The sequence below is a fragment of the Mobula hypostoma genome, chromosome 23 (genome assembly GCF_963921235.1).
Source record: "Mobula hypostoma chromosome 23, sMobHyp1.1, whole genome shotgun sequence".
Taxonomy (NCBI): Eukaryota; Metazoa; Chordata; class Chondrichthyes; order Myliobatiformes; family Myliobatidae; genus Mobula; species Mobula hypostoma.
In genome coordinates, this window is record NC_086119.1 from 26,019,401 (window position 1) to 26,091,489 (window position 72,089).

The following is a 72,089-nucleotide window of genomic DNA, read 5'->3' on the forward strand; positions in this document are numbered from 1 at the left end:
GAACCTTGAGCTCTGAACTCATAAACCTTCCTCAGCGTGACGATCCAGATGTGAGATAGGAATATGCCATATTAACATCTTTTGTTATATGTTTTCTTTACATTTCTTACTGTTGCAGAGCTCCTAGAATGATAAAATTAGAAGGTCAAGGAGGTCTCTAAGTAAGGTGGAGTAAGGAGGAAGAGGTGAAGGAGTCCCAACAATAAATTGGTTGGCTATCAAAGAACGAGTCCATAGCAGTATCAAACAGACTTTGAGGAGGGAGCAATGGAATAAACGAAAGAAGGTCTGGCTGGGGAGTAGAAAGATTGTGTTGGAATTTTAACGTATTAACCCAAAAGTCAACTAAGCAGTTTGGAACCTAAGCTTCTGCATTCAATTATATCAGTTAATTTTGTTCAGGAGGCAGAAGTATTGTAGGTAGATATTAAGTGCACCGTTGGGAGAGCTTAATGACCTAACCATATCAGGAATACTGAATAGATTAATTGACTGAATAATATATTACTCTTTAAGCCTCCATTACATCACATTCTCTATCATACCACTCTTCATTCCAGATTAATTTGCATAAGCATAGCTTTCTAAGCATGCCATCAGCTCCCTTTTAATCACTCATGTTAAAACTCAAACCTATCCTCTGCAAAGTGATATGTCAGCCTTCATACATTTCAGTAAAGTACTTCATCCAATGGGTGATTACCACATCTCTATCTTCACACATTTAATGCCTTTGTTTTAGCCATCATGGAACAAAACAATGCAAAGCACATGATATGAACCAGCGATGGACTGACTGATACACACAATTTCTTTTTGTGGCACCGAATCTCATCCTAAAGGAGCTAAAATTTAGAGAGGTGAAGATTGAGAATTAAGTGATGACTGGCAATAGAGTTAAAGTTGTCTCTAATTTACATATGCTGATTACATTTCATCAGTGAGTTAAATAATAAGAGCGAGCCTGATTATTGTCAAAATTAGGACTTTGACATGCTTAAATCATATGTTCTTCTCTCTCCCAAATCTTAAATGAATGCAACAAATGTGACAGGTTATCCATGAGGACAATTTCTTAAAGGATGCCTCGCAGCTGGATGTGCAGGCCAGTGCCAAAATTGGCATTTCAGTGCACACTGACCAGTCTGTAGGTTGAGTTTTCATCTGGCAATTTTGATCACACAAGTAGCGTCTGTGGCACACTTAGACTGCTGGGTGATACACAGAGCCATGGGTGCATTGAAAACTGATTGAATAAGAATGAATGAAGGAGTGATCTCAGCCAGGTAACGGTAGGAGTGTCTACCAAGAGGATGAAGTCCACTTTCGTGGAGCTTGAAGCAAGGTCTTCAACCGATTTAGAAGACAGCTTACCTGCTACCTTAAACAAGATGACTGATGGTATCTGTGTTCTCATGATGCTCACTAATCTCTGCCCTGCTGGTCTGGAGCTGAAGGATAAGATTAATGTGCTCATGTTAGTGGCAAAGGTGAAAAAACTCATTGGAGTGTCAACTTTTCTCAGAGCATGCCTTGTTCTCACCCACTGACCTTTTAGCGCATGGCATGTTGTCTTACTTCCTAACGGTGGAGCTTACCCCCATCCTGGTGCAGATGAAGCAGTCTGGCAGGAAACCTCACAACCTCCTACACCATAAAAGAATGTTAGTGTGTCAAAACTCGGAACAACTGTCTGTCCTTCCTATGAAGAGTTGAGAGGAAGAATAAGTTGAAGGAATTCACTGAGCTCCTGCACATGAAATGTTTGCTGTTCGTTGTTATTTAAATAATGGTGCACACCATTTATTAGAAAGTAACGCTTTTAAACCTTCACTGTGATTTTAACCTAAGGATCAACTTGCTGCTCCATGTGTCCCCTGATGCTTTTTGTTCCATTGGACAGATTCCAAAGATAAGTAAGGGGGCTTCTTTGCTTAAAGGTCAGGATTGATCTGAGTTGGTGTTGGTGGTAGGAGGAAGAGATGATCTTTTTTGTCGCTTCTATTTTAATACTTTTTAAATGAAGAATAAGTATTAGCTGGACTGCTGGAAGCACTTCTTGCCACTGTACACTGTAGAATGTCCAGAGATTTATGAAAATATTGCCAGCATTTGAAAATTGTTTTGAGAATATGCAGAATAAACTCAGGTTGCTTCCTTTGGAACAGTAAAGGCCGAGGAGTGACTTCTTTAGGTGCATAAGATTATGAAGAGTCTAGGTAGTGTAAGTACAGTGGACTATTTATCTTGGCTGAGAAGTTAAAATGTAGATTTACAGTAATTGGGTGAAAGATTAGTGTGTGTGAGTTGGTGGGAGGGAGGAAAGGGACTAGTTTTGCCGTTGTTGTTTTGTTGCTGTTGTTCTGCTGAACATTATGAGCATGCTATGTTGGCACCAGTATGTCTGGCTGTCCCCAGCACATCCTTAGGTTCTGTTCAGTGTTAACGCAAATTTCCCCCTCCTGTCTTCTCCTATCATTTTGGATCTCCCCCTCCCCCTCCCACTTTCAAATCTCTTACTAACTCTTCCTTCAGTTAGTCCTGACGAAGGGTCTCGGCCTGAAACGTCGACTGTACCTCTTCCTAGAGATGCTGCCTGGCCTGCTGCGTTCACCAGCAACTTTGATGTGTATTGCTTGAATTTCCAGCATCTGCAGAATTCCTGTTGTTCAACGCAAATTTTATTGTGTTTTTCAATGTACTTTTGATAAATAGGTGAATTTGAATCTGAGAAGGTTAGGAAAATATGATTTCAGCCAGATGATAGTGGGAATCTAGAGTTCACATGTAGGAACGTTCAAACTATGGCTGAGTGTGTACTTCTTGAGCCATGACCTGAAGAGCTACAGACCATATACTTGAAGGTGGGAGCAGACTAGCTCTTCTTTGACCAACAAGGGTACAATGGGTCAAATAGACATTGTCACTGATGAACATTTCCATTAACTGTATGATTCCTTGCTATGTCATCACTGCAATAGATAGGGAGGGTCTTCACTTTCAGATCTGCTGCCAAGCACTCTCCAGGTGCCTCCATACCAGATTGCATTATTCGGAAATCCTTGGCAAATGCAGCAGCCACTAAAAACCTCTCCTCCAAATGCTTGCCTCTGGGATCTGAGGCAGCAGCTGCTTAAGGTGCAGTTTTATTCATTTGGGACATAGATAAGTTTAAATATCCATGAGAACAGCTGCTCAGTCTTGGGACCATTTCTCTGATAAGCTTCCCGAGCCTCAAGAAACTTATGTTGCACAATTTTGAGAGCCTCATTAATATGTTCTGTGGATGTTGATTGCATCAATGAGCACCCAACTCCATCCAAGCCTGACTTCAGTCAGCAGGTTCCTCGACAGTATCTCCATACTCTTCCACAGAGTGCAAAGTAGGCATTTAAACTGGATCAGGTCCCATTTAACTATCAGCAATATTAACTCTTTCTAATTCACTCCTTTACGAGGATTAAAATTTTACCTAAACTTTAACAATACTGATTCATATCAGGTTTTACAGAAGGCTGGAGTAGTATGGGGAATATTTTTTTATTCTGAATGCTAGAAGGTTTAGAGTTCCATTTACATTGCCTTTAATCATGGCATGATGAATTTGTCCTTAAAGTCTTTACTCCTTGCCCGGATAGGCACTTTTTTACTCTCCCATTGCAATATTTAATCTTTACTTAATCTGATCATTGATCTTGGTTTCTGGTAGAGATGGATGAGCTGAGATGAAAGAATAATGGGTGGCCCGGTAGTGTAGTGGTTAGCACCACGCTTTACAGTACCAACAACTGGGATTCAATTCCTGATGCGGCCTATAAGGAGTCTGTACGTTCTCCCTGTGACTGCATTGGTTTCCTCCAGTTGCTCCAGTTCCTTTCCACAGTCCAAAGATGTACCAGTTGTTAGGTTAATTGGTGATTTGGCTTGGGTTAAATCTAGGATTTCTGGGCAATGTGGCACAAAGGGCTGGAAGGACCTATTCTGAGCTGATTCTCAATAAATAAACATATAAGCTTGTCACTCCTCTTGGCTCCCTTACAGAGCTGTAAAGAAATATCTGCCTTTTCCCAAAGCTGCTTGCTTCTCTCTTCAGATGAATTAATGCTGGCACTACAATTTTAGATCTCAGTATTCTGGCCAATGCCCTGTCTCACACCTGCCTGAGTAATTATGCTCTCAACAGCAGAAAAGACTGATTCCTCCGCCACTATTTGAATGGATCATCAATTGTTTTCTGGTTAGATGCTGTCTGATGTCTTCTAACTGTTGTAATTTTATGAGTGATTGGTGATTTACGCAGCTGTTTTGGTTTACAACGTCCAGAGGGAGAAGCAAGGTATAAGCTGAAGACATTTCACCGATTTTACAACTTTTAGACCGACCAATTGCTCCAGGATATAGCTGCACTACTAAATATTCCTGATGTAGGAGTCCTGGTGAAGGGTCTCTATTTCTCTCCATATCTGCTGAGTTCCTCCAACATTTGCACATGTTCCTCTGGCTGTACAGCATGTTTAAAATAATAGACAGAAGACACAAGAAATGAGACAAGGGATTTTAAATACAGAGACATTAGTACTGCAATTAGTAGACCTTCAAAATAATTAAATCTAATATAATTAGGTTCAGATTCAGATTCAAATTTATTTATCAGACATTATCAAAACATACAGTTTGTGTAAGGGGGTTTCGATTTTTATGTTACTGCGGAGGCTAATTAAAATGGCATCTTTGTTATGTTAATCTGGGGAATGCGGCTTTGTTGTCTTAAACGCTGAGAAAGTTTGCTCTAGCAGCTTGTTGTGGTTTAGAGGGTGATAAGAAATATGTTATTAACCAATTGGGATAGTTGTTATGGTTTTGGTGTATTTGAAGATACTGTTTGTGAGGGGGTTTTGGGGGCAGAAGGCGGGAGATTGAGACAGAGGATGGATGAGGTGCTGTGAGTCCGCTAACGGGGTCGGACCCCGAGCAGGACGTTCGGCAAGGAGATGGAGACGGACTGGTGTGGAGCGTCTGGTCGACCACATTTGTTGGTCCCAGGTGGCCGGTTGAGGTGGTCCGAGGGGGTCTCAGGGTGAAGAAGAAGGTCCTTGAGCTCCAACGGTTGTTGTGCATGAAGAGATTGAACTTTGATAAGTGTGGTGCCTTTTATTTTCCTTTTATATTTTATACTCTTTTAATTATTTAGTTCCAGTAATATCTATAAACTGTAAATCATTTAATTGCATCTGGTGTATTGTCTGTTATTTGGGCGGGGTGGGGTACCTCACACAGCATCCACACAAACAAGTTATCCAGTTTGGCAGGGCCAAGGCTGTTTCCCTAGACAACAGCGAGCCGAGCGACCCTGAGAGTGGCCGGGGGGCTACATTGTGGGGGCTCGTCTGGGATGCTTGAGTCTGTTAGTATGCTGTGTGGGTGCCCTGTTTAAATCTGTAATGTGTGTCTCTGTGGGTTATTTGCTGGTGATTGCTGTATGCATTGTGGGTGCGGTCTTTGTTCAAGTTCAGGCTGGCATTGACGAGTTGGAGGTGGCACTCGGGGCTGTCCATGCAGTTGGGAGAGAGAGGAAAGAGTGGTCTGATTTGGAGGTAGAGTCGGCGAGTAAATGTTCTAGCTCTGGCAGGCTCTGCCTGGCACTTGGGATAGTGTCCACCCCAAGAGGGGCGGAGACGTGTGAGACGTGGGCGGAGCGGATCTCTCAGTTGTTAGATGAGTGGCAGTGCTCGGTTGAGGGAGAGCGACAGGGATTGGTTGAAAGTTTGAGTAGGCGGGCTGGTGACGGTATTAGAGCTGTCAGGTTCATTTACACCGTAGTGACAGCTGTCAGTTATTTGAAAGAGGGGGGAAAGTTTTCAGTGTGTCTTCTCTGGCGAGGAGGGCGGCTAAATTGCTTGCAGTGCCAGGGGGATCATTTCAGGGGATCAGTTGTTCAGCTGATCAGAGAGGTGTCGGGAAACTTAGTGGAGGCCCAGTAGGGGAACGGCCTGAGGTCTCTGGGGAAGCACGTTCCCAGCAATGTATCAATGAACTTCCGAAAGGAAAAGACCCTATTCCTGAAGGCTTAGAGGGGCCACGCCCCAGGGCGTCTCTATGGATAGAGGGAAGCGATGCTAAAGCTATCCTCGACCCGGGGCACAGATCAAGTTGTTGTACAGTTCATTTTACAACCGGTGTCTGAAGCATTTATCCTTGACAACTGCAAGGGCACCGGAGACTTTGGGTACTAGTGGCAGTAGTTATCCAGAAGACGATGATTGGTTAATGACCCTGGAGTTCATGGAGGCATTGTCTGGGCACCCAGCGTGTCGAGTTGCTTCTGAGGACGTGTGTAGCAGCCTTGAGCCGGTACCGAATTTAAACGAGACCCAGCGGTGGTACGGCCTGGGGGAAGTAGCTGAGGGTGAGACCCTCTTAGTAGATGCTCCGAACTACCATGAGGGAGGGGAGTTGACCGCTGAAGACACCTCAGTGAGAGAGAGGTCGCGGCAACTGGACCCTAGCGGCATGGAAGATGAAGGCAGCATGTGTGGGGATGATGCGATGTGGTTTAATGTGCTGCATCTGAGGAGTGGATGTTGCCAGATTCTGAGGAGTGCGGCTGTTGAGCTGAAGATGGCCTTTACTTGTTCCCTAGGATTCTTCCGATCCCAAAAGATGCCCAAGGGCATATCCGGAGCCCCTGCATCCTTCCCGCGGGGCATGAGGAAGACCATGTGGGAAGTGAAGGTGTGTGGAGTTTTGACGTATGTGGATGACTGCCTAGAGCTTGGATTCGCCTGGGGGGGGACCATGAGGCGAGGCGAGTGGCTGAGCCCGGGCGACTGAAGCGAAGTGTCAAACGTGGAGGAGTTTTTGGCCGGAGGAGTTTGGTGCAATGTGAGGAAAATGACCCGACATACCAGGTGAACTTCCTGGTGTTGGGACAGACGGTGGTGGACCGGGGGATGGAAACCCAGGTCGTCAATCTGAATGAGACACAGGGAAGAGAGGGGATTTGCACCGCACTGCGGTCATATACTGACGAATTAATCCAGCAAGAAAAAACAATGACCCACCTTCGAAGGGATCAGCAGAAACTCAAGACGTCGATTCAGAACAGATTGGAAGACTTGCAAGTTGGGGAAGATCATGGAAGTGTTCTGACTAAGGTCAACAGAAAACCGAGAGCCCAGGGAGGGGAGTTTGATTACACTCCCGAGGAGGTAAAGAAATGGAGGACAGATCTTGGAAAGGGGAGGTGGACCTTGAAAGGAACCTGAAGATGACTATCGAGAGTTTAAATGAAGTGGGAAAACTGAACGTCGACCTGGAGGACGCCCTCAGGAAGAAACAACCGGAGGCTGAACATCCTTTTGAACACCATGCAATTTAATGTGGATAAATGTGAAGTTATCCACTTTGGTGGCAAAAATAGGAAAACAGATTATTATCTGAATGGTGGCCGATTAGGAAAAGGGGAGGTGCAACGAGACCTGGGTGTCATTATACACCAGTCATTGAAAGTGGGCATGCAGGTACAGCAGGCGGTGAAAAAGGCGAATGGTATGCTGGCATTTATAGCAAGAGGATTCGAGTACAGGAGCAGGGAGGTACTACTGCAGTTGTACAAGGCCTTGGTGAGACCACACCTGGAGTATTGTGCGCAGTTTTGGTCCCCTAATCTGAGGAAAGACATCTTTGCCATAGAGGGAGCACAAAGAAGGTTCACCAGATTGATTCCTGGGATGGCAGGTCTTTCATATGAAGAAAGACTGGATGAACTGGGCTTGTACTCGTTGGAATTTAGAAGATTGAGGGGGGATCTGATTGAAACGTATAAGATCCTAAAGGGATTGGACAGGCTAGATGCGGGAAGATTGTTCCCGATGTTGGGGAGGTCCAGAACGAGGGGTCACAGTTTGAGGATAGAGGGGAAGCCTTTTAGGACCGAGATTAGGAAAAAATTCTTCACACAGAGAGTGATGAATCTGTGGAATTCTCTGCCACAGGAAACAGTTGAGGCCAGTTCATTGGCTATGTTTAAGAGGGAGTTAGATATGGCCCTTGTGGCTACGGGGATCAGGGGGTATGGAGGGAAGGCTGGGTTCTGAGTTGGATGATCAGCCATGATCATAATAAATGGCGGTGCAGGCTCGAAGGGCCGAATGGCCTACTCCTGCACCTATTTTCTATGTTTCTATGTTTCTATCCTTTAACTGCTGCTTTTCAGGTCAGGGTGGAAGAAGCTGGTGGGGTAACTGCGTCCCAGATTGAGATGGCCAGGAACCCTGAGTCAGAACTGCTGAGGCTGTGGCGAGAGTTGAAGGAGTCCCCGAAGAAGCTGATGTCTCAACTGCAGGAGGCTGAAGGGGTAGCCCCGGCTAAATGTTTCAGTTTGGAGAAACTCAGACAGCAGCTACCGATTGAGGGAATGAGGAAGGATACGGATTCGAAGGATGATGTGCTGCACATGTGGTACATGCTGCCTTTCGCTAACTTCCCCGTGATTGAGGAAGAGACCTTTGGCCCTTCTCCCACTAAGTCAGGTGTAGTGGGGAGGGCTAGGTGTGGGCAGTCTGAGTTGCAGCAGGATCAGGAAGGAGGAGAGGCGGGGCCCTGGACATGGGACTGGGGGCTCCGAGCTGTAGTGGTGGCCTGAGTGAGAGAGGAGTTGGCAAGCAGGCCCGAGGTATCCCTAGTAGTGTCTGAGCCTTTTGGGTTTAGGTGAGGGGGTACGGAGGTCTCAGAGGGTTAAGAAGCTCCCAGATAGGTTGGCCTATTTAGTGCCCGTGGGACGGGAGTAAGGTTCACTGTTTGGGGAGCACTGTCACTGTGTGTATCTGTGTATGTGTGTGTTGTGCATCTGTAGGACTGGGTGGCGAGTTATTTAGCAGTCATGAGGACATGACTTTTTTTGGTGGGGGAGAGTGTAAGGGGGTTTCGATTTTTATGTTACTGCGGAGGCTAATTAAAGTGGCATCTTTGTTATGTTAATCTGGGGAATGCTGCTTTGTTGTCTTAAACGCTGAGAAATTTTGCGCTAGCAGCTTGTTGTGGTTTAGAGGGTGATAAGAAATACGTTATTAACCAATTGGGATAGTTGTTATGGTTTTGGTGTATTTGAAGATACTGTTTGCGAGGGGGTTTTGGGGGCAGAAGGCGGGAGATCGAGACAGAGGATGGATGAGGTGCTGTGAGTCCGTTAACGGGGTCGGACACCGAGCGGGACGTTCGGCGAGGAGACGGAGACGGACTGGTGTGGAGCGTCTGGTCGACCACCGTTGTTGGTCCCAGGTGGCCGGTCGAGGTGGTCCGAGGGGGTCGCTGGGTGAAGAAGAAGGTCCTTGAGCTCCAACGGTTTTTATGCACGAAGAGATTGAACTTTGATAAGTGTGGCGCCTTTTATTTTCCTTTTATATTTTATTCTCTTTTAATTATATAGTTCCAGTAATATCTATAAACTGTAAATCATTTAATTGCATCTGGTGTATTGTCTGTTATTTGGGCGGGGTGGAGTACCTCACACAGCATCCACACAAACAAGTTATCCAGTTTGGCGGGGCCGAGGCTGTTTCCTAGACGACAGCGAGCCGAGCGACCCTGAGAGTGGCCGGGGGGCTACATTTGCTTCAACAATCAACACTACCTAGGGATATACTGGGGACAGCCCTCATTTAATTAAATAGAACAGAGATAACTCGGCAAGTGATGTGTTCTGGAGGCTATATTGCAACTGGTGGACTCGGAAGTGGTTCACTGTGATCATATCCGTAGCAAGCATTGACGACTTGAGGAACGTATGAGGAGTTCAAGTCCAAACTTCAGACACATCAGGAAGGGGGAGATCGAGTTCAGGGTCATTCATCTCATGGGTGGGTTGTGTGAAGCAGCCATGTCTTGGATTAATACACACAAAATGCTGGAGGAACTCAGCAGGTCAGGCAGTATCTATGGAGGGAAATGAACAGCTGATGTTCTGGGCACAGTCCTGACATACTGATGACCCTTCATCAGGACTCAGTCTGAAACATCGACTGTTCACTTCCCTCCATAGATGCTTGCCTGATCTGTTGAGTTCCTCTAGCATTTTGCGTGTGTTGCTTAAGATTTTCAGTATCTGCGGGTTCTTCCGGTGTCTACAGCCCTTAGATATTTTTTTAGCTTGAATTGGATCAGTGGTCAGGGATGAGAAAATGCAGATCAAGAGATCCAGAAAGTAGCTCTGGAAGAGACTCAACTTATATCACAGGTACGAGATCCCTGCTCTCTGTATAGACAAGAGTGGGGATGCACAGAGTACAAACTATCAAGAGCACCACAGCACAGGAGCCATTCAAACAGAGGGAGAAAAAAGAAAGCTAGTAATCACTGAGTCAGGCAACATCTAGATTCTGAATTCTGCCAGCATTTTGTGTGTGTTGCACAAGATTTCCAACATCTGCAGAATCTGTGTGTTCAAGCTAGTAATGATGGTGCATAGCACTGTTAGGGGAAAAGACATTATTCTGTGCAGCAAAAACAGTGAGTCCTGAAGGCTCTGCTGTCTGCTCTGAATTGGAGAGGAACTTGAGTTGGGGAGGGGTAGACCTAGATGTGATGGTCCATGTAAACATTAACAAATTTGGTAAGAAGTGGAAGAAGGCTTTGCTCAAAGACTGTGAACAGATCAGAACAGAACTGAAAAGCAGACCGCACCAAAATGATATGGGAGAAATAGGCCCCAGTTCATTTAGCACTGAGGGAAGAGAGAGCTGTTTCTTCGGGCTTCATACGATCCAAATAAAGACCAGTGTCCTTCTAAATTGCATAACCAGGGTTATAGATAGGATTAAACTGATTAAAAGGGGCAAGAGGTAATAGAAACATAGAAACATAGAAAATAGGTGCAGGAGTAGGCCATTCGGCCCTTCGAGCCTGCACCACCATTTATTATGATCATGGCTGATCATCCAACTCAGAACCCCGCCCCAGCCTTCCCTCCATACCCCCTGACCCCTGTAGCCACAAGGGCCATATCTAACTCCCTCTTAAACATAGCCAATGAACTGGCCTCAGCAGTTTGCTGTGGCAGAGAATTCCACAGATTCACCACTCTCTGTGTGAAGAAGTTTTTCCTAATCTCGGTCCTAAAAGGCTTCCCTTCTATCCTCAAACTGTGACCTCTCGTTCTGGACTTCCCCAACATCGGGAACAATCTTCCTGCATCTAGCCTGTCCAATCCCTTTAGGATCTTATACGTTTCAATCAGATCCCCCCTCAATCTTCTAAATTCCAACGAGTACAAGCCCAGTTCATCCAGTCTTTCTTCATATGAAAGTCCTGCCATCCCAGGAATCAATCTGGTGAACCTTCTTTGTACTCCCTCTATGGCAAAGATGTCTTTCCTCAGATTAGGGGACCAAAACTGCACACAATACTCCAGGTGTGGTCTCACCAAGGCCTTGTACAACTGCAGTAGTACCTCCCTGCTCCTGTACTCGAATCCTCTCGCTATAAATGCCAGCATACCATTCGCCTTTTTCACCGCCTGCTGTACCTGCATGCCCACTTTCAATGACTGGTGTATAATGACACCCAGGTCTCGTTGCACCTCCCCTTTTCCTAATCGGTCACCATTCAGATAATAATCTGTTTTCCTATTTTTGCCACCAAAGTGGATAACTTCACATTTATCCACATTAAATTGCATCTGCCATGAGTTTGCCCACTCACCCAACCTATCCAAGTCACCCTGCATCCTCTTAGCATCCTCCTCACTGCTAACACTGCCACCCAGCTTCGTGTCATCCGCAAACTTGTAGATGCTGCATTTAATTCCCTCATCCAAGTCATTAATATATATTGTAAACAACTGGGGTCCCAGCACTGAGCCTTGCTGTACCCCACTAGTCACCGCCTGCCATTCTGAAAAGGTCCCGTTTATTCCCACTCTTTGCTTCCTGTCTGCTAACCAATTCTCCACCCACACCAATACCTTACCCCCAATACCGTGTGCTTTAAGTTTGCACACTAATCTCCTGTGTGGGACCTTGTCAAAAGCCTTTTGAAAATCCAAATATACCACATCCACTGGTTCTCCCCTATCCACTCTACTAGTTACATCCTCAAAAAATTCTATGAGATTCGTCAGACGTGATTTTCCTTTCACAAATCCATGCTGACTTTGTCCGATGATTTCACCGCTTTCCAAATGTGCTGTTATCACATCCTTGATAACTGACTCCAGCAGTTTCCCCACCACCGACGTTAGGCTAACCGGTCTATAATTCCCCGGTTTCTCTCTCCCTCCTTTTTTAAAAACTGGGGTTACATTAGCCACCCTCCAATCCTCAGGAACTAGTCCAGAATCTAACGAGTTTTGAAAAATTATCACTAATGCATCCAGTATTTCTTGGGCTACTTCCTTAAGCACTCTAGGATGCAGACCATCTGGCCCTGGGGATTTATCTGCCTTCAATCCCTTCAATTTACCTAACACCACTTCCCTACTAACATGTATTTCACTCAGTTCCTCCATCTCACTGGACCCTCTGTCCCTTACTATTTCTGGAAGATTATTTATGTCCTCCTTAGTGAAGACAGAACCAAAGTAATTATTCAATTGGTCTGCCATGTCCTTGCTCCCCATAATCAATTCACCTGTTTCTGTCTGCAGGGGACCTACATTTGTCTTTACCAGTCTTTTAGTTTTTACATATCTATAAAAGCTTTTACAGTCCGTTTTTATGTTCCCCGCCAGTTTTCTCTCATAATCTTTTTCCCCCTTCCTAATTAAGCCCTTTGTCCTCCTCTGCTGAACTCTGAATTTCTCCCAGTCCTCAGGTGAGCCACTTTCTCTGGCTAATTTGTATGCTACTTCTTTGGAATTGATACTATCCCTAATTTCTCTTGTCAGCCACGGGTGCACTACCTTCCTTGATTTATTCTTTTGCCAAACTGGGATGAACAATTGTTGTAGTTCATCCATGCAACCTTTAAATGCTTGCCATTGCATATCCACCGTCAATCCTTTAAGTGTCTTTCTTTCTTTTTAAATCTTTTTATTGAATAAGTATACAAAAAGGTAAGCCATATAAACATTAATACAATGTTAAAATATAATAAAATTCCAGAAGGTATCAATACCAAAAAAAATACTACAAACAATGTAATTTAAACATAAGAAACCAAGATAACATAATAGTATACTAAATTTTATATATATCAATAGAAAAAAAGAAAAAAAAAGTGTCATTTGCCAGTCTATCTTAGCTAATTCACGTCTCATACCTTCAAAGTTACCCCTCTTTAAGTTCAGAACCTTTGTTTCTGAATTAACTATGTCACTCTCCATATTAATGAAGAATTCCACCATATTATGGTCACTCTTACCCAAGGGGCCTCTCACGACAAGATCGCTAATTAACCCTTCCTCATTGCTCAAAACCCAGTCCAGAATAGCCTGCTCTCTTGTCGGTTCCTCGACATGTTGGTTCAAAAAACCATCCCGCATACATTCCAAGAAATCCTCTTCCTCAGCACCTTTACCGACTTGGTTCACCCAGTCTACATGTAGATTGAAGTCACCCATTATAACTGCTGTTCCTTTATTGCACACATTTCTAATTTCCTGTTTAATACCATCTCCGACCTCACTACTACTGTTAGGTGGCCTGTACACAACTCCCACCAGCGTCTTCTGCCCCTTAGTGTTACGCGGCTCTTCCCATATCGATTCCACATCTTCCCGGCTTATGTCCTTCCTTTCTATTGCGTTAATCTCTTCTTTAACCAGCAACGCCACCCCACCTCCCCTTCCTTCATGTCTATCCCTCCTGAATATTGAATATCCCTGAACGTTGAGCTCCCATCCCTGGTCACCCTGGAGCCATGTCTCTGTGATCCCAACTATATCATAATCATTAATAACAATCTGCACTTTCAATTCATCCACCTTATTACGAATGCTCCTTGCATTGACACTAAACCCTTCAGGCGCTCTTTTACAACTCTCTTAGCCCTTGTACAATTATGTTGAATAGGACTTAATAAATCCAAAATAAATGCAAGTATAATGAAGAATGGAATGAAAATCAAAGCACAACTAGAACAGACAGAAAAATATATTCAAAAGTATACAGCAGAAACAGAAATCAGAGTTAGCAATAATTATATTAAAAAATCAAAGCGGAAGACTCTTTGTCTGAACACAGGCCACCCTTATAGATGAGTTAGTGACATAAATTGCTAAACTACCAGCATCTGGATGGACAGAGTCTGATTAGGAGAAGTCGTTGTACCTTTGTGCATGGGAAGTCATGTTTGACAAATTATTTAGAGTTCTTTGAAGAAGATAACCAGAAGGGTAGACGAGGGTTGGGCAAGGCCTACATGGTTGGCTGGTCTGGAAGTTTGGGTCCCATGGAATCTAAGGAAAGCTACTACAGTTAGTTGAATTCTAGGTAGGCTCGGAGGTAAGAAGTAGAGGATGGTGGTTGAAGGTTGTTTCTAGGAATGGTGACCATTGCTGTGCCACAGGGGTCATTCTTGCTATTCATTTTAATATAAATGATTTGGATGTGAATGCACAAAACTTAATCAGAAGTTTGCAGATGCCACAAATTTAGGTGTTGATGGTAGTGAAGGTTATCCTAGTCTACAAGGGGATTTTGATCAGTTAGGGAAGTGGGTCAAGGAGTGGTAAATAGGTTTTAATACAAATAAATATGAGGTGATGCATTCTGGAAAGTCCAATCAGATTAGGACTTATACTATGAATGGCAGTGCACCAGGGCATGTAATGGAACAGAGGGACGTAAGATTACAAGTACGTAGTTTGTCGAAAGTGGTGTCATGGGTAGAAAAATGTGTTTCACGTGCTGGCTTTCATGTCTGAGCACAATGAGTATAGCAGTTACACAAGTTGTTGGTGAGGCTGCATTTGGAATACAGTGTACAGATTTGGTCACCTTGCTATAGGAGATACATGGATAAAATGGAAAGCGTGCAGAAAAGATTTATGAGGATTTTTCCAGGGCTAGAGGGCCTGATTTGTAGAGAGAGATTTGCCAGGCTAGGTATTTATTCCTTAGAATGTAGGAGAATGAAGGGCAATCTTATAGAAGTGTTTGAAATTATACAAAGCACAGACAAGATGGATGAGAACAGAGTTTTCACAGGACAAGGGAGTCCAGTACAAAGGGCATAGTTTTAGGGTGAGAGGTGAAAGATTTAAAAGATACCTGAAGGGCAACCTTTTTCATAAAAGGGCGGTGAGTAAATGGAATGAGCTGTCAGAAGAAATAGTTGAGGCAGGTATAATAATGTAATTTATGAAGTACTTGGACAGGTATGTGGTGGGGTGGGGAGTCAACCTGATGGATATGGACTGAATATAGGAAATTGGAACTAGTTAGGTGCACAATGTGGTCAGCATGTGTTTGTTGGACCGAAGGGCCTGTCTCCTAGTGGAAACTATAGAAAAGGTGCAGACGAGATTTACAAGGATGATGCCTGGATTGGGAAGAATAGGTTGAGTGAACTCGGCCTTTTCTCCTTGGAGCGACGGAGGATGAGAGGTGACCTGATAGAGGTGTATACGATGATGAGAGGCATTGATTGTCTGAATAGTCAGAGGCGTTTTCCCAGGGCTGAAATAGCTAACACACGAGGGGCACACGTTTAATATCAGGGGTAAGTTTTTCACGCAGAGAGTGGTGAGTGAGTGGAATGGGCTGCCAGCGACAGTAGTGGAGGTGGATACAATAGGGCCCTTTAAGAGACTCCTGGATAGGTACATGGAGCTTAGAAAAATAGAGGGCTATAGGGAACCCTAGGTAATTTCTAAAGTAAATACACGTTTGGCACAGCATTGTGGGCCAAAGGGCCTGTATTGTGCTGTAGGTTTTCTGTGTTTCTATCCTTCTATCCTTGCCATATTTATCCACAACTCCAAGACTCTAAATGGAAATAAAAAAGTTAGATTTAGTAGCTATCACCAAAATACAGTTAGAGAGTGGTCAGGGATACAAATTCATATTCCAAAGGAATTACTAAACATTTTTGAAAGAAGATATTTATTGGCTTAGCGGTCCTTTACTATATTCAGCACTGAGATCAAAGGTCAACAGATCCCAGCTGGAATGCCTGGTCTTCAAATGGTCCAGCGTTGTTTTTTTGAAAACTATTTGCTGTACTGGCCAGTTATCAAAGTTGATTCAGGGTCGTATCAGGAAGAAAAAAATTAATCTACTGCCAGTCAAGCTGGTTAAATTAATTTTTAATAATAAGCCCTGATCTGACATTTAACAGTAAACTGGTATGACAGAATGAGAAGGTTACTACCATAAGCACAGGTAACACAGCATTCAACGATGATTTGAGTATCTGGCACAGCAGGAGTTAAGCCATGGTTCAGTGCATGGCCCATTTCTACATTAAAATAATGACTGAACAACAGATGTTTCACTGACTACAATTGTCCTAGGATAAACTGCACTTACGTACAGTGCAGACATTTTTATTTCTATTAATCAAACCCTGTCTAAAGTTGTAATGACTAGTTGTAAATATGAATTAGAGTATTAGGATTATCTTCTTCTTAAGGCTATTGACTTACGGGGGCATAGGCTGCCAACAGCAGCTTGCCTGAGTCCTCTGTTCCTGGGCTGATAGAAGGTTGTGTGTCCTGTGGCTCCACTTTCACCATATGTTTTCTAGGCAAAGATCATTCCTCTCCCAGGAAAGAGGTCTTAGGAGCTTCTGATGGAGTTTCTGTAGCTCTGGGATTTCACAGGATGGGGTTGCTAGCCCCATGTCCAACCCTCCTCCCTTTATAATCCGGCTTGGAACCATCCATGGTGGAGTTAAAGTATTAGATTCCTCCTTAAAAATAATTAGAAATGCTTTTGGATCTTTTGAGATAGAAATTGTTTGTGGTTCATTTTCATCGTTAGGCTCCCTGTTCGCACTTCAAAGAAGTTTAATGTTAGTTTCAATATTAGATTTCAGCATGGTAACCAGTAATTAAAGATGAATCAAGTTGGATTTTTGCTCGATGCAGGTGGGTTTCCCAGTGAAATCAATGACACAACAGCAATGGAGGGGTTACAAGAGTTGAGGGACAATGTTGGCATTAAATATTACAACTTCACAGCTGCTTCCTGGAGGATGGTTTCTTTCAGTGGGCAGATTGGGAGAAGGTGTAGAAAATCCTGGATCAAATTTAATTTGAAAACCAAAGCTTCAAAACCAGAAGACTTACATACCTACAGGGGATCATCAGATTGCAGGTGCCACGCACAGTGCACAAGATAGAGGTTGGACAAAGTTGGATCTTTTGTGCTGATGGGTGACCTAATAGAAGTAGATAGGAGAGAAAGTCAGAGCATTTATCCCCAGATGGAAACATCAAATGTCAGAGAGTATAGATTTTAGAACAGAGGGGGAGTTTAAAGAAGATTTATGAGGCAAGTTTTTTTTTAACACAAGGAATGGTAGGTACTTGCTAGTAGAAGCACTAGAAGCTAATACAATAAGAATTTTAAGAGATATTTTGGCAGACCCACGAAGAGGCAGGGAATAGAGGGATATGGACCTTGTAGAGCAAGATGGGATTAGATTAGATTAACATTATGGTCAGCATAGACATTGTGAGTCGAATGGCCTGTGCTGTATTGTTCTATGTTTTATGACTGATTACACATTATGAGGAAAGGTTCTGCAAAAGCACACCGCCATTCACCAGGAAATTAAGAAAAAACTCTTACATCTATCCACCTCTGCAATTTACTCTGCTGATTTCTTTTCTCTGTTTTTCCAGAATCAAACTCTTCACCCATGCTCTTACAGTTATAAATGTTGTTAAACTGAACCATCAGAACAAAACTAATAGTTCATTAATAATGAACTAAACGATTCCATTTGGTTTTGGATTGCTGTGCAGGTGGTAAATTTATTCCGTAAATGTTCTGTCATCTTGTTCTGTAATAATTAATTCAGTCCTTTTTTATTTTTCAGTCTCTTATTTTTACTTTGATTAGTTTCCTTACTTCCTTCAGTATTTCATCTCTTCTGTGTTCCTTGTTTTATTCCCATCATGCTTTTAGCACATTTCCATAACTTCTGATTCTCTTGGCCTTTCATATTCCATGCATTTTGTATTTAAACCAATGAGCTCTGTTTATGATTCTGAGGATTCGCTTTAGGCATCATCCACAATGCGGCCTCAAGAGGCTCCTATCTCCAACATGCATGCCTGTCTCTCTAATATCTGTGAATAATGTATTCACTATCAATAAGTTGCAGGATTTCCTGCTGTATGTTTGTGTGTGATGCACACTAACATCCTGATTTACCTCTGCTCTTTGTTGCTTTGCTGGGCCCTACAACTGGGTACCCAAACCCAAGTCTGACAGGAACAATTGTTTCTGTCATGTTAGGGTAGGGTCAGTCTGCATGTATATTGAACTGAATCAAGTTAAGTCTGCATCAGGCCAAACGGTCCAACCAGGCTTAATATTTTATCCAGGTCTATTTGATTTACTCTCAGTGAATTCCAGTTTAATTAAACAGCCACTCAACCAGGTAAGAGGCAATAGATAATGCAGAATGGGAGGGTAATATCTGTGACATGGCGTCTGCAATGGAAGCGCAGCCAGAGAGTGGATGCAGGATTTGCCTTGGCTTGGGTTTGCACTCATGCCACTGGTTTCAAGTAAGCCTTTGTATCATCAGACCACAACTTGGGGACAGGAGAAGGAATTTCACCTGACTTTAAAGGTCTTTATTGGGTAAGGATGGGAAATGTCAATATCGGCAAAGGATGTGCTTCATGTGGCAGCTGGTAAAATTCCATCTTCACCAGAGCATACCAGTGCAATTCTACACTGCTATCACAGAGGGCATCCTCACATCAGCTATTACTGTCTGGTTTGGTGCACAATCTACGTAAACAACAATCAACTTGTTGTTATTGCAGCAGAAAAAGTTATTGGCTCAACCTACCATCACTGCAGGACTTGTATAGGTTCAGGACAAAGAGGCAGCAGGAAAAATCATTGCAGACAGTAACTGGCAAGTGCTATAGGGCTATTAAAACACAAACTTCACACCATCTTAAAACTTTCTTCCTTCAGGTAGTTAATCTGATCAACCATTCTAGTTAGCCCCTCCAGCCCCCTCTATCTATTTCCTCAGTCACTGCACTGCACTGTAAACACTTAATCTACTTTTTATAATGCTACTTATATTGTATATACATGCTGGTATTTATGTAATTATACTCATTTTATTCCACATTTGTACTACTAAATTTACTTCTATATAATTCTTTATTCTTTATAATTGATGAATGTTGTTTCTGTTGCATTTCTGGCAAACGCATCACAGGAAATTCCTTATCCATGTAAATGTATATTGCAAATGCAGTTCATACTTTATAATGTGATTCAATGGCAGCGGCTGGCCTCAGCAGTCTGCAAATGACCTCTGGTTGGGTTGGGTATCTTCACAATTATAGATTCTTAGGTTCCAGTTGGGTTGGATTGGGTTCAGATTGGCCATGGCTGAATTGGGTTCAGGCTGAGGTAATCATTTTATGGATGAGTAGATCCCTCATCTTCCCTCAGATGTACTTCCCTCAGAGTCTCAGTGCAAAACACTGAATCCAAAAAAATCCAAAACTTAAAAAAAAAGGTACGGGCAGCCTGGCTGTGCAGCAGTTAGTGTAATGCTTTACAGCACCAGTGACCCAGGATCAATCCTGCTACTGTCTGCACGGAGTTTGTACATTCTCCTTGTGACTGTGTAGGTTTCCTCCCACATTACAAGGATGAATGGTTAGGGATAGTAAGTTGTGGGCAAGCTAAGTTTATGCCGGCAGCATGGCAACATTTGCAGGCTGTCCCCAGCACAATCTTCGGACTGTGTTGGTCATTGATGCAAATTGCACACTTCACTGTATGATTTGGTGTACAGTACTGTTCACAAGTCTTAGGCCCATACGTAGGGAGTGTAAGACTTTTGCACAGGACTGTGTTTATCAACATGGAGCGGAGAGTGTGTTTATAACTCTGGTGGGAGCAAAGGATGTTGGGAATGGTGAGGGTGGAGCGCCGCGGGAGGGGTGTGGGACTTACACTGAGAAAGAGTGCCAGGAGCAGATGGTGGCACAGGTTTGGACACCCCCAGCCCTGAGACTCCGGGCAAGGTCACTTGGTTCCAAACAATTGGTTTATTGATCGTTACAGGATGTCTCTCTCGCACTTTTCACTCCTCCCCTTTCCCTTTCCCTTTCCCAACCATGATTCTCCTCTCCCTGTCCCTTCCCACCTCTCAAGTCACAACAGAGACCCATATCAGGTTTATCATCACTTACATATATCATAAAATATGTTTTTTGTGGCAGCAGTATGTAAACTTACTACAGTACTGTGCAAAAATCTTAGACACCCTAGATATTTATATGTGCCTAAGACTTTTGCACATGACTGTACATGTGACAAATAAAAATAATCTTTAATCTTTAAACTTTTAATCTTCAAAATTCTCAGCAGATTAGATGACATCTATAGAAAAAGGAACAGTGTTAACAGAAATGACCTCTTATTAATGTTCTGATTAAAGACAATGCAGAAAATGCTGGAATACCCAGGAGGGCAGGCAGCATCTGTGGAAAGAGAAACAAAGTTAACGTTTCATATTGAAGACCCTGCATCAGAACAGGTCAACGATCATTGATCTGAAATGCTGACTCTATTTTTCTGCTAAGTATACCCTATTAATATGTATTAGCTCACACATTGCCTTCCAGACACCAAAAAAATACCACAATTACAAGACCTGTCTGTCAAGCAACCTACTACACAGAGTGAAATTTTAAAGCATTTTGTTCTGTCAGTTGGGACTCCCAACTGGAAATTGAATGATTCTTTGAAGGAATGGCTGAATGATCAGTGAGTATTTTACTCAAGAACCTTGCTCAATAGGTGGCGTTGCTGGTTAAAAAAGAGATTAACGCAATAGAAAGGAAGGACATAAGCCGGGAAGATGTGGAATCGATATGGGTAGAGCTGCGTAACACTAAGGGGCAGAAGACGCTGCTGGGAGTTGTGTACAGGCCACCTAACAGTAGTAGTGAGGTCGGAGATGGTATTAAACAGGAAATTAGAAATGTGTGCAATAAAGGAACAGCAGTTATAATGGGTGACTTCAATCTACATGTAGACTGGGTGAACCAAATTGGTAAAGGTGCTGAGGAAGAGGATTTCTTGGAATGTATGCGGGATGGTTTTTTGAACCAACATGTCGAGGAACCGACTAGAGAGCAGGCTATTCTGGACTGGGTTTTGAGCAATGAGGAAGATATGAAGAAAGACTGGATGAACTGGGCTTGTACTCGTTGGAATTTAGAAGATTGAGGGGGGATCTGATTGAAACGTATAAGATCCTAAAGGGATTGGACAGGCTAGATGCGGGAAGATTGTTCCCGATGTTGGGGAGGTCTAGAACGAGGGGTCACAGTTTGAGGATAGAGGGGAAGCCTTTTAGGACCGACGTTAGGAAAAACTTCTTCACACAGAGAGTGGTGAATCTGTGGAATTCTCTGCCACAGCAAACTGTTGAGGCCAGTTCATTAGCTATGTTTAAAAGGAAGTTAGATATGGCCCTTGTGGCTACAGGGGTCACGGGGTATGGAGGGAAGGCTGGGTTCTGAGTTGGATGATCAGCCATGATCATAATAAATGGCGGTGCAGGCTCGAAGGGCCGAATGGCCTACTCCTGCACCTATTTTCTATGTTTCTATGTTTCTAATAACAGTGTTATGGAATGGTCCACAGTGTTAAATCACTCTGGGCATAAAAATAATATCAGCAAGACCACTGGCTGCTAACCTTTAAGATACATACTACTACTACTACGTCAACTCAGGCCTAGGGGGCCGGCGTTGGGCACAATGATGGACTCTCCACTTCTCCCCCTCCCTCATCAGTGTGTTCAGTTCATCTACATTAGCTGCGCTGCTGTCTTCTAGGAGCTTGTTGACCATAGTCTTGGGAGGGCACCCAGGGTTCATCCTCCCGTGCTTGGGCTCCCATATGATGACTAGGCTGGCAGGTAGCTCGGGGTGGCGTAGACAGTGCCCTGCTAGTTGCAGTCTTCTCGCCTCGATTTTAGTGGTGAGCATCAGCAGGTTGTTATAGAGCTCGACGTTCATCATGTGCTGTTGCCAACTCATGTCAAGAGCCATCCGGAGCATTCGTGTATAGCAACCATCTAGAGACTTTCGCATCGTCTTGGTGAGTGTCCGTGTCTCGCATCCGTAGGTGAGAATGGGCTCTATGACTGCTATGAGAATCCTCTTTTTAAGCCCTCTGGTCAGGTTCGACTTCCAGATTTCCTTCATTTCGTTCATAGCCCTCCACGCCAGCGCCTTCCGTATCTTTATGTCCTTCTCTGAATTCATCATTCTCGACCCGAGGTACTTGTAGTCAAAGACTTTCTTAATGGTATCATTCTCTACGGTCTTGAGAGTACCTTCATCACAGTTAAATGCCATGTACTCTGTCTTTTTAGCGTTTAGGTGAAGTCCAGCTTTATTGCACTCAATTTCCACTTTTGTCAGTCGCTGCTGTGCTTCCTCCATCTGGTCAGAGAGCAGGACTATGTCATCTGCAAAATCAAGATCTGTGAGCGTAACTGGTCTGACCCTTTTGATTCGTCCTGGTTTTATGGTAAAACCAAGCTTGTCATGAACTTTGATAGCTTGACGCAGAGCGTAATCAAGGACGATTATAAAGATGTAGGGTGCCAGAGTGTCTCCTTGCAGCACAACAGCTAGGAGCTTGAACACTGCTGTTTCTCCGTCTGGTGATACAGCTTTCGCCATGGTTTTGTTATAGCTGAACTCTATTGCTCTAAGTAGATGGGCTGGTACTCCGTAAGCTTTCAGGATCTTCAGCATTTTACCTTGGTGAATGGAGTCAAAAGCTTTGTGAATATCAATGTAAGTAAGCATGGCCGGTAGGTTGTTCTTCTTGACTTCCTCGATGATCCTACGGAGAGCAAGTATTTGCATTACTGTTGTGCGCTTCTGCCGAAAACCATTCTGATTGAATCTTAGCTTGAGGTCAATGGCGGTGCGAATCCTGTTCAAGATCATTCAATTGTATAGCTGTGCTAAGATGCAGGTCAAGCTGATACCGCGGTAGTTATCTGTCTTTGTGAGGGATCCAGACTTGGGGACTGGGATAATGTTTGAGAGTGACCACTGTTCTGGTCTGTCGCCTTTCATCAATGCTGTATTACATATGTCCAGCAAGATGTCGTCCAGGTCGTAGTTCTTCAGGATGTCTGGTGGTATCCCATCTGGTCCAGCACTCCTGCCCTGTTTGAGTGCATATTTGGCCTTCTTCAGTTCCTCAATGGTGAATGGGTCATCATCGATGTTGACTTGCGTTAGTATCATGGATATGTCCTCTTCTTCTTCCATGATCGTTGGAAGGCTTCCCAGCAGGTTCTTAAAGTGGGTAAACCATGTCAGGACACGGTCCTCTGGTGTTTTACCACTTATTTGACCTGATGGGGACTTCTTCCGTCTACTGATCTCATTGACTAGGCGCCATGCTTCTCCATGCTGCATATCTTCATTAGCAGCCTCTACCTCTGCAATCCTCTCAGCTAGTTCCTCTTCCTTCAGTCGGTCGTAGGTGGCAAAGAGATTCTTCTTTGCTGTCTTGAACCTGTCTCTTAGCTCTTCTGTTTCGCTCCTTCTAAGTTCGGCATGCATGATAAGCATGGACCACACTTCTTGCTGCGATGACGTCAGGATGTTTCGAGATCCGACTCTTCTTGATTCGCTTCACAGTAGGCAAACTCTTTGTTGCATCTGTGTGTCCGTCTATGAGCCGTTGTTAGCGGTCGGTGGCAGTCTCTTCCTCCCCCCTTTCCAGTGGGCTGAAGCGATTTCTCACCTTCACTGTGTACTGGGCTTGAAGAATAGGTTGTGAGGAGAATGCCTTCCAGTCTACCTTCTCCTTGGGACCTGTGGCTTTGGGTTGCCGCAGGCTCAGTCTCACTTGCATTGACACTACTCTGTGGTCAGAACTGACCGAGTTGAAGGTACTGTAGGCTTCTGTGTTGATCACACAATTACGCCATTTTGTTCTTACGAGGATGTAATCAAGCTGTTTCCTGTAGATGGAGGCTCTGTTTTCGTATGTCCACAGTTTACCAGCTCGCTTCTTGAATTGTGTGTTGACGGCAATGAGACTGTGTTCCTGGATGAAATCAACTAGATATTGTCCATTTCTGTTGGTGAAGTCTTGGTATGAGTATGGAACATCTTCCAGTCCGACCTGGGCATTAAAATCGCCGAGCACAGCCAGGAAGTTATGTGCCGGTATTGAGGTGACAGCTTCGTGAAGTTTACTGCAGAAGCCTCCACCTCCTTCTCCTTGCTGCAGTTGTGCGGGGAGTAACAGATGATGACAGAGGTCGCTGGGTTTCCGTCAAATTCCACAGTAAGGATTCTGTCACTGACTGAGACTCCGCCCCTCAGTGCCTCCTTCGCCTTGTGGTTCAACATCAGCCCTTCTCCACCTTGTGCTGACGTCGTCGTCGGCTCTCTCCATGCGGATGAGGTGATGAGGTGCATCCCCTCTACCTCTGTGAACTTTATCTCTTTGTCAGGGTGTACATGACGGTGTTCTTGGATCCCCAGGATGGAGATCTCGTAGCTGTTTGCCTGTGATGTCAACTCTGTGCATCGGGGCAAGAGGCGGATGGAGTTTGCGTTGAAGGTTGAGATGATTGTTTTTACCTTACAACGCAAAAGATGTGCAGTTCGCTCGGCCCCCTTGTCGGACTCAACCCTCCCCGTGGGGTTTGAGGTTGCATCTTCATACTGCCTGTCTCGGCCAGGGTCTGGGTGTTCCACAGAGTTCCTGAGCACTCCCGGCTCTGGAAGTATAGGGTTTGTTGGGTTGTCTGTCATCATAATGCCTTACAAGGCGCAAAACGAAAGACTGTATGGCGCGCCACTCCTCACACAGACAGTAGGTGGCCGTTGACTCACAAAGAGTTCATCCGCCCTTTGACGGGTTTTGTTTTTAGTCCTGCTGGGTGCCTACACACCCTCCTCCCCGGTTAACCGAAGTGCACCAGGGGGTGTGCCAGTTGAGTCGCTGACAACCCGACCTGAGACAGGTAGTACTGGGCTACGTGGCACCAGTAGCAAGGCAAGGCCCTGACCTGACCAGAAAGATACATAGCTGTAAAACAAAAAGATAGAGATCACACAAGGTTAACATATTCAATGGGATAATAGCCAGTTTCAATCGGATGAGAACCGATCTTGCCTGGGTAAACCATAATCAGGGATTGGCAGGCAAAAGTGTAATTGAACAGTGGGAGCTTTTTGAAGTGAAGATGTTTCAGCTACAGTCTAGCTGTATTCCTAAGGGGACAAAGGTAATGAAGGTAAGGCCAGAGTTCGATGGACAGCCAAAAATATAAGAGAGAAAAAGCGAGCAGAAAAAATACATAGAACATGCCAAGTTGGCAACACAAGAGAGAATCAGACTAATTACATGAAATTCAGATGTGAACTTAAACAATTAAATCAGGAAGATGAAAAAGGAAACAGGAAGAATATCTTGCAGCTAGTTTAAAAGGCTTCACAAGATACTTTATAGACATGTAGACAGGTAAAGAGTTGTAAAAGAGCTTGGGTTAATGAGAAACTATAAAGAAACTATACTCATGGAGGTAAAAATAAAGTACTATGTGAGTATATTGGTGAGCCTTCACCAAGGAAGAAGAACTAATAGAAACTCAGCAAAGGAAGATGTAAATGAAATTCTGGATGAATTATAATATATCTAAAGTGGAGATACAAGAAATGTTGGTTGCAATTAACATGGATGAATCATCTGGTACAGATGGGATGCATAACTTTATTGAGGAAAGTAAGGGAGAAAATTGCAGAGCCTTAAATCTCCATATGCTTATGGGTGGTTCCTGAGGACAGGAATATAGAACCCTTGCATCCCTGTTCAGAAAAGAGATTTGGGATAACCAATAACCTTGAGTTGGGGAAAGAGCAAGCAATGTTAATTCAGGACTGAATCAGTTGTCACTGGATTGTGGATTGATTAGAGAAAGGTAGCATAGATTTGTTAGAGGCAAATAATAGCTTGATAGAAATTTTGGATGAAGTACTGAACAGCTCAACAAAGGAAATGCAATGTAATTTATATGTGGCATTTGTACAATCTAATCTTACAATGAACAGTGTGTGTGTGTGTGTGTGTGTGCGTGTGTGTGCGCCCTTAACTCCTGGTGGAGTCGTCGGGGCGCCGCCATGACAAGCTTTTTTTTTGGTATGCTCATCGTACGTTGGGTCTTGGGCATCTGAAACCTGGCGGGGCCCATCTCTCTCCAGGTTTTTTTTTTACGAGGTCAAGTTGTTAGCTCGACACTCAACCCAGGCACAGATGGAGTGTGAAAGGGAGCCGGCCGGTTTCGAACTCGGGAGCCTCGCCCTGAAGTCCAGCGCTGATGCCGCTACGCCACCAGCCGGATAATGAACAGTACAGCCCACAAAAGCATCAGTTGCATTTGATGATTTGGAAAAATACATTAAAAGGTTTGACAGCAAACAACAATGGCTGGTGTTGTTTACAAGTAATGAAGTATATCAGTCAAATAACCCCAACTGTGACAAAAAAGAGAGAATTAAACCAAATGAATACTTCTGGTGATTGGAAAATTCTCTGCATAGAAGGATCAAGATACTGATTTGGAAAGGGGAAGGCAGAGCTTAAGAGTGGGCAGGAGGAAGCAAATAAAGTTTGTAACAGCTTCTGTAGAAGTGTATAATGGAAATTATTATTTCGTTTTGTTAGAGATACAGCACAGTAACAGGGCCTTCCGGCCCACGAGCCTGTACCATCCAATTACACCTATGTGACAAATTAACTTACCAACCCATGTGGGGGGGAACCAACGTCGTCACAGGACGTACAAGCTCCTTACAGACAGCGGTGAGAATTGAACCTGGGTCACTGTCTTTGTCATAGTGTTAAGCCACGCTATGTGCTGCCCCAGGTGATTAACCAAAGTGTGTGGCTACCTTACAGACTAGGATAGGGGAAATTACATAAAGCGATGAAGAAATGGCTGAGAAATTAAATAATTTCTCTGTTTGTCTTCATGGAAGAAGGTATACAATACATCCTGGAATGAATGAATGAGTAGTATCATTAGTTAATCTATTAGTCATGGAGAAATTAATGAGCCAGGAATGTGATAAATCCCCAGGAACTGATGACTTGTATTATAAGCTTTCAAGGAAGGTAGTGATGCGTAATGGATGTGCTGGTGATCATCTTCCCAAATTCTATGGATTTCAGTGGGGTGACCCCAGTATGGAAATAGTACAGTATGTTGGCACCACAGTACTTAGGACACGTGTGATGAATGATAGACCAGCTAATCTATCTTCAGTTGTAGGAAAAATGCAGAAATCTATTATGAAAATGGCAAAAGAGCAATTATGGTTACATAGAGTTAACATGGATCTATGAAAGGGAAATCACCATTGACAAGTCTTTTAAGAGTTTTTTGTTCTCAATTTCATTAGGATAGAAGGCAAGATGAAAGCATCCCTTTTTGAAATCTATTTATGGGATACTAGAAAGGCCATTCTGATTGGTCCTGAAAAGGTGATGAGAAGCACCTTCTTGGACTCCTGCAATACTTGAAGTGAGGTTATTCCCATAGATCTGTTAGATTGATTTCATTTTCAGAGCATTGTTAATTGACATTCTTAAATTATGGCTAATATCACTATTATTGCCAGAGCTATTAGTAATCAATATTTCCATAATCATAAGTGTGAACCAAATCCTATTCCTATCATTTAATACTTTTGATTCTATTACATGGTTTGTAATTTTTGCATCTTGTTGGCATGTTATCAAATGTAACACATTTGTCTTGAACTTGCCCATAGCAAATGCCTAAAACTCTGTCTGTGTATTTCAGCATAGACCTGATATCAACCTGTTTAAAATGCAATAGCCAATTTGTAGCTAACATTGCACTAAGAAGCTTCAAGGCTTTGCTGTACGACCCAATAGCTGTGAAACCAAAAGAGATAATGGAACTGGCATGGTAAATCAAGGTAATTTATAGTTCCAAATGTATTTCCAAAATAAGTAACTTTTACTATTTGCCTGAGTATTGTGCTTAAGACTGGTAATTCACAAAATAATTCCTTATAAAGATATCATAACAACATAATACTGGATCTTAATGCTGAAGGGAAATATTTAATAACTTCCTTGGCTTTTCATCATTTGTACATTGGTGCTAATCAATTAAAAACTAACAATGCAAACTTTGCATATTGATACAATATATTGCTGTAAAATTATTGGTGGCATAATCTATTGGAGGAAGAATTTTTCCTTCTGTGCCTGTTAGATCCAGGTTGGTATTACATATTCAGTTGAAGTTTTGAGGTAAATCAAAGCTGTCAGCCCTACTGAAGCAATTCACTGTGTGTCCGTAAGCATGATGTTATCAGTGAATAAGATTAATGGAAATGTCAGATCAGAGATGAAGCATTTGCCAGCAGGTCTTCCTCTTTATTTGAAATGTGAAGTTGAGAATACTTCTGGTTATCACATTGGAAAACTCATCAAGAAGCCATCTCCCTCTGCATGACCCGAGCAATATCTCCTGCTGTATGGACCTTTATATTTAGAGAATTAGAATTAATTCCCATCAATGCGATGAAAGATACACCTTTTTCCAAAATAGTTTCACATAATGGTTAGATCAGGGATGACAGATGTGCATGTACAGTGGGGTGCCTGTCTATAAATGGCCACTTCAAAACCTCCCGATACTTTTAAGATGTTAACTTTTGCCATACCTTGTGCAAACTGAGCATGCTCAATAAATACCATAATTTCTGACTGTGAAAGCCACTTACATAAGAGTCAGACAACACACACACAAAATGCTGGAGGAAATCAGCAGGCCAGGTAGCATCTATGGAAAAGAGTACAATTGACAGCCTGCTGAAGGGTCTTGGCCCGAAACATCGACTGTGCTCTTTTCTATAGATGCTGCCTGGCCTGTTGAGTTCCTTCAGCATTGTTTGTGTGTGTTGCTTGATTTTCCAGCATCTGCAGATTTTTTCTTGTTTATGGAAGTGTCATGGTTTAGTTGTCAGTGGATGAGATGCTTCCATTCATGGGAGAAGTCGCGAACAAGGAGAATCAGAATCAGGTTTATTATTACTGGCATGTGTCATGAAATTTGTTAACTTAGCAGCAGCAGTCCAATGCAATACATGATAATATAGAAAGAAAAATAAGTAGATCAGTTACACTAAGTACTTATATGTATATTAAATAGATTAAACATAGTGAAAAACAGAAATAATATACATTTTTTAAAAAAGTGAAGTAGTGCTCATGGGTTCAATGTCCATTTAGAAATCATATGGTAGAGGGGAAGAAGCTGTTCTTGAATTGCTGAGTGTGTGCCTTCAGGCTTCCGTACCTCTTTCTTGATGGTAACAATGAGAAGAGGGTATATCCCAGTGATGGGGGTCCTTAGTAATGAATGCCATCATTCTAAGGCACTGCTCCTTGAAGATGTCTTGGATACTATGGAAGCTAGTTCCCAAGATGGAGCTGACTAGAGGGCTATGGGTAAGCCTAGGTATTTCTGAGGTAAGGACATGTTCGGCACAGCTTTGTGGGCCTAAGGGCCTGTATTGTGCTGTAGGTTTTCCTATGTTTCTACGTTACTATGACTAAATTTTCAACTGTCTGTAGCTTCTTTCCGTCCTGTGCAGTAGCCCCCCTCCCCATACCTGACAGTAATGCAGCTTGTCAGAATGCTCTCCACAGAACATCTATAGAAGTTTTCAAGTGCTTTAGGTGACAGACCAAATATCTTCAAACTCCTAATGAAAGATAGCTGCTGTCTTGCCTTCTTTATAGCTGCATCGATATGTTGGGACCAGGTTAGATCCTCAGAGATCTTAACACCCAGGAACTTGAAATTGCTGAATCTCTCTACTTCTGATCCCTCTATGAGGATTGGTATGTGTTCCTTCATCTTACCCTTCCTGAAGTCTGCAATCAGCTCTTTCATCTTACTGACACTGAGTGAAAGGTTGTTGCTGCGACACCACTCCACTAGCTGGTATATCTCACTCCCGTACGCCCTCTCATCTCCATCTGAGGTTCTACCACCAGTGGTCGTAACATCGGCAAATTTATAGATGGCATTTGAGCTATACCTAGCCACACAATCATGGGTATAGAGAGAGTAGAGCAGTGGGCTAAGCACACACCCCTGAGGTGCACCAGTGTTGATCGTCAGTGAGGAGGAGGTATTATTGCCAATCTACACAGATTGAGATCTTCCAGTTAAGAAGCCGAGGATCCAGTTGCAGAGGGAGATACAGAAGCCCAGGTTTTGTAGTTTATCAATCAGGACTGTGGGAATTATGGTGTTAAATTCTGAGCTATAGTCAACGAACAACATCCTGACATAGATGTTTGTATTGAGAAATAGTTATAAGGGGTAAATCTTTTAAAAGTGAGATGCATACGAATTTCTTCATGCAGAGAATGGTGAATCTCTGGGATTCTCTACCCTCTAAGGTTGCAAAGGTTAGATCTTTGAGGTATTTATAGAGGAGACAGACAAATGTCTGAAAGATTAGTGATTGGGATCAGGCACAAGAGGAGTTGGGGGAAATCAGCTATGATCTCATTAAATGATAGGGTGGGTGGTCTGCTCCTGCTACTATTTTATTCTGTGAATCTCTGTGCTCTTGACTTTATCCTGTTCTTTATGAATGTGACTCTAACACAGATCCATCAACAGTCACATCCTACCAGTCTAAGTGCATATCCCGATGCATTTAGTGAGTCCTGATGAAGGGTCTGGGCCTGAAACATTTGACTGTTTACTCTCTTCCATAGATGCTGCCTGGCCTGCTGAGTTCCTCCAGCATTGTGTGTGTTGCTCGGATTTCCAGCATCTACAGATTTTCTCGTGTTTGCATATCCTTTATTTGCTCTTCACTGTTTCCTGCTCTATAGTTAATTTCCTCACAAGATCAAAATGTCTCTTTCAATTGCACAACCCTCATCCTTCACTGGTATCTTTTATAGTGACTTCATTAAGTGCCTTCCAGTTGTCGTCGTGGCTATCCCTCGAGGTCGAAGATGATGGTCTTCGTTCTGAAGAAGTGGCCCACAGGGTGAAGACGCCTGTGTGTGTATTTGTTTAACATGTACTTGATGTTGCACTCCAAGAAGCACACGATACTTCACAAATCAACCAACTGATTCCAATGGCATGGAAACTACGATGATTGGAGCTGATGGATTTGTTGCTGCCTTCATCCGCCTTCACAACCGTTGAGTTTGAAGTAAGTTCGTCCGCCTGTTCCACCATTGAGGTCTTGGTTGGATTGTTCTTTGTCAGGGACCTCATCCTCGACCTTACCGCCATGGGTGACCCTACCAGGAACACAGCTCCAGACGGCATTGCTCTCGGGATCACAGGATCACACAAGCTGCTCCACCACGACAAGGTGACAATCCACGGAGAAGCCTTCCAGTAAACCACTTAAGTATCGTGTACACATATTTTTCTGTCTACATCGTGACCACATCTGTGCATTACTACAACCTCTCAGCCCATACTGCCTCCGAGGGAAGCAATCCCAATAATTCCATTCCTCCACCTCCTTATTCTCTTAGATGTCTGGAACTTATTCTCTCTCATGCACATGCTCATCAATCCCCCTTTGATTGTTTTGGCATTATTTTACATTGAGGGTGATATTAACCAATTAACTTTCAAGCATATCTGTGGAATGTGGCAGGAAATCAAGGGAAAATGGAGAGAACACACTAATATTTTGATGTTTTAGAAAATATAGAGGATATAAGGAGCGTGGAGGTGTTGCACTACTTATCAAGGAACAATATCACAACAGCAGACTGAGGAGACATAATGAAAGGTTCATCTACTGAGAGGAACTCAAAAATAACAAAGATGCAACCACTCTGATGGGATTATACTACAAATCCCACAATAGTCACCGGGTCCTAAATGAGTACTTTGCATCAGTATTGACTAAGGAGAAGAATGTGTTGGCCAAGAAGATCAGTGTTATGCATACTAATTTGCTGGGAAATTTGTAAGAAGAGACAGTGTGGGATCTCCTAAATAAAATGGAGGTGGACAAATTCCTAGGGCCTAATGGGATTGGTGGATTAGTGTGTAGAATTCTTTGTAGTTTTCTTTTCCTATGCTTGCTTGTATTTTTATATAATCACCTATATGCATATAATTATCCAGTGAATTTTACAGCAATTATGGTACAGTTGCTTCTGTATTTGTTTAGAAGTTTCTTAGCTTTCTGGAGCATGTGTCACACCAGTTGTATATGGCTAGTTTATAGGTTAATTGTTATTTCTGGAATTTTGCTATATCTAGTCTGAGTATGCTGTGACCACAACTGCTTTTTCCTTTATCTTTCTTTGTTCTCTCAGCTAGCTCTTGCTTTGTTTGTTCATTGTTTTTGTATGACTTAATAAAATGCCCACAAGCAACAGCTTTTATGCCTTCATCACTTGACTTCGGAAGAACTTCGGATCATAAAAAACCAGGATCCAACAGGATATATTCCAGTTCATTGAGAGAGGCAACAGAGATTGCTGAGGCCTTGGCCATGTCCCCTCTAACCACAGGTGAGGTCCTGGTAGAATGGCAAGTAGCAAATTTTGTTCCATTACTCTGGAAGGGAAATAGTGTTGATCATCGAAAACGTAGACCAGTGAGCATAATGTCAGTGGTAGGGAAGTTATGTAGATTTTAGTAAGGCGCTTGACAAGGTCACTCATGGAGACTCACTCAGAAGATTAATATGCATTGGTGTTCCATGGTTTGATTCAGATTTGATTTGCCCATAGCGGGTAGTGGTTGACGTAAATTACTCTAACTGGAGGTCCATTACTATTGGTATTCCACAATCTAGAACTGGGAGGACGTATTTTCTGAATAAGTAATCCTTGCCCATCATAAGGAGGAAGGTGTTATTCTCATGACATTTTGGTATTCTCACTGGCCCTACCCTCACCAAACTCTTCCCCACCTCATGGAAAGCTGTGAAGGCAGAGTCTTCAAATATGTTAAAAGAGGAGACTAAAAGTATTTGAATTGCAATCAGGTCAAGAGTTTGAGAGGGTTAGAATGCAGAGTTGAGGCTAAGTTCTGATCAGCCAAGATCTTATCGAATGACAGAACAGATACAAGGGCCCAAGTAAACTACTCTGGACCCCGTGTTTTACACATCCATTACATTTCACACATTTTCATTAATTATCACTTTACAACAGCCCATTGCATCTTTGATTTGGACATAGTGTGTGGAGGACAAGTAAGTGAGAGAGAAAGAGAAGAGAGAGAGGTCACACTGAGCAGAACAGTAAAGGCAGGGATGAGGGGATAAACAGACTCTGTTGCAATTGAATATTGCAGAAGCAGTAAGAACTAATTGGATAGTTCTTTCACCGAGATTTCTAGTGGTGTAAAACACTGAAACTGGTCAGAAAATTCCAGGTAAACTGAAGCAACAGCGATAATTTTAGTTTGCTCAGTGTGTGGGGATGGCAGATTGCAGTGTAGCAATTTATCTTCATCATAATATAAAAATGCTTCTGGTACAGAAGATCTGAAATGCAAACATAACAGGCTAAAAACACGCAGCAGGTCATATTGCACCTGTGGAGTGGGTGACAAAGATAGACAAGTTTAACATTTCATCAATCTGGAACATTTAATTGTCTCTCCACAGATGCTGCCTGACCTGCTGAGTAGTCCCAGCATTTTCCGTTTGGATGATGAAGAGAAAGATTGGTAAAAAAAAAGGTTATAAATTGCAAAAATGCAAGGAAGAAGTACTCCACAGAAAATTTCACTCAGCCTACAGCTCAGAAACAGGCCCCATGCTGTAATTTATGCTCAGCACAATCTTGCTCCATCTTACCATCGTATCCTCCCGTTCCTTTTCCCTTGCCATACTTGTCCACTTTCTTTCAACATATGTATCTATCCCATTCACCTCTGCTCCTCCTATGTTCCAGTCTTATTGCTTGGCAAGATACCTCCTGAATTACCAGCCCTTTACTAAGAGCCATGTAAGTCATCAATTGAGCCCTGGCAATGATCCCCTTAAACATTGCAAAGTGACATTAACTGAATCTGCATAATGTAAGAATATTTTACCAACATTTCAGAGTTCAAAGTTCAAAATAAAATATATTATCAGTGTACATACATGTCACCACATACAATCCTGAGATTCTTTTTCTGCAGACATACTTAGTAAATCTATAGAAGTGTAACTATAAACAGGATCAATGGAAAACAAAGTATGCAAATACACATATTAATAAATAGCAATAAAAAATCAGCATGAAATAACAAGATAAAAGAGTCCTTAAAGTGAGACCATTGGTTGTGGGAACACCAGAAGTAGAATGAGTGTAGTTATCCCCTTTTGTTCAAGAGCCTGATGACTGAGGAGTAGTAACTGTTCTTGAACCTCGTGGTGTGAATCCTGAGGCACCTGCACCTTCTACCTGATGGCAGCAGGGAGAAAGAGCATGGCCTGGGTGGTGAGGATCTTTGATGATGGTTGCTGTTCTTCAATGGCAACGTTTCATGTAGATGTGCTCCATTGTTGGAAGGACTTTATCCGTGATGCACCTGGCTGAATCCATTACCTTTTGTAGGATTTTCCACTCAAAGGCATTGGTGTTCCCATACCGGGCTGAAATGCAGCCAGTCATCACACTTTCCACCACACATTATAGAGATTTGCCAAAGTTTCTGATGACATGCTGAATCTCCACAGACTCCTGAGGAAGGAGAGGCACTGTCGTACTTTCTTTGCAATCGTATTTATATGATAGGTCCAGGACAGGTCTGCAGAGATAGTGACACTCAGGAATTTAAAGTTACTGACCTTATTTTACCTCTGATCCTCTGATTACTGGCTCATGGACCTCTGGTTTCCCTCTCCTGAAGTCTACTATCAGTTCTGGTCACTCCAGTGTATGACAATCTACAGGAGTATAGGAGCAGATCTTCCTCCATAATGGATATCTTTTACAAGGGAGAGCGATATAAAATAAATGGTAAGAAAACAAGAACTTTTGAAACATTATCAAATATATGTGGACTTTTTTGAAACAGTTAAAACTATTTAATTACCATAATGAAACAAATCTTTACCTATCCTTCATGCAATGGCCATTCATTTCACAGGGCTGGTTGGACCTGTATGATATGAATGTGGGTCAGGTCCAATGAGAGTGAATGGTCTGACGATACTCACACCAACCGTCCGTTATGTGCCAAGTCGAATGACATAGGCGATTCATAGTCTTTCCATCGCCGTGATAGTTCCTGGCAAATTTTTCTACAGAAGTGGTTTGCCATTGCCCTCTTCTGGGCAGTGTCTTTACAAGACAGATAAATCCAGCTATTATCAATACTTCTGACGATTGTCTGCCTGGCAACAGTGGTCGCATAACCAGGACTTGTGATATGCACCAGCAGCTCATACGACCATCCACCACCTGCTCCCATGGCTTCATGTGACCTTGATCAGGGGGAAGGGATGCTGCTACGCAGACTAGTGGAGGGAAGACGGTCCTTACAATTTGATTTTACACTATTTAAAAAACAAACAACTGAACTAGAGCTTCTATTGATTGTACCTTACCTGGAAGTTGCACCCTTAACACCTTTATGGTTTATCTTTTTACATAAACATTACAACATTGTACAGGACCTTCAGCCCACATTGTTGTGCTGACCATTTTAACTACTTTAATTTCAATCTAACCCTTCCCTCCCACATAGTTCTCCATTTATCTCTCATCCATGTGGCTATCTAAGAGTCTCTTCAATGTCCCTAATGTATCTGCCATTCCGTAATGTATTTTTTCTGGCAATTCTCCCTCCTATCAGCCAGCTGCAAATGAAATTGACTTGGTGGATTAAGTCTCAGTACCAACAGTTGTGTAGATCCTAAAATTTATAATTACGCTGCCAGAGATCGAACTACTTTCCCACTGTGGTATAATCAATGATTAAAATAATTCATTGTATCCATTAGTTTAAGACATCCTAATGCTTCTTGCAGTGTGGCATATAAGAAAGAAAAAGTAATGTTCAGATTACTTCAGTCAAGCCTGATAAGGTCTTGACAGATGAAGTATAAATTATCAAAATGGTTTTCTGGCAATCTCTGTCCATACTTTTATGAGGCCTGCTCTACATAAAAATCAGAGCTGTCATTTCTGACAATGCAACTGTTCTCAGTTCAGGACTGAATCCTTCTCTGTATTATTTATTCACATTCCAGTGTAGAGTTAGGATCAGTGTTCAGGGCTCATACTGAAGGGAGCCTATCTCCCTCATGTTACGTTTTGTAATTCCAAAACTTAAAACTAACTGAAAGGAAACATGGAATTGGGAATACATATCTTTATTTCGTTTTTACTTTAGGCAAAACACACATGTATGACATGGTGACGTAATAACAGATGCCACTTACATCTTTTTATATACAACCCATAATGAATTATTTAAGGAACATTGAGAATGCTAAATCAAATGATATATTTGCAATATTACTTAAATATTACTGAAATATTAAATGCACAACTCTCCTCCCTGCTTAGCTATAAATTATAACTCAATAAGCTAATAAAGAAATACAGTACAGTAAATAATACGACAAATATATAGACATCAGCCTAATAGTAAATTCTTAATTGACCTATTCAGGCCTAAAGCTTTAAAAGTAGGGGGAGGATTCCTTACTTGAGTGGGATAACATCTTTCATGACAAGGAAGGTTAGTATGCAATGCAGGTGAAACTTGTGGCTGTAAAAACGCTCCAAGGTTCTGGGGCATCCTCCATGGTGGTTGTAGGAGTTGACTCTGGGTCTGCAGGAAGTGGTTCTGACACCTGGATAGCTCTGAACACCTTTCTTCTGGATGTGCTGGCATTCTGAACAATGCTTGGCAAGCTGCTGAATCAGCTGATCTACCTCAGGCCATAAAACAATGCTTCAGGCCAATGGTTACAGTTTGACCACACCTAGATGACCAGCATGTAGTTCCTCCAACACGTTAGCTCTTAGCTTGGATGGTATCATAAGCCCATAAGCCCATAAGATATAGGAGCAGAAATAGGACATTTGGCCCATGGACTCTGATCCACCATTTTATCATGACTGATCCAATTTTCCTCTCAGCCCCAATCTCCTGCCTTCTCCCTATACCCCTTCATGCTCTGACCAGTCAAGAATCAATCAACCTCTGCCTTAAATATACATAAAGATTTGGCCTCCACAGCTGCCTGTGGCAAAGAATTCCACAGATTCACCGCTTTTTGGCTAAAGAATTTCCTTCTCATCTCCGTTCCAAAAGGACGCTCCTCTATTCTGAGGCTGTGTCCTCTGGTCTTAGTCTCCCATCATAGGAAACATCTTCTCCACATCCACTCTATCAATGCCTTTCACAATTTGTTACGGTTCAATGAAGTCACCCCCCCCATTCTTCTGAATTCTGGTGAATACAGACCCAGAGCCATCAAATGCTTTCCATATGACAAGTCATTCAATCCGGGAATCATTTTCGTGAACCTGCTTTGAATCCTTTCCAGTTTCAGCACATCTTCTCTAAGATAAGGGAACCAAAACTGCTCACAATGCTTCAAATGAGGCTTCACCAGTGCTTTATAAAGTCTCAACATTATATTCTTGCTTTTATATTCTAGTCCTCTTGAAATGAATGCTAACATTGCATTTGCCTTCCTCATCACAGACTCAGCCTGCAAATCACTTGCCCCAAGCATTCTTTTTCCATAAGCTCTCTAATCAACTCTGGTTCATTGAACAACACCCAATCCCGAATAGCTGATCACCTAGTGGGCTTAACCACTAACTGCTGTAAGTAGCCATCTCATAAGTACTCTAAAAATGTGCACTCTAGAAATTCACACTCTAGATATTTTCCCAATCTACCTGCATGTTGAAATCTCCCATGACTATTGTAACAGGGCCCGCATTTTTTATCTCCCGTTGTAATTTGTAGACAACATCCTGTATACAACTCCCATCAGGGTCTTTCTACCCTTGCAGTCCTTTAGCTTTATCCACAGTGATTCAACACCTTCCAAACCTATGTCACCACTTTCTAATGATTTTATTTTATTTTTTACAAACATAGCAATGCTGCCCCATTTGCCTTCCTGCCTGTCCTTCCAATACAATGTGTATCCTTAAACACTAAGCTCTCCAGGTATAATCTTCTTTCAGTCACGATTCAGTGATGCCTACAACATCATACAAGCCAATCCGCAACTGTGCTACAAGTTCATATACCTCATTCCATATTCTAGGTGCATTCAAATAAAACACCTTCTGTCTGGTATTCACACTTTTCAGTTTTGTCCAGATTTTATGTTGCATCTCATCCTGTTGACTGTAATTTTGCCCTATCAACAGCCTCTTCTCACTACACATTGCCTCTGCTTGTAAATGAGCTATCTCTTTTTCAGCACTATCATCCGCCTTTCCTATGATACTTCATGCTTTGAAATATATGCAGATTAGGACACTAGTCAGACCATGCTCAACCTTTTGATTCCTAACTTTGTCTGAGGTCTTACTAACATCTGCCTCCACAACCTCTCCACTAACTGTTCCAGCACTTTGGCTCCCATTCCCCTGCAATACTAGTTTAAACCCCACTGTGCAGCATTAACAAGTCTTCCCACTGGAATATTAGCCCCCCTCCAGTTCGGGTACAAAGCATCCTGTCTGTACAGTCTCACCTTCGCTGGAAGTGAGCTCAATAATCCAAAAATCTTACACCCTCCCTCCTACACCAACTGCTTAGCCACAGGTTAAACTATATAATCTTCCTAGTTCTGGCCTTGCTAGCATGTGGCACAGGTAGCAATCCTGAGATCACAACCCTGGAGGTCTCGCCCTTTAACTTGGCACCTAAATCCCTGAACATCCTACACAGAACCCCATCCCTTGTCCTACCCATGTCATCGGTAGCTACACGGACCATGACTTCTGGCTGTTCATTCTCTCACGTAAGAATGCTGAGGACTCAATCAGAGATATCCTGGAGCCTGGCACCCGAGAGGCAACATACCATCCGGGAATCTTGTTCTCACCCACGGAACTTCCTGTCCAATCCCCTAACTAACGATCCCCTATCATCACAGCGTGTCTCTTCTCCTCCCTAACCCTTCTGAGTCAGAAAGGCAGCCTCAGAGACCCGCTGTTGCCTTTTCTACTCGGGCTGTGGACCTGAGTGAAATCCCTCATTCTGATGTCCGGATTGGTCGCTGGTCAAGGTTCTTTTTCACTGTCAATCCCCACTTCTGTCAGGGGCAACATATGTCAAGGCCAAGTTTGTCCTGGTGCTGGTAAAGAATGTGGGAACTGGAGTTTCTGCTGGACATTCCAGCCATTTTGAGTTACAATAGGGACCTGAGACATTGTCAGGTCTTTTTTGGTTTCCCTTTGGATCATCTGTCCTGTAGTATGCAGACTTTTGATTTGCATTTGGAAGAATAGATCAAATAGAATGTCCTCTTTTGTAAGTTTTTTCAGGTATTTCCTTTTTCCAGGGTAAATAGGAAAATCCATCAGCATTTCCATGATCAGTCATCCTCTTGAACTCGATCTTGTATCTGATTCTTCAGGAAACAGAGCCCAACTTGACATTAGTGTTGCTGGTATTAGTGGGACACCTTCTGTGGATTGAAAATGGACACCAGAGGTAGATATCAGTCAAGAGGGTAAACTCTCTCCCTTACAAATACTGTTTAAAATGTTTTAAACCCTGAACCAGACTCCAGGCTTCTCTGTCAATCTGTATGTATTTTTTCTCTGCAATGGTAAGGGAGCATGCTACAAAGGCTATGGGTGCTCCCTTCCATCACTCACAGCATGTGACATGACTTCACCTACACCATAAGGCAAGGTATCACAGGCAAGCTTCACTGGATGATGTGGATCATAATGTGTGAGTACAGAGTTTAGTGTCACCAATTCCCCTGCCTTCTTGAAAGTCACTTCACACTGTTTTGTTCATCGTTATTTCTTCCAATCTATAGTAATGAGTTCAAGAGATGAAGCTCATTAGCCAGTTTGGCAAGGACCTGTTATAGTTATTGACATATCCAACAAGGAGCACAACTTTGACATGTCCTTTTGTCTTGGGGCATCCACCACTGCCTGAATTTACTCAGCACACTTGAGCAATGCTTGCAATGGTGTGACCACAGTCAGTGATGCTTGGTATAAATGTAATGCCCCGGTTAAGATTTTTACTGCTATGCTGAAGCTATTTCATTTTAGCAGTTCTGTAAGAGCAGTCTGTTCTGCTTTTAGCATGTTTAGGTTTGAGCTGAAGATAAGGGGCTATGTTGTTCAACTGAGGAATGCTGCATCAGCCATTCAGGATGGTGGAATTGGGAGAACGTTCTAGAGAACGCTGAGCAGAGAGATTTTTGTGACGTACACTGGTGTGAGTTGAGTCAAGGTCTTTTTGGCAGGAGCTGGGAGACGACAGGAGGGTAGATGGCTTTCGATGCCGTTCCAGTTGTACAAGGTACTTTGTGCAGATGAATGGCTTCAAGGAGAAAGGACCAATATTTGTTCAATATGGATTTTGAGCGATATTCGGAAGGTGGTGTGTGGGTCCTGCGCGTGAGTTACAGACAACTTCAAGTTGGGCTCCAACTTATATGGACATTTTTTTTCCTTTTCTTTTTCCTACTAACTGTTCGGTAAAGCTGAATTTTGTAAATATGCTTTCTTTATAATTGTACGCAGTGTACGATCTGTTATTCCTTGCCGATAGCTAATTCCATGGGGGCAGTATTTACACAGTATTTGCACAGATCAGGGTTTGGGAGATTGAGACATCCTAACCTCCCAGGCTTGGTGGGACCCAAGTCATATGGACTTTAGATATATGGAGTTTGAGAAAGGTAGTTTCTTATCACAGAGTCCACTGGCTGTTTGAAGGGCTAACGAGCATCTCTCTAGAGACACCCGGTAAGAAGGGGTTTCATAAAGAATTCACACTTATTGCATTGTGCTCTGAACCCATAATCTTCTAATTCCTTTAACATTCTGTTGAGAATATCATCCTTACTGGTGACAATGATTAGATTAGATTATGAGGACACGCAGTCCTCTTTTATTGTCATTTAGTAATGCATGCATTAAGAAATGATACAATATTTCTCCAGTGTGATATCACAGAAACACAGGACAGATCAAGACTGAAAAACTGACAAAAACCACATAATTATAGCATATAGTTATAATAGTGCAAGCAATACCGTAACCTGATGAAGAACAGGCCGTGAGCACGGTAAAAAAGTTCAAAGTCTCTCGAAAGTCCCACATCTCACGCAGATGGAAGAAAACTCTCCCTGCCATACCCAACCACAGTCCAACTCTCAGTCATCCGAAAACTTCGAGCTCTGATCTCCGACACTGAGCACCAAGCACCATCTCTGCCGAACGCTTTGACCCCAGCCTGGGGCCTTCTCTCTGGAAATTCTCGATCACACAGTAGCAGCGGCAGAGAACCGGGCATTTCAGAAGTTACTCCAGATGTTCCTCCGTGCTCTCACGGCTGTCTCCATCAAATCAGAACTGTGCACGGCATCCTACTTACAAATTCAATATCATTTCACCGGAGAGCTGCGCATGCTGCGTCACGCCGCCATCTTCTCCTCCAATGATATCATCTAGGTTATACTGAGTGTCTGGAGAGCCATGCAATACCTGGTCTATAGCTTTCTGCCAGAGTACATGTGCAGATTCTACTCCAAAAATAAACCTATTATAGCGCTAAAGCTCTTTATGAGTGTCTATGGTGAGAAAAAATCTGGACTCTTTTACCATCTCCATCTCTAGGTAGGCCTCAGCTAAGTGCACTTTGCTGAAGTGTTTTCCTCCAGAAAGGTTTGCAAAGATAATCGCCATCCTGGGTAGGGGGTATTAATTTACTTGGATTGATTGTGACCTTAAAATCACTACAGATGTCTGCAGATCCATTCTGTCATCCGGCAAGGTGACACCAGAAAGATACCAAATACTCTTCTTCTCCTAAATATACTTCTTCTTCTTCTTCTGAACTGCAATCAATTGCAGCCTGTAACTTCTCTTTTAAGAACATAGTTTTCAGCCAACTGAAAGATCTGTTACTTCTGTGATTTTCTGGGGGATTTGCTACAGCTACGTACAGCTATAGCTGACACTGGAGGTGTAGACTATGTTTATTGGCAGAACACAAACATGTGGTTGGCTCTATTACTCCATGATGCTTAAAGCGCCCAGCAAGATTAATATCATTGAGGACTAGAGAGGAAAATGAACAGGTGTTCAGCTCTGCCTGCTTGCATTTGACAGTCCTTTTTACGCTGCTGATGGGTAGAAGGTGCAGAAGCTTTGAACCCCAAGCCATTGGGTTTGGGTGCGCCTATTGCCCTGCAGCCCTGGGCTTTTGGATGGGCTCTATACACTCCACAAAAGTGGACTCACTTTCGGAGACTGCAGTTTGTTCCTTGTGTTTTTTGTTTATCACTTTTGATCGCGATTTGATCAGGGCACTTCAATGCTGAATGGAACTCATTCTGCAGCTGTGGACTCTGCGGTTAATGTTACTTGTTTACTTTTTATTGTTTGCATATTTGGTTCTTTTTTCACACATTGAGGTAAGAAAAAGGTTCTATTGTGTTATTTGTTTTTGTGTTTGCCTGCAGGAAAATAAACCTCATGGTTGTATACTGTATAGATACTTCAATAATAAACATACTTTGAACTTTGAACTTCTTGGCAGCTGGGACCACTGGCAATGCCCATGGGCTTCACTCAAACTTGGAAAGAATTCCATGTGATATGCTATTTTATCTTGGGTAGTACAAAGAACCGGACAGGTTTTGCAAAACTTTAGCATGGCATTTTCATTTAACTCTATTTTACCATTGATATGTTTGAGTTTTCCAATGCCATCCTTGAACTGTGCTGTCGCATCATCCAGTAGCTTTCTTAATTCACTTTCAGTTGACTATTGGAGGGGATGTGCCATGCAAACGCTGGATGGATTTCCAATCAAGTTGTAGTTGTCTCAGCCACTCACGACCCCACAATGCTGGTCCTCCTGTTTTTTCACCACATACAAGCCCAATGTGGCTTGTTGGCTTTGTATTTCTATGTTATGAATATCATCCCACAGGAGTTATCTTTTCTCCAGTATAAGTTCTTGGCTGGATATCTATAGGCTTCAGTTTGAAATGCCATTCAAACTCATTTTGTGGAATAATTTTGCCTTTAAACCTGCATTTGACTGGTGTTAGTGAACTCCTGGGAAAATGGTAATGCAATTTGTTCAGCTAGGCTGGTTTCTGGTGAGACTTTGCAATTTTGGTCACACTAGCTTTCATTCCTGATTGTAACTCAATTGCATTTCTGCCTACTGTTTCCATTGATACAGTTATTTTGACTGTTTGTTTAAATCTGAGTTGTACCTCAGTTAGGTGCCATTTTGAATGCTTTCTTGTAAGAGTCCAGAAAGTAAACAATCTCTCAGTGCATCATTAAGGCCATCATTGAACTGACAATTTTCAGACAGCTTCCTCAATTCAGTCACATACACTGAAATGGATTGCTCTTCCTTTTGATTCCACTTATGAAACCTAAATCGTTCTGCAGTCAACAATGGTTTTGGTTCTAAATGTTCCTGCATTAATTTCACAATATCAGTAAAGTTTTGCTCAAAGCTTGGTTGTAGCTGTCAATCCTCTAAGCAAACTGTATGCTCTACCGCCCAATGCACTCAACAAAACTGGCTACTCCATTTGCTTTAAAATATTGCTCAATTTGCTCTGTATATAATATCCAGTTATCTGTTGTGCAATCAAATGTGTCTATCTTTCCAATTTAGAGAGCTATTTCTGCGTTTTTAGTTTATGATTATTATCACTGGTTACTCACTGTTAATGAACCTGTGAATTTGTCTGTTTTCTGCCTTTTTTTTAACTCGACCACCTCTGTCTTTTCCCTAAGAAGCACATGCTGTGTTGTTTTTTTACTCGATCATTTCTTGTTGCGCTTCATTTTAACTCAAATATCTCGCTGCATTTCAACAGGTAGGTAGGCAGCTCAGGTTTGTTTAAAGCTTCCTTGTTGCCACACAGTTATATTTTGTAACTCTAAAACATAAAAATAATTGAAAGGAAACATGGAGCTGAAAATGCATGTCTTAGATTTTTTTTCTTTAAGTGAGGTGCACATGCATAACATGGTGGCCTAGTGATGTATGCCATTCACGTACTTTCACATAAATCCATAATGAATTATTTAAACAACAAAGAATGCTTAATTAAACAATATATTTACAATATTACTCAAATATTACGAAAATATTAAATACACAACATCTCATACTCTGTATGATTTGGTCAACAATGAGATGTTTGCAGACGACACAAAGGTTGGTGGTGTTGTAGATAGTATAGAGGATTGTCAAAGATTGCAGAGAGACATTGATAGGATGCAGAAGTGGGCTGAGAAGTGGCAGATGGAGTTCAACCCAGAGAAGTGTGAGGTGGTACACTTTGGAAGGACAAACTCCAAAGCAGAGTACAAAGTAAATGGCAGGATACTTGGTAGTGTGGAGGAGCAGAGGGATCTGGGGGTACCTGTCCACAGATCCCTGAAAGTTGCCTCACAGGTAGATAGGCTAATTAAGAAAGCTTATGGGGTGTTGCCTTTCATAAGTCGAGGGATAGAGTTTAAGAGTCGTGATGTAATGATGCAGCTCTATAAAACTCTGGTTAGGCCACACTTGGAGTACTGTGTCCAGTTCTGGTCACCTCATTATAGGAAGAATGTGGAAGCATTGGAAAGGGTACAGAGAAGATTTACCAGGATGCTGCCTGGTTTAGAGAGTATGGATTATGATCAGAGATTAAGGGAGCTAGGGCTTTACTCTTTGGAGAGAAGGAGGATGAGAGGAGACATGATAGAGGTGTACAAGATATTAAGAGGAATAGATAGAGTTGATAGCCAGCGCCTCTTCCCCAGGACACCACTACTCAATACTAGGAGACATGACTTTAAGGTAAGGAGTGAGAAGTTCAAGGGGGATATTAGATGAAGGTTTTTCACTCAGAGAGTGGTTGGTGCGTGGAATGCACTGCCTGAGTCAGTGTTGGAGGCAGATACACTAGTAAGGTTTAAGAGACTACTAGACAGGTATATGGAGGAATTTAAGGTGGGGACGATATATAGGAGGCAGGGTTTTAGGGTCAGCACAACATTGTGGGCCGAAGAGCCTGTAATGTCCAGTACTATTCTATGTTCTATGTTCTATTTCACACATTTTCATTAATTATCACTTTACTACAGCCCATTGCATCTTCGATTTGGACATAGTGTGTGGAGGACAAGCAAGTGAGAGAGAGGAGAGAGAGAGGTCACACCGAGCAGAAGAGTAAAGGCAGGGATGAGGGGATAAACAGACTCTGTTGCAATTGGATGTTGCTGAAGCTGTAAGAACTAATTGGATAGTACTTTCATCGAGATTTCTAGTGGTTTAAAACACTGAAACTGGTCAGAAATTTCCAGGTAAACTGAAGCAACAGAGATGATTTTAGTTTACTCGCTGTGTGGGGATGGCAGATTGCAGTGCAGCAATTTGTCTTCATCACAAAATAAAAAGTCATGTGGTAAAAGCCTCAAGTCCAGGAAAACCACAAGGCTGAGCATCCAGGAAAGATTGGCCTAGAACAGAGGACTCTGGGGAGCTGCAGTCAGTGGCCTTTGCCCTCGTATGGGGGATGGGCTTAAGGAGGGGTCCTTGAGTATATTGGATAACTGCACAATTTTCTGTGGTACAGTAATCCAAAGGATCACTGTCCTCCGAGTGAAGGAATTTCTTCTCATCACCAGTTAAACTGGGCAATTCCTTACTCTGAAACTACACTCCCTAATTCTAGAACTTCCCATCCATAGAGTGATAGAGTCATAGAAAAATACCGCGGAGAAACTGGCCCTTCAGCATATCTAATCCATGATTAACCAATTAAACTGCCTACTCCCATTGGCCTGCACCAGGACCATTGGCCTCCATACCCCTACCATCTACCTAAACTTCTCTTCAATGCTCAAATTGAGCTTTCACGCACCATGTGCTCTGGCAGCTTGTTCCACACTGTCAGGACCCTACGAATGAAGAAATTTCCCCTCAGGTTCCCTTTAAACTTTTCACCTTTCATCCTTAACCTCTGGTTGTCATCCCACCCAACCTCAGTGGAAAAAGCCTGCTTGCACCTACCCTATCTATACCTCTTATAATTTTGTATACATCTATCAAATAATCTCTCAGTCTTCCAAATTCCAAGGAATTAACCCTTAACCTATTCAATCTTTCCACATAACTCAGGTCCTCCAGACCCAGCAACATCTTTGTAAGTTTTCTGAGTACTCTTTTAAGCTTACTTACAATGTTCCTGTAGGTAGGTGACCAAAGCTGCACCCAGTACTCCAAATCAGGCCTCACCAATGTCTTACACAATTTCAACAAAACATCCCATCCTCAATAATTTGATTTATGTAGGCTAATGAGCCAAATAGCTTTCTTTATGACCCTATCTACCTGTGATGCCACTTTCAATGAAAAATGGACCTGTACTCCCATATCCCCTTTTTTCCACTGCACTCTTTAGCGTCCTGCTGTTCATTGTCTAAGACCAAACCTGATTGGTCCTACTGAAGTGCAACACCTCACACTTGTCCGCATTAATTTCCATCTGCCATTTTTCCAGCTGGTCCAGATCACACTGCAAGGCATGATAGTCTTCCTCGCTGCCTACGATACCCCCAATCTTGGTGTCATTCACAGATTTGCTGATCCAGTTATCCACATTATCATCCAATTTGTTGATATAAATGACAAGCAGCAGCAGATCTACCTGAGAATCTTGAATGCCTTATGTGGCACCCAGGTAATTAATTAATGTGTTGTTTGGGAGGAATTTGAGCTTGGTGTTAGATCTTGGAAGTCACCCTGAATACTTTAATTGCCTGGTTGTTCATTTTCTAAGCTGTGGAAGGTTTAAAGTTGGATTTAGTGTCTATTAGATTCAAAGTTTAAGATCCTATTTCTTCAAATAGAAATTAAAGATTCCATTCATACCATTTTATGAGAAAGCTTTCAAACAATTAGACCAACGTTAGTTTCTTAAACAGCTCATAAAAATCAGAGTCACTGGTTATGCTTCTCTACATTGATTTATGGACTTCAGTTACTGTGCAATTTACTCAATAAAATTCCATCAAAAGAACAGTGACTATGTATCAGAGAGAATTGAGACACTAGCGACTGCAGTTGCTAGCAATCTGGGACAAGAAACAATATTCTGCGGTAATTCAGTGGTCAGGCAGCATCTGTAGAGGGAAATGGATAGTCAACATTTTGGATTAAGACCAAAAGTCTGCTCCAGCTCTATCCACAGTTACTGCCTGACCTGTAGAGTTTCCCCAACATTTTGTTTGTTGTATCAAAGACAATTCACAGACTTGTGGAGATTTCAGGACATAAATCAACATAAATATTTAAGTTTTTCTTCTATGAATCCTAGTTTCATCAAATTGGGAACACAATTCTGTTAGCGACCATGGTGGATTCATCATTCTACTGAACAACATATGTTGAAAAGAAGGGAAACAATACTAGGCAAAAAATGTCCTGCTTTCAGGTGTGACCTTAACTCATGTTAATATTAAGGCAGTCATAGCATCAAAGGAGTCTATTTAGTTCATCATTGTTTATTTTACCTACCTCTGCACAAACTGGGTGTTTTTTTGTTTGTATTACAACAGTGATTTTGTTCAAAGTAGTCCACTGCCAGGAAGAAAGTTTAGAGTATGTTAAGTTTGTAAAATCAAATATAAATGCATGTTAAATCTTGCTGTTTCCTTGCAGCTTATTTCAGCCTTAATGTGATTTACCATTTGAATTAATTCATTCGTATATTTTGTTGGGAGTTGAGGAGATTTGGTTTGTCAACTAAAGCACTTGAAAACTTCTACAGATGTACCGTGGAGAACTGCATCACTGTCTGGTGGGGGGGGGGGGGGGAGCGGTTACTGCACAGCACTGAACGAAGCTACAGAAAATTGTAAAATCAGTCAGCTCCATCTTGGGTACTAGTCTCCGTAGTATCCAAGACATCTTCAAGGAGCGGTCCCTCAGAAAGGCGACGTCCATTATTAAGGACCCCATCACCTAGTATATGCCCTCTTTTCATTGTTACATTCCAGCAATAATAAACCTGATTCCGATTCTGATTCTGATTCTGATTCAAGTTCAAGTTTATTGCAATTCAACCATGCACATGTATGCAGCTAACCAAAACATTGTTCTTCTGGGGCCAAGGTGCGAACCACAGTCCGTATAGTCACACATGGTTATGATAAAGCACACTACACTGCTCACAAATTAGTATTAGAACAGGGGTTCCTAACCGCGGTCAATGGATCCCTTGATTAATGGTAGAGCTCCGTGGCATAAAAAAGATTGGGAACGCTATATTAGTGCAAGTTTGATGATTGTACATGGGAAGATTGTTGGAACATGGAATGTCATCCTGGGCTATGGTTCTGTACGAATAAGCATGCAGCAGTTCCTCAAAGTTCTAAGTTCAAAGTAAAATTTATTATCAGAGTACATACATAGCCCCACGTATAAACCTGAGATTCTTTTTCTGCGGGCATACTTATCAAATCTATAGAACAGTAACTAAACTATAAATATCAGGAACTATAAACTGTGCAAATGTAGATATATATAAATAGCAATAAATAATGATGAGCATGAAATAACAATATAACAGAGTCCTTAAATGAGTGCAGTTATCTCCTTTTATTGATGGTAGAGGGGTGGTAACTGTTCTTGAACCTCATCATGTGAGTCCTGGGGCACATGTAACTTCTACCTGGTGACAACAGTGAGAAAAGAGCATGGCCTGGGTGGTGAGGATCTTTGATAATGGGTGCTGCTTCTCTACAGCAACATTTCATGTAGATGTGCTCAGTGGTGGGAGGTTTTTACCTGTGATGTACTGAGCTGAATCCACTACCTTTTGTAGGATTTTCTGCTCAAAGGCATTGGTGTTCCCATGCCAGGCTGTAATGCAGCCAGTCAGCACACTTTCCACCGCACATCTATAGAAGTTTGCCAAGGTTTCGATGACATGCCGAACATCCACAGACTCCTGAGGATGTAGGGGAACTGTTGTGCTTTCTTCGCGATAATACTTATCTGATGGGTCCAGTACAGGTCATCTGAGATAGTGGCACCCAGGAATTTAAAGTTACTGACCCTTTTCACCTGATTTTCCAATGATTACTGGTTCATGGACTTCTGGTTTCCCTCTCCTAAAGTCTACAATCAGTTCCTTAGTCGTATTGACATTGAGTGAGAGGTTGTTGTTATTATACAACTCAGCCAAATATTCAATCTCCCCCCCAGTGTGTTGATTCATCAACTCCTTTGATATGGTCCACAACAGTGGTGTCATCCGCAAACCTGTACATGGTGTTGGAGCCGTACTTAGTCACACAGTCATAGCTGTAAAACAAGTAGGACAGGGGGCTAAGTCATCCCTGTGGTGCTCCTATGCTGATGGAGATTGTGGAGGAGAAGCTTTTGCCAATCTGAACTGACCAGGGTCTACAAGTGAGGAAATCAAGGATCCACTTGCACAAGGGAGTATTGAGGCCAAATCTTGGAGTTTACAGAATAATTTTGAGGGGATATTGGTATTAAAAATGCTGTAATTGATAAAGGTCATCCTGATGTATGTATCTTTACTGTTCAGATGTTCCAAAGCTGCTTGAAGAGCCAATGAGATAGCATCTGCTGTAGACCTGTTGCTTCAGAAGGTGAATTGGAGTGGATCCAAGTTGCCATTCAGAGAGGAGCTGATATGCTTCAATACCTGTCTCTCAGAGCATTTCATCACTGTGGATGAAAGCGCAATTGGGTGATATCATTTAGACAGGTTACTATGCTCTCCTTGGGCACCAGTATGATTGAAGCCTACTTCAAGCAGTTGGCTACCACACACGGCCGGAGCGAGAGTTTGAAGATATCCATGGATACACCTGCCAGTTGGTCGGCACAGATCTTCAGTACTCAAGCAACCCACATCAAAGTTGCTGGTGAACGCAGCAGGCCAGGCAGCATCTCTAGGAGGAGATACAGTCGACGTTTCAGGCCGAGACCCTTCGTCAGGAATTCTTCAGTAATCAGCCAGGTTCTCCATCCAGGCTGAATGCTTTCCTTGGATTTACTCACTTGAAGGCAGCCTGCACATCATCTTCAGATACTGAGACCAAAGGAATATTAGGAGATGTGGGGGTGCGTGATGGTTCCTCCCTATTCTGGTGGTCAAAATGAGCATAGAAGGCATTGAGTTCATGTGGAAGCGAAACTCTGCTGCACCCTATGTCCCAAGACTTAACTTTGTAGGAGGTTATGGTGTTCAAACCCTGCGACAGCTGTCGAGCATCCCCTGTTGTTTACAGTCCAGCCCAGAATCTCCACTTCGCCAAGAAATGGCTTTCCAGATGGCATACCTACACCTCTTGTAGCATTCTTGATCTCCAGACTTGAATGCCTCTGATTTGGCTCTCAGCAAGTTCTGGATTTCATTGCTCATCTCGAGCTTCTGATTGAGGAAATCCCTGAATGATTTTGTACAAACACACTCATCCATAGCTGTTTAGTAAACTCTGTAATGACCCTGGTGTAGTTATTCAGGTCCTCAGATGAGTTCCTGAACATGGCCCAGTTCACTGACTCACGGCAATCCTGTAATCATGCGTCAGCTTCCTGCGAGCACCTCTCAGTTGCCTTAATCTCAGAGCCTTGCTCTTTAGGCTCTGCCTGTATGCAGATAGCAGGAGTACAGCCAGATGATACTACTTGCCAAAATGCGGTCTTGGGAAGAAACGAGAGGCATTCCTTATCATAGTGGTGCAGTGGTGTAGTGTGTTGGGACCTCTGGTACAAAAGGTTACATGCTGGTAATAATTGGGCAAGGTTTCCTTCAAAAAGGCCTGGTTAACGTTGCCAACTATAATTAAAATGCATCAGAATGGGTCGTTTCTCATTTAATGACAGCATTGCGTGGTTTCCCGAGTGCTTCCATACTGCCACTGGTAGTATGTAACCTGTGGTCAGGATTACATATAAGAACTCTCAAGGTAAGTAGAATGGTCTAGGTTTAACCTTTCACTGTTCTAACTCGGAGGAACAAGGAGTTGACACAACTTCAATGTCTGTGCACCAACAGCAAAAGCATACTCCACCTCTTTTTTCCTTACCAGAATTTGAGATTCAAGCCATTCTGAAAATTGCATAACCTGGTCGGATCGCTACATCCAGCATGTTTGCTGTTAAAACAATTGAGATCTGCCTCATCTGCCTCTGATACAGCAGCCTTGCACTGAGATCGTCAGTCTTATTTTCAAGTGTCTGTACGTTTGCCAACAAGATGCTCGGTAGGGGAGGCCTCATCCCCCGCGCTTCAGTCTGGTTTGAATTCTGCCTCTCCTGATGTGTCTTTAGCCATGGCGTTGATCCTTATGTAAGGGGTTTCTTGTTTTATGTTACTACGTAGGCTAATTAAAATGGCTTCTTTGTTATGTTAAATGCTGATAAAGTCCTCTCGCTAGCAGCTTGTTTGGGTTATATTATTGATAACAGAGAAAACGAACAAATTGGGATAGATGGTACTCTTTTTAGTGTGTCTGTAAGTTATTGTGATGCGCGGGTTTTTGGGCAGAAGGCGCAATGGAGAGAGAGAGAGAATGGACAAGGTACTGTGAGCTGGCGAACAGGGTCGGACCCCGAGCAGGAGTCCGAGGTCCAGGGTCTTTGGCGAGTAGAGGAGACGGAGACAGACTCATGTGAAGCATCTGGTCGACCACCGGGGTTAGTCCCAGGCGGCAGGTCGAGGTGTTCAGAGGGGATCGAATGGTGAAAAGAGGATCGTTACTAGAGCTCCATCTGTTTGTGCACGAAGAGATTGAACTTTGATAAGTGTGGCACCTTTTATTTTCCTTTTTATATTTTATCTTTATTAATTATATAGTTCTAGTAATATCTATAAACTGTCATTCATTTAATTGTATATGGTGTATTGTCTGTTATTTGGCAGGGTGGGGTACATTACACAGCATCCACACAATCTTAATTACCCAGTTTGGCGGGGCCAAGGGCTGTTTCCCTAGGTGACAGCGAGCTGAGCGACCCTGAGGTTTGCCAGGGGGGCTATACTTGGAGGCTTTTGTCCGGGATTGGATTCAGTGGTGTGTTGTGTGTTTGCCCTATTTAAATCAGTAATGTGTGTCTCTGTGGGTTATTTGCTGGTTATTGCTGCATGCGCATTGGGTGAGGTCTTTGTTCGAGTTCAGGCTGGCATTGACGAATTGGTGTGGGATTCGGGGCTGTCCATACTGTTGGAAGAGAGAGGAAGGAGTGGTCTGATTCGGAGGTAGTGTCTGCAAATAAATGTTCCAGCTATGGCAGGCTCTGCCTGGCTTTTGGGATATTGTCCACCCCAAAAGGGGCGGAGACATGCGAGACATGGGCGGAGCAGATTTCTCAATTGTTAGATGAGTGGCAGTGCTCGGTTGAGAGAGAGCAACAGGGATTGGTTGAAAGTTTGAGTAGGCGGGCTGTTGATGGTGTTAGAACTGTCAGGTTCAACTACACCGTAGTGACAGCTGCCAGTTATCTGATAGAGGGGGAAAAGTTTTCAGTGTATCTTCTCTGGCTAGGGGGGGCAGCTAAGTTGCTTGCAGTGCCAGGGGGATCATTTCAGGGGATCAGCCCCTCCCTCAGTTGTTCAGCTGATCAGAGAGGCGTCAGGAAACTTAGTGGAGGCCCAGTGGGGGAACGGCTTGGGGTCTCCGGGGGAGCACGTTCCCAGCAATGTACCGATGAACTTCCGAAAGGAAAATACCCTATTTCTGAAGGCTTAGAGGTATTACGCCCCAGGGTGTCGTTACGGATAGATGGAAGTGATGTTAAAGCCATCCTCGACACCGGGCCGCAGGTTAAGTTGTTGTACAGTTCCTTTTACTACCGGTGTCTGAAGCATTTACCCTTGACAACTGTAAGGACACTGGAGATTTGGGGTACCAGTGCAAGTAATTATCCAGAAGACGATGATTGGTTAGTGACCCTGGAGTTCATGGGGGCATTGTCTGGGCACCCAACGTGTCGAGTTGCTTCTGAGGACGTGTGTAGTAGCCTTGAGCCTGTACCGAATGTAAACGAGACCCAACTGTGGTACGGCCTGGGAGAAAGATCTGAGGGGGAAACCCTCCCAGTAGACGCTCCGAACTACCACAAGGGAGGAGAGTTGACCGCTGATGACACCTCGGTGAGAAAGAGGTCACAGTGACTGGATCCTGGAGCCATGGGATATGTAGGCAGTGTGTGTGTGGATTGTACGACATGGTTTAATGTGCTGGATCTGAGGAGTGGATGTTGCCAGATCCCAATGAGGAGAAGACGGCCGTTATTGGTTCCCTAGGATTCTTCCGATCTGAAAAGATACCAACGGGCATATCCAGAGCCCCTGGAACCTTCACACAGGGCATGAAGAAGACCATGGGGGAAGTGAAGGTGCGTGGAGTTTTGGCGTATGTGGATGACCGCCTAGAGCTTGGATTCGCCTGGGGAGACTATGAGGCGAGGTGAGAGGCTAAGCCCAAGCAACAAAGAGTTAAAGAATTAAAATTTTTGGACGATTGCCAGGTCTGGAGAAAGAGGCCATCTGAGAAAAATGACCCGACATACCAGTTGAATTTCCTGGTGTTGGAACAGAAGGTGGTGGACCCGGGGGTGGAAACCCAGGTTGTCAAACGGAATTCCGAGCCAACACTGCGGTCATGTACTGAGGAATTAATCCAGAGAGATGAAACAATGACCCACCTTTGAAAGGATCAGCAGAAACTCAAGACATCGATCCAGAAAAGATTGGAAGACTTACAAGTTGGGGAAGACCAAGGAAGCTGTCCGACTAAGGCTAACAGAAAACCGAGAGATTGAGAGAGATGTTGGCAAGCAGACCCGAGGTATCCCCCGTAGTGTCCGAGCCTTAAGGGTTTAGGTGAGGGGGTACAGAGGTCTCGGAGGATTAGGAAACTCCCAGATAGGTTGGCCTATGTAGCGCCCGTGGGACGGGCGTAAGGTCCACTGTTTGGGGAACAATGTCACTGTGTGTACCTGGATTGGGTTTTTGTGCCTGCAGGACCGGTTGGCGAGTTATTTAGAAGTCACGAGGATATGACTTTACTTGGTGGGGGGAGAGTGTAAGGGGTTTCTTCTTTTATGTTACTGTATAGGCTAATTAAAATGGCTTCGTTGTTATGTTAAATGCTGATAAAGTCCTCTCGCTAGCAGCCTGTTTGGGTTATATTATTGATAATAAAGCGAATGAACCAATTGGGATAGATGTTATTCTTTCTAGTATGTCTGTAAGTTATTGTGATGCGCGGATTTTTGGGCAGAAGGCGCAAGAGAGAGAGAGAGAGAGAGAGAGGATGGACAAGGTGCTGTGAGCTGGCTAATGGGGTCGGACCCCGAGCAGGATTGCAAGGTCCAGGGTTTTCAGCGAGGAGAGGAGATGGAGACAGACTCGTGTGGAGCGTCTGGTCGACCACCGTGGTTGGTCCCAGGTGGCAGGTCGAGGTGGTCAGAGGGGATCGAATGGTGAAGAGAGGATCGTTACTAGAGCTCCAACTGTTTGTGCATGAAGAGATTGAACTTTGATAAGTGTGGCACCTTTTATTTTCCTTTTATATTTTATCTCTATTAATTATATAGTTCCAGTAATATCTATAAACTGTAACTCATTTAATTCTATATGGTGTATTGTCGGTTATTTGGCGGGGTGGGGTATGTCACACAACATCCACACAAACTTAATTGCTCAGTTTCGCGGGGCCGAGGGCTGTTTCCCTAGACAACAGTGAGCTGAGCGACCCTAAGGCTTGCCGGGGGGCTACACTCAAAAGCGCTGCGCTTAACTGTTCTGGATTTAAATGTCAAACGAGATCTGAAGATCATTGATGTAGTTTTGTAGTCTGTTGTTAAGAGGAAATTTACATGCTGCAGATTGCAGTGAATGTAGTTCAAAAGGAGTATATTTAAGAGGAAAAATGGTACAATTTCCTGCAGCCCACAGAGAGTCAACAATGTACACCAGCTGCTATCTTTGTTTTAGGTCACTGTGACTAAGTGTGCTGCCATCTTAGTGGAAGTCCATTGTATTGGAACTCTGTTGTAAAGCGACGTCCTTCTGTTTTGAGGCTGTGCACTCTGGTCCTAGACTCTCTCATAACTGGAAACGTTCTCTCTATGTCCACTCTATTGAATATTCTGCAGGTCAATACAATCATCCTCATTCTTCTAAACTCCAAATTGATTAAGTTTCAATATTCAGTTTTATATTAACATTGGACTTAGAAAGTCCCCAGCCTTTGAATTACCACTCCTTGGCCATATTTTCAATTATTACACATAATTTATATTAGAAGCTGGAAGCATTCCTTCTAGCATTTTATTAAAATAGTCTTATCTTAAACACAATTTATTACATTTCTTTAAATTAATCTCTCAACAATGAAATACAAGGATATTGCAGACACGTGGAGTGGCCACTTTATTATTTAACTCCTGTTAGTGGTTGTCCATTGCTATAGTCCATGCACTTCAAGGTTCGATGTAGAGATGCTCTTCTGCACACCACTGTTGTAACACGTGGTTATTGGAGTTACTGTTTCCTTCCTGTCAGCTTGAACCAGTCTGGACATTCTCGTCTGACCTCTCTCATTAACAAGATGGTTTTGTCCACAGAACTGGTGCTCACTGGATTTTTTTTTCAAGCCATTCTCTATAAACACTAGAAACTGTTGTGCATGAAAATCCAAGGAGATCAGCAGTTTCCAAGATACTCAAACCACCTCGACTGCCGCCAACAACCATTCCACAGTCAAAGTCACTCAGAGCACATTTCTTCCCCATTCTGATGTTTAGTCTGAACCTCTTGAGCCTGTCCTTGTGCTTTTGTGCATTGGGGTGATGTCACGTGATTGGCAGATTAGATATTTTCATTACTGAGCAGGTGTACAGGTATACCTAACAAAGTGGCCTCCAAGTGATGTCACATGCTGGAGTTAAAACAAAAGCATTGTGATGAAACTGATGACATCACATTCTAAGATCGAGTCTAAAGTATAATTAATCACAAGAGGTAACACACAATTGGTTAAATCTTCCTCCGCAACTTTCAGAAAAATAAATCACTTGTGTCAAGATATTTTTGTGGTGCTATGCATACCATCTAAAGTAAAAAATCCCAGAAGGTCAATCAGCATCTGAAATGACAACCCCCTAAGAACTTGCTGTTAGGCTGCAGGATTTCCTTTGGGCTGACTGTTACAGTAACTCAGGGCATGGCCAAGAAATTTCAAACAAATCTGATTCCAAGGTCAGAGTGTAATAGCTACCTTAACATAGAGGATATTAATGAATTTCATACCAAATCAGAAATTAAATGTTTGCTTTATTAATTTTTTTTCAGATTTTTCAGTCAAAACAATAACTCGAAGAAAATATAGCATGGAAAAAACTGTACATGTTGGAAGTATGAAATAGAAACAGAAAATGCTGGAAACCTTCAGCAGGTTAGGTCACTTGTATAGAAAGAGAAGCAGAGTTAGCTGTCAAGACAAACATGCTTTGGGACTGAGGCATAGATTTGCACAGTACAGAAAAAGGCCCTTCAGCCAGCCGACAATATTTATGCCAGCCATCATGCCTATCCATACTATGCCCTCATGCCTGTAATAATTACAAATCTCTCCGTGCTTTGCTCATTTAAGTTCCTGAGCAGAAGTCTTTAAAATGTTATTGTTCCTGCTTCCAGAACTTCCTCTGGTTGCTCATAAAAGATAACAGCTATACTTTGTGTGAAAAATACTCTATGCACTCAGATACCTTTGCCTAACAGTTTGCCTACCACCACAACAGATCAACAGTAGATGCCATTTTATAGGGTCTTCACTCATCCCTGGAACATCTGGATAGTGAAGTTGCATACAACAAGATGCTCTTCATTGACTACTACTCTGCATTCAATACTACCATCCCCTCAAAACAAACTTATAAGCTCCAAGACCTGAGCCTCAATACCTCCTTGTGCAACTGGATCATTGATTTCTTCACTTGCAGACCGCAGTCGGTTTGAATTTGCAAAATATCTCTTCCACAAACTCTTTCAGCACAGATGCACCACGAGGCTGTGCGTTTTGCCCCCTGCTCTACTCACTTTACACTTATGACTGTGGCACTGCTCCAATACCATATTTAAGTTTGCTGATGACATCACGATTGTTGGCCAAAACAAAGGTGGCGGCAAATCATCATATAGGAGGGAGATTGAAAATCTGGCTGAGTGGAGCCACAATAACAACCTCGCACTCAATGTCAGGAGCTGATTATTCATGGACCTCAGGAGAAGGAAGCCTGAGGTCCATGAACCTGTCCTCTCCTTATCAGGAGATCAGAGGTTGAAGAGAGTCAGCTACTTTAAATTCCTCAGTATTACCGTTTTAGAGGCTCTGTCCTGGGTTAAAAACATGTGCCATTAAAAAGAAAGCGTGGCAGCACCCCTACTCACTTTGAAGTTTATGAAAATAGAGCATGTCATCTAAAATGTTGACAAACTTTCATAAACGTGTGGCGGAGAGTATACCGTCTGGCTGCAACATGGTCTAGTAGGGAAGCACCAATGTCCTTGAACAGAAAATAGTGGACACAGCCCAGTCCATCATGGATAAAGCACATCTACAAGCAGCACTATCACAGGAAAGCAGCATCCATCAAGGATGTGAACCATCTAGGCCATGTTCTCTTCATGCTGTTGCCTTCAAGAAGGAGGTAGAGGAGCCTCAAGGTCCACACCGTCAGGTTCAGGAACAGTTATTACCACTCAACCATCAGGCTCTTGAACCAGTGGGGATAACTTCACTCAGTCCAACTCTCAACTGTTCCCATCATGTATCTACTTACTTTCAAGGACTCTTCATCTAATTTTCTTGATATTTATTGCTTATTTTGATGTCTGTTTGATGACAGTTTGATGTCTTTTGCACGTTGGTTGACTGTCTATCTTGTGTGCAGTTTTTCTCTTGATTCTATTGTGTTTCTTTGCATTTACTGTGAACGCCTCCAAGAAAATGAATCTCTGCGTTATATATAGTGACACGTATCTTGATAGTAAATTTACTTTGAACTTTGAACTCTCCCTCTCACCGTAAGTCTATGCCTGTTCATTTGAAACATCCAAACCATGGGAAGCATGTACTGGCTCTCTATTCCATATCACATAATTTAACATGTCTCTTTCATGTCACATCTCATCCCCTTTTGTTCCAGAGAATATAAGCCTAGAATATACAATTTGTTCTTCTGCTGTAACTCAAGCCGTCCAATCCGGGCAGATACTGTGAAACTTTTCTGCACCTTTTCCCGTTTAATCACTTCTTCCCTGTAGTGTAGTGATTAGCACATCACAACAGGCCCAACTAATGGTTATACAACTATCAAATGACATCTCAACCTGAGAACTCAATAAGGGAAAGCACACCATGTGCCCTCTTCACCACCCTGTGGCCTCGTTGAGGTATGTTATTTTCTCAGTTCCTGTCATTCACCAGATACATTGCAGCCTGGTTTAATTTCCCAAAATACACAACTGTGTACTCGTCTGAATTAAATTTCATGCGCTATTCGTTTGCTCACTTTCCCAATTGATCAATATCCTTTGGTAATCTTCCTCACTGTCCACTATACCATCAGTTTTGGTGTCACTTGCACAGAAGGTGTGAAGAGATTGGCAGTACATGGGGACCATTTCTGATTGGGTGAGGTCAGGGTTAGAAACATAGAAACATAGAAAATAGGTGGTGGAGTAGGCCATTCGGCCCCTCGAGCCTGCACCGCCATTTATTATGATCATGGCTGATCATCCAACTCAGAACCCTGCACCAGCCTTCCCTCCATACCCCCTGATCCCCATAGCCACAAGGGCCATATCTAACTCCCTCTTAAATATAGCCAATGAACCGGCCTCAACTGTTCCCTGTTGCAGAGAATTCCACAGATTCACCACTCTCTGTGTGAAGAAGTTTTTCCTAATTTCAGTCCTAAAAGGCTTCCCCTTTATCCTCAAACTGTGACCCCTCGTTCTGGACTTCCCCAACATCGGGAACAATCTTCCTGCATCTAGCCTGTCCAATCCCTTTAGGATGTTATACGTTTCAATCAGATCCCCCCTCAATATTCTAAATTCCAACGAGTACAAGCCTAGTTCATCCAGTCTTTCTTCATATGAAAGTCCTGCCATCCCAGGAATCAATCTGGTGAACCTTCTTTGTACTCCCTCTATGGCACGGATGTCTTTCCTCAGATTAGGGGACCAAAACTGCACACAATACTCCAGGTGTGGTCTCACCAAGGCCTTGTACAACTGCAGTAGTACCTCCATGCTCCTGTACTCGAATCCTCTCGCTATAAATGCCAGCATACCATTCGCCTTTTTCACCGCCTGCTGTACCTGCATGCCCACTTTCAATGACTGATATATAATGACACCCAGGTCTCGTTGCACCTCCCCTTTTCCTAATCGGCCACCATTCAGATAATAATCTGTTTTCCTATTTTTGCCACCAAAGTGGATAACTTCACATTTATCCACATTAAATTGCATCTGCCATGAATTTGCCCACTCACCCAACCTATCCAAGTCACCCTGCATCCTCTTAGCATCCTCCTCACAGCTAACACTGCCGCCCAGCTTCGTGTCATCCGCAAACTTGGAGATGTTGCATTTAATTCCCTCATCCAAGTCATTAATATATATTGTAAACAACTGGGGTCCCAGCACTGAGCCTTGCGGTACCCCACTAGTCACTGCCTGCCATTCTGAAAAGGTCCCGTTTATTCCCACTCTTTGCTTCCTGTCTGCTAACCAATTCTCTATCCACATCAATACCTTACCCCCAATACCGTGTGCTTTAAGTTTGCACACTAATCTCCTGTGTGGGACCTTGTCAAAAGCCTTTTGAAAATCCAAATATACCACATCCACTGGTTCTCCCTTATCCACTCTACTAGTTACATCCTCAAAAAATTCTATGAGATTCGTCAGACATGATTTTCCTTTCACAAATCCAGGCTGATTTTGTCCGATGATTTCACCACTTTCCAAATGTGCTGTTATCACATCTTTGATAACTGACTCCAGCAGTTTCCCCACTACCGACGTTAGGCTAACCGGTCTATAATTCCCTGGTTTCTCTCTCCCTCCTTTTTTAAAAAGTGGGGTACATTAGCCACCCTCCAATCCTCAGGAACTAGTCCAGAATCTAACGAGTTTTGAAAAATTATCACTAATGCATCCACTATTTCTTGGGCTACTTCCTTAAGCACTCTGGGATGCAGACCATCTGGCCCTGGGGATTTATCTGCCTTTAATCCCTTCAATTTACCTAACACCACTTCCCTACTAACATGTATTTCGCTCAGTTCCTCCATCTCACTGGACCCTCTGTCCCCTACTATTTCTGGAAGATTATTTATGTCCTCCTTAGTGAAGACAGAACCAAAGTAATTATTCAATTGGTCTGCCATGTCCTTGCTCCCCATAATCAATTCACCTGTTTCTGTCTGTAGGGGACCTACATTTGTCTTTACCAGTCTTTTCCTTTTTACATATCTATAAAAGCTTTTACAGTCAGTTTTTATGTTCCCTGCCAGTTTTCTCTCATAATCTTTTTTCCCCTTTCTAATTAAGCCCTTTGTCCTCCTCTGCTGAACTCTGAATTTCTCCCAGTCCTCAGGTGAGCCACTTTTTCTGGCTAATTTGTATGCTTCTTCTTTGGAATTGATACTATCCCTAATTTCTCTTGTCAGCCACGGGTGCACTACCTTCCTTGATTTACTCTTTTGCCAAACTGGGACGAACAATTGTTGTAGTTCATCCATGCAATCTTTAAATGCTTGCCATTGCATATCCACCGTCAATTCTTTAAGTGTCATTTGCCAGTCTATCTTAGCTAATTCACCACTCATACCTTCAAAGTTACCCCTCTTTAAGTTCAGAACCTTTGTTTCTGAATTAACTATGTCACTCTCCATCTTAATGAAGAATTCCACCATATTATGGTCACTCTTACCCAAGGGGCCTCTCATGACAAGATTGCTAATTAACTCTTCCTCATTGCTCAAAACCCAGTCTAGAATAGCCTGCTCTCTAGTTGGTTCCTCGACATGTTGATTCAAAAAACCATCCCGCATACATTCCAAGAAATCCTCTTCCTCAGCACCCTTACCAATTTGGTTCACCCAATCTACATGTAGATTGAAGTCACCCATTATAACTGCTGTTCCTTTATTGCACGCATTTCTAATTTCCTGTTTAATACTATCTCTGACCTCACTACTGCTGTTAGGGTTGCCATAGCAATAAGATGTTGATGAAGTAATGTGGTTACATGTGCCAATGGCGCAGGTTATCCCAAGCTGCTGCATGACAGAGAACTCTCTGATCTATGGCCTACTCCCAGGAACGCTCACAGGAACAGACATTAAGTGCTGTCAGAAAATCATCAACTCAGTGAAAGACACCATTGCTTTGCTATATTGCTTTTCTGTTTGTATTTATTGTGTTTCATTGCTTTTATATTTTAGTTATATTTATTGGTTTTTTTGTTTATTGTTTTCTTTATGTTTATTAAGTTTTTTTATGATACATCATCCAGAGTAATAATCATTTTGTTCTCCTTTATACTTGTGTACTGAAGAATGATAATGGACAATCCTGAATCATGAATCTGACGTGTGTGCACAAAAATGGTTGGTCTGTCAGCGCATCGAGATGTCTGAAGAGTCACGCTACTGGCTGGTTCATTCCAGGCTGCAGGGGTATGTGCTGAAGAACACACTGTAGCTCACTGCAGCCGTCACAAGGACTCAGTGGGTGAGGACCACAGCATAGGGTTCTCCTGCAATTGGAGAAGGAGGGACCGGGTTGGGTGAGGAAGCCTGTCAATTATTGTAGTCGTATACCACCCGAGGGGCCACAAGAGTGCCAATGGTCCTCTTGGTTTAAGGAATGTAATGAAAGCGTTGACTTTGAATCTAAGAATGAAAAGGCAATGCTCGATTTAATTGGGCAAATATTTTTCTTATTATGAATGGTTTATTTTGATATGTTAAAAAAGTTTGTTAGTTTAGTGGGCCAATTTTAGAAAGACAGATAGGCAAAGAAAGAAAGAGCAAAGGAGAAAGAAAGAGAAACAATAAGAAAGGGAGAGAGATGAGTGAGAAGAGAGGAGGGAAGCGATTATGTAGGAAAGAAAGATGGAGAAGTAGAAGGTGATAGAGATAAAGATAGGGAGGAAGGGAACAAAAGGTGAGAGAAGAAGAGGGTGAAGGAGGAAGGTAGGGGGTGAGGGGGAGGAGAAAGAATAAAATGTGGGTGGAGGAGGGAGAGAGGGAGAGAGCAATAAAAAAGGAATATGTAATAGCTGCAAAATGGACTGGGGTAGGACAAATCTAGTATGTTGGTTGGTACGAGTGGATAGAGAAAAAAAACTGAGTGATTATGATAAACGTCAATGCAACAGTAGAACTGGTTGGTTCTGAAATAAGTTGAGAAGGAAAGTTGCCCAGTATTGTTGAATTCAATAGTAGGGCAGAAGGCTGCAGTGTTTGCAGATGGAAAATAAGGAAATGTTCTTCAGATTTATAATACAAGATTTGTATCATTAAGTAGTGGGCCAAAGTCACAGAGGTCAGAGTACTGGTTGAAGGGTCAATAACTTCTGCCCAGAAATTGTAAATCAATAATAATAAGGTAAGGGCAAAAAGGCATCTGAAACCTTTGTGAAGTACAGGATTCTGTAGCCAAAAAAGTAATTGATTGAAAAATAAGTCAAGAATAGACAAACGAGCAGGGAGCTGGTGAAGGGAGGGAATGCAGTTCAAAATATGTTCCCAGATGAGGAATAAGGAAAAAGGAAGACAGATTTCCTGGAAGATTTAAAAGATTTAAAGATGTCCTTAAGGGGAAGTCTTGCCTGACAAATCTGTTGGAAGTCTTTGAGGAACCAACAAGTAAAATAGACCAAGGAGGGTCAGTGGATGTTGTTTACTTGGTTTTTCAGAAGATCTTTAACAAAGTGCTGCACATGAGATTGCTTAACAAGATAAGAGCACATGACATTACAGGAAAGATATGAGAATGGAAGGAAGATTGGGTGATTGGCAGGAGGCAAGGAGTCGGAATTAAAGGGGCCTATTCTGGTTGGCTGCCGCTGACAAGTAGAAGTTCTGTAAGGGTCGGTATTGGGACCGTTTCTTTTCATGTTATATGTCAATGATTTAGAATGATGATGGAATTGTTGGCTTTGTGGCCAAGTTTGCAGATGATTTGAAGGTAGGTGGAGGGATAAGTACTGTTGAGGAAGCAGGGAGTTTGCAGAAGGACATGGACAAATTGGGAGCATGGACAAAGAAATGGCAGACGGAATATAGTGTATGAAAATGTATGGTCACGCACTTGGTAGAAAGGAATAAAGGCATAGAATATTTTCTAATCTGGAAGATAATTCAAAAATCAGAGGTTCAAGGGGGCTTGGGAGCCCTTGTGCAGGATTCCTTAAAAGTTAACTTTCAGGTTGAGTCTCTGATAAGGAAAGCAAATGCAATGTTAGCAATAATTTTGCGAAGACTAGAATATTCAAAGACAAAGTACATATATTATCAAATTATGTATACAGAATACAATTTGTCCTCCCACAAGCAGGCACAAAGTAAAGAAACGCCATGGAACCCGTTCATGAAAACTTGAAACACCCTATATGCATAAAAAAATGAACAAATTACACAAACAGCAAAAAGTGAGCAAATAACACACAAATACTAAACACTGCTAGCTAATACAGGCTGCAGGGTCAGTCTTCACCGAAGCGTCCAATTCCCATCCATCGCCCCAATCAAACTGCTCAAAAAGAGAGTGACCACAATCCAGGAACACATGCAACATGGACCCCAAAGGCCCCCAAAACGAGTCCACGGTCTCACCCGATCAACCCTGGCAATGTGGATCCCAAGACTCCTGTACTTTCCTCCAGCAGCAGCTAGTGAGAGGGAGAGGAAAGTGAGTGAAACACAGGAAAATGGCACTGAGCACGCGACTGTCCTCCACTCTCAACCTTGCTCAATGTCTGAACTGGAGAGAAGCAATCGAGTCAATCTTGGGCTCATGCGCATCTCCAGGCTTCCAGACCTCCAGATCCCACAACAGTCCACCAAACCTCACTGAACTCTCTCAGAGACAGCGAAGCACCAGATCGCTCAATCAGCCCCAAAATACACTATCAAAATGTAAATATCAGGTTGCAATCAGACACAGTTTAGTGGTGGTGGCATCCGTTAGTCTCGCGAGACCATGGACCTGCGCCTGGAAGGTCTGTGTCCTCTCCAGGGCGCAGGCCTAGGCAAGGTTGTATGGAAGACTGGCAGTTGCCCATTCAGTAAGTCTCCCCTCTCCACGACACCGATGTTGTCCAAGGGAAGGGCAAGGGCCGATACAGCTTGGCACCAGTGTCATCGCAGGAGTTGCCAGAACGAGCTTGAAGGCAACGTCTGACTGCCTTAGGGACTCCAGCTCCGGATTTGCCCTCAGGGTTTACTTCCGAAGCTTTTCCCATGAGTGGGTATGGCCGCAAGGCAGCAGAGGTTTGAAATCAGAGTTTTCCCTCTCTGTTCAGTAGTAAAATCATATTCGAAAGAAGCAGTAAAAGAAGTAGTTTTGTGAACTGCCAGTAGGATTTCATTGTTGGCCGTGTCGTTCACAGGCGCTATCTTGCAATATAAGAGCAAGAATGAGATGCTGAAGCTTTATGAGGCATTGGTCAGACAACGCATGGAGAATTACGAGCAGTTTTGAGCCCCTTTTCTAAGCAAAGCGGTGCTGACATTGGAGACGGTCCAGAGGATACTCAAAAGAATGATTCCTGGAATGAAAGGGCTAAGACATAGGGAGTGTTGGATGGCTTTGAGCCTGACCTCACTGGAGTTTAGAAAAATGAGAGGAGAGCTCATTGTCAACTTTCAAATTTTGAAGGGCCAGACAGAGCGGATGTGGAGAGGAAGTTTTCTGCACTGCGTAAGTCTAGGAGCACAGGGCACAGCCCCAGAATAGAGGGACGTACATTTCGAAGAGAAATGAGAAGAAATTTCTTTAGTCAGATGGTGGTGAATCAGTGGAATTCATTGCTATTGTAGTTGAAGCCAATTCATTGAGTATATTTAAATCAGAGTTTGGTAGCTTCTTGGTTGTCCAGGGCATCAAAAGTTACAGAGAGAAGGCAGGAGAATAGGGCTGAAAAGGATAATAAATCAGCCAAGATGGAATGGCGAAGCAGACTCGATTGCCAACTGACCTAATTCTGCTCCCATATCTTAATGTCTTATGGTTCACAAAATATCTAACAATATATTTTATCAGAATAAATGAGACCACATTATTAACTAAAAAGCAACAAAAGGGTTAAATGTTGGAAATCCGAAATCAAAAATAAATTAAAATTGCTAGGAATAGCAGTTCAGGCAGAATCTGTAAAGGAAGAGCCAGGGCTAATTTTTCAGGTTGAACAACTTTCATCAGAATCATTCAGAGGCGGGTGTTTCCAACCTTTTTTGTGCCAATACCATTAAGCAAAGGTCCGTCAACCCCAGGTTGGGAGCCTCTATTCAGAGGGGAAAGATTTAAAGGGAATCTGGGGGGAATGTTTTTCACACAGATGGTGGTGGGCGTACGGACCAAGCTTTCAGAGGAGTTTTAGAGGCAGGTAAACTTACAATAGTTAAGAAAGTGTTTGGACTGGTACATAGATAGAGGGACATGGACACACAGACAAATCAGACCTCTTGTTCAGCAAGATTTTTGGACCGAAGGGTCGGCTTTCCTGCTGTAGAACTCTGATAAATTTGTGAAAATTCATTGACTTGAAATTATAACAACTGAGAATTGATTAGCCATGGCTTAAAATATCTGCCATATGTAATACATTTACTTAATTCCATAGTGTAAAAAGCAGGTTTTCATATTAAATAAAATGATTTATATCATCCCTTCCTCCACACAAAAGGTGGAAAAAATAGTAGTGCAAGTATAACCATTAAAATCAACCCTTGCAATTTATATTGCTGTCAGTGCAACTAAATGATAAAGAGAAAAGTAAACTGGTTTTCCAACTCCAGTGAAACTAATTACCATATTAGCCAGTATGATTTTATATTCCTATAAAACATAACATGGCAAATATTAACTTTAATGACCCAAAATGCTTGATTGTCTGAATAGATAATATGGCTCTTGAGCTCTTTGACTCGAGAACTGCCAACAGTGTTCAATTGCACAGCTTTCTGTCTGCCCCCATTGATCACGGAACTGAAAATACAGGTTGAACGCAGGATAATTTTAATAAAATTAAATATACGGTTTTAATTTGATTTATTTAGAGATATAGCGCACAACAAGCCTTTCTAGCTCAACGAGCTATGCCACCCTGCAACCCACCTATTTAATGCCAGTCTAATCACAGTACATAGCCTCTCCAACAACAAGCATCATGTAGTGCCTCCTTGCTGGCGACACAGACACCAAATTCCTTTCTGACTCAGGGTGAACTACAGAGTACATGTAGGAGGTATGGCCTCTGCACACGTTGCATGCAGGCCCTGGTGCTCGTGAACCAGATCGGCAGCTATGGGTAAATTGCTCCACTGCCTTGTGGGCAGCCTCGGGAGAGACGAAGGCTACGGCAGTAAACCCAGACAGCCAATCTTGAGAGGAGTCCCTAAGGAGGATGGACATCACTGAACATCCTTCCGGCAGCTCCTGCAGCCAAGCTGGGGCCAAACGTATTGCTTCATAAGCTTTCCTTTGGACTCCACTGCTGAGGCCGAGAGGGGGATCTTGATGACTGGGCATCTCAGGATCTCCATACCTTCCGCCCAGGCTTGCGATGATCATCATAAACATCTATTGTCCATCGAGGTAGATGGATAACAACCAATCACAGGGTAGTTTACAATGACCAATTAACCTACTAACCAATATGCCTTTGGACTGTGGGAGGAAACCAGAGCACCTGGAGGATACCTACAGTGTCACAGAGAGAACGTATAAACTCATTACAGTCCCTGCTGGCATTGACTTCTGAACTATAATGCCCTGAGCGGTAATAGTCTCACACTAAACCTCCACGGTACCATGGCCCCCCAAAAATGCCATCAAAATGAACACAGACTTGCACACACTTCACACAAGCATTGCTACATTTTAACATCAAATGTATCCTTGCCTACATAGTAGGATCCATTTTGTTTTACAATATTTCACATAGTACATTGTGCGTAAAGGAAGATGAGAGGTGGTGAAAAATGAATGCCGCAAGTCCATGCTTTGAAACGTACTTGAGCATAACAGTGGAAGGACCAGAGGTGATCACTCCATGGTCTTTGTAAATAAGCACTGCTCTCCTCTCACACTTGAGTACATGGTCATTGGATGAATTTTGTAAGATGTGCATTGTTTAAATGCATTGAAGTGCGACAGGAGTTTGTTGATAGGAGTCATCTTCTTTTTGTTCCCACTTAATGAAAATATTCTTGGAAATGTTTATGTGATCTTGCAAGGTTGCGCTTCAAATGAAGAATGAAAAGCAAAATGATACTGACAGGTGTTCTAACCACAATACCAAATGAATTGGTTCTGGACCAAATTACAGTTACCACAATGAATAAAAGGGTTGGGTAAGGACTTATTCCTATCTTCTGATTAAGACCATAATACAGTGATTATAGAATACCAAACTGGGAGCTATTCTTTGTTATCTGTATATTTTAACATTGACATGAAACTTGTTTCCATTTCTAAACTTTGTATCATACATATGTGTTCAACACAGAATCTGCAGAAAGATGTGTAGCTAATTATGATATTTATTGTCAAAAAAAATCAACAGCTTTAAACAATAACCTCACATGATGAATCCATATAACAATGGCTAAGTATTTTTTTATTGGCTTGGATTTCAGAAGTTCATCAATTGAATCAATATTTAGCAATACTGAATTCCAACAGGAGAGAAGTTTTCACCTAAGATATCTGCTTTGTTCCTTTTATGCTTATACATAATCATTTAAACATCAGTAAACAACAGAGAGGCTACAAATTACTTGGCAGAGGCTAGGGCTGTAAAATTCAATTCAAGTTCGAGTTTAATTATCATTCAACCATACATGAATACCCATGAATACGGCCAAATGAAAGAGTGTTCTACTGGGGCCAAAGGTGCACAGTACTGACAGTCATACACAGGACAAGGCACATACATAGAGCAGATTTAAGACAGCAGTAAACATAGTCATACAAAAAAAATAGCCCAGGTCCCTGAGTGATATGTCCTGCCAATTGATGGTGCATGGGTATTGTCGGCAAGAGTAAGAGGTTCTCAGCAGTCCGTAGATGAACGTGCTATCGCACACAATCCAATTGGTCTTCCAGCGAATACTAAAGGACAACTCTGACAGTTGAGGCCAGCCCCCAATCCAGCATGGATGCTGCACCTCACCAACGCCGGCACCTTCCCTCCTGGACTGCCGCAGCAGGCAAGCGCAAGGCATGAGGCCTAATTCTCACTGCAACCGAGGCCACAACGCTCACCCACTGTCAGTCTCTCCAATAAACCAGCGAATCGGACTGGCAGCATTTTACATTACCAGTGTCCAACAGGGTCTTGCAATCACATGAAAAATTTCCAAGACAATCACTTTGTGCACTGACTTCGATGCCTTTCTGTGGCAGGCAGCAACACAGTCTGCACCTCCGCCAACAAGCAGCTCACTGATGGGGTGAGAACTAGAAGTTCTTAATGAGCAGCATTGCCTTGCAACCAGAAAAAAAGATCTGTAAAAAAGACAAAAACACCTTTGGTTGGCCCCAGAGAGGCCGCCGTGTTCGAGTGGGCCACTGGCTTATTGTAAGAGCACTGGTTATTTAGCTTCTATGTATATTAAATCAGCTCTGTTTAGTAGCCAATTCATGTACACACTCTTCTGAATGGCAGAGGCACCTGTGGTTCAGTGAGGAGGACTTAACTGAGATACACCAATCGCTCCTGCCACAATTCTCTACGCAGATCACTGGTTGCGGACGTTAATGCATCAGAATCCTTCGGGCAGGAACCAGAAACATAACGTTTTCCTTGTGCTCTACCATCCATTGATGCACAAGAGGAATAACTGACACATAACTCTGAGAGAACTCAACATGTTTCATTCATTCCTGCCAAAGGGCATCGAGCAAAGTAAATATGCTTCATTACTTTGTGGGTTCTGCGGAGACACTTGCACCTGCAGGGGATTCAGTCCCTCAAGGTTCACTGGTACATGGCTCCCTGCAATGTGCAGGCAAATACTTGATATCATTGTAGTTTAGACACATACCGTGTACATACTTCAAATGCCATGTTTATTTTTGGAGATAACAGGCCCTTTTGGCCCAGTGAGCCTGTGCTGCCCACTGACATCCACGTACCAAGTTAGATACTTATCTGTACGCCTTTGGTACGTGGGATGAAATCAGAGCACTTGGAGAAAGCCCATGCAGTCACGGGGAGAACGTACAAACTCCCTGCAATTAAACCCAGGACGCTGGCACTATAAAACATTATGCCAACTACTAGGCATATTACCATGCTGCCCCCAAAGGAATTAACTTTATTTGTTGCATTTACATTGAAAGGAGGATCTCAGGAGAACAATGGCGCCTAATGGTGACTCCTTTGCTTGTGTCTTCGGAAACATCTCTACTTCTATCTTTAATATCTCTATTTTTACCTTTCAGACTTCTTTTGAAGACCCTGACCTGAAGTTACATGCTGACTTCGGTTCTTTGGGGGAATGGGACCCGCTCTTGGGGCCTCACGACTGGCCGCTTTTCAATATGCCAAGGACGCGGCCTAGAAGACTAGTGCACCTTCAGGGTTCCGGGATTTCTTGGCTCTGGAAGTGGGCAGACACGAAGCTGGTGCGGCCGCAGGAGACTGGTGTGTCATGGGAGACAGAAGATCGAAAGCAGCGAGCTGGCTGTTGGCTGTGTGCCCAGAGACCCGAGTCCTTTAGGCACAGAGCTCGGAAGAGGCGACACAACAGACTTTTAATATCGTAAGTCAGTGAGTTGTTTGTTATGCCTCCCCTCTCTCTGTGGAACAGGGAGAGAGAGAGAGAGCCTGCCATATGTCAAATTACCAGGTGAATGAGTAGTCTTTGGGGTACTGCAAGTCTGTGTCTTTATTGATGCTTTATTGCACGCTTGAGTGCTCGGGGAGCGCCAATGGTTTTTTTGCTGGGGGGGGGGTGTTGTTGCTTTGCTGCTGTTTATGTGTGGGAGGGGGAGCTGGGGGGCTACTTTGAGGTTTTAGCATTTAACTGTCATTCATTCTTTGGAGCACTCCTCTGTTTTCATGGATGTTTGCGAAGAAAAAGAATTTCAGGATGTATATTGTATGCATTTCTCTGACACTAAGTGTACCTTTGAAACATTTCACTTTGCCATTTCACTGGAGCACCCAGAGGAATCCCACATGGTCATGGGAGAATGTACAAACTCCTCGCGGGCAGGAATTGAACCCTTGTTAGTGATCACCGGCTGGCATTGGAAGGCAATGCTCAAACCACTACACTACCGTGCTGCACTCTTTGCACAGAAAATATGGCAGAAATGACACTCATCATTCTCTAAGTTCAATTCAGTTGACTTCAGCACACTGATGGGGCCCTGCAGTACACGGCAGTAGAGGACGTGGTTCATGATAAAGTGTATCACAGAGAAGGGCCATCAATGGGCTCACCTTTGCCACCAGTTTTGGAGTTGGGGAAAAGGAAGGAGAAGAAAGTCCAGTTAAGAAAGGAGAATGAATTGAGGAAAATATAATCTAGCCTGTCCTTTCAGTCTAGTGAATGGGATTCACGGATATGGCAAATGCAGCAGGGATAATGATGTTGGGTTCAAGTCTTGATTCATCCAGCTTATTTGTAGATGAGTAAGAAAATCCAGAAAAATCTCTGAAATATACTTTATACTTTATTGTCACCAAACAATTGATATTAGAACATACAATCATCATAGCGATATTTGATTCTGCGCTTCCCGCTCCCTGGATTACAAATCGATAGTAAATATTAAAAATATTAAAAATTTAAATTATAAAACATAAATAGAAAATATAAAAATGGGAAGTAAGATAGTGCAAAAAAACTGAGAAGCAGGTCCGGATATTTGGAGGGTACAGCCCAGATCTGGGTCAGGATCCGTTCAGCAGTCTTATCACAGTTGGAAAGAAGCTGTTCCCAGATCTGGCCGTACGAGTCTTCAAACTCCTGAGCCTTCTCCCGGAGGGAAGAGGGATGAAAAGTGTGTTGGCTGGGCAAGTCGTGTCCTTGATTATCCTGGCAGCACTGCTCTGACAGCGTGCGGTGTAAAGTGAGTCCACGGACGGAAGATTGGTTTGTGTGATGTGCTGCGCCGTGTTCACGATCTTCTGCAGCTTCTTCCGTCTCTCAGCCTGTCACACATTCCAGCATTGGACCATGGAGTCTCTTCCCTATTGTACCACTCTAGGATGTCTCCCTGGTCAGCCTCTATTGTCAAATGCCAGTCAGGCTCTGCTGCTGTACAGTACATGGCATGTTTAAAAGGCACAGTCTAGGTTTAAGAGATACCAGCC

General features: G+C 42.8%; 1 pseudogene; it reads right to left on the reverse strand.

The window, feature by feature from the left end:
* Nucleotides 1-24,020: 24,020 nt before the first annotated feature.
* LOC134336996 (craniofacial development protein 2-like) lies at nucleotides 24,021-24,958 on the reverse strand (annotated as a pseudogene).
* Between the last annotated feature and the right edge of the window lie 47,131 nt (nucleotides 24,959-72,089).